At 34.4% G+C, this 60,948-nt stretch overlaps 1 protein-coding gene and 1 long non-coding RNA gene across 6 annotated transcripts; both read left to right on the forward strand.

Moving 5' to 3' along the window:
• Positions 1–23,172: 23,172 nt before the first annotated feature.
• On the forward strand, positions 23,173–24,477 carry LOC148782550 (uncharacterized). The gene is made up of 2 exons (XR_016053621.1): positions 23,173–23,329; positions 23,416–24,477. It is a non-coding gene; the product is annotated as an uncharacterized LOC148782550 (long non-coding RNA).
• A 6,969-nt stretch (positions 24,478–31,446) lies between these two features.
• On the forward strand, positions 31,447–59,143 carry LOC18429020 (ARM repeat superfamily protein). 5 transcript variants are annotated; one of them, XM_006838315.4, is made up of 21 exons: positions 31,447–31,984; positions 35,277–35,409; positions 36,176–36,312; positions 36,462–36,507; positions 37,584–37,796; positions 37,906–38,415; positions 38,499–38,633; positions 38,745–38,960; positions 39,040–39,129; positions 39,225–39,472; positions 39,571–39,659; positions 46,648–46,688; positions 46,917–46,947; positions 47,054–47,176; positions 47,547–47,764; positions 48,018–48,113; positions 48,259–48,371; positions 51,637–51,772; positions 57,106–57,210; positions 58,387–58,772; positions 58,872–59,143. In XM_006838315.4, the coding sequence occupies exons 1-20, from the start codon at positions 31,710–31,712 to the stop codon at positions 58,585–58,587; spliced, it is 3,156 nt and encodes a 1,051-aa protein (XP_006838378.1). In that variant the 5' UTR covers positions 31,447–31,709; the 3' UTR covers positions 58,588–58,772; positions 58,872–59,143. The 5 variants fall into 5 exon arrangements, with proteins under 5 accessions (XP_006838378.1, XP_088721593.1, XP_088721592.1 ...); XM_020664331.2 differs by lacking the exon at positions 35,277–35,409 and having other exon boundaries at positions 31,543–31,984; XM_088865468.1 differs by lacking the exons at positions 31,447–31,984; positions 35,277–35,409; positions 36,176–36,312; ... (2 more) ...; positions 37,906–38,415; positions 38,499–38,633 and having other exon boundaries at positions 38,865–38,960; positions 39,060–39,129.
• Positions 59,144–60,948: the final 1,805 nt, after the last annotated feature.

Raw genomic sequence — 60,948 nt, forward strand, 5'->3', positions numbered from 1 at the left:
AAGTTATCAATTAAATATAATGACCAAAACACCTTTTGAAACTTTCAAAAATATTTTAATCAATCTATTTTATTGAAAATATTTTATATATATTTTTTACAAATTGGAGTTTAAAAGCCAGGTGGAAGCCGAAAATTTGGTGAAATATTTTGTAGAAAAAAATTAAACATAAAATGATATAATGGCGTGACATTGTGATTGGGGCTTTTTCATCCGTCCACTCAAAATAGACGGTTGGATAGAATGAAACATGTAAATTTTATGTTGTAAAGAAAGCATAAAAAGTTTACTCGTAATGTAATCATCCAATAAATTTTAGTTTTACAAGTCCTTCAGTAATCATTAATATGAACATAGTCACACTCCTTTGATCACCTGAGAGAGCATCAAATTTTAGACATGAACGTTATTTGAAAATCGTCGAGGGGCTTTTTAGGAATTAACGTAACGAAGCTTGCCCTAATTTGCGTTGGAAAGAAAGAATGGAGCCAAGGAGTCGCTTTTACAGATCGACCGGCCCAGACTGTCTCTCTCTCTCATCCCCTCCTCTTTCTCTCGCTTCTCTCTCTTTTGACGCTCCTTTTTTTCCTTTTATTTCTGACGCCCTTCGAGAACGGACGACGACCTGGTGACGCCCGCCCCGGCTTTAGCTGTCAGAGCGTCAAAACGCGACGCCCTAAATTCCCTTCTCCCTGCGTTCTAACAAATGCCACGTGGGGTGCATCTATGGGCCTAGCCAGGACAGAGAAGATGGTCCCGATGCCGTGCCGGCACGATTGATTGACGGTCCTGATCCATCCAGATGGCACTTTGCGGATATCGAGGGAGAGCGCTTTGAATCGGAAATAAATCGCCGCGAAAATGCTTTGAGTCGTCCAAGTCATTGGCAGTTACGGTCTGAAAGTGCCCACCGATTAGCCGCCAAACGGTTGTCTAATTTAATAAAATTGTAATAAATGATGGGAAATAACAAATTCACGTACTTTTAGTTTCTGGAAAATTGTTTCATGCGGGCTGGAGCGCATTTCTACATTGCGATCTAGCTGGTGTAAAGCATCCATTTAAAAATAAATGCAAGTAGGTGTTTTATCTAAAACAAGTAAAAACTAAAGGTCCAAATATTTTTTTATTAGAATTATTATTTTTAATTTCTTAAATTTATTTATTTTTTTATATTCATGATCTCAATGTTAAATATTATATATCTTCAAAAATGAAGTCTTAAAATCCATCTCAAAAATAAAAATATTATGAAACCTGCATTTCTACATATGCAAGCTTAGCCGTATAGAAACCCGTTAGTTATTTTACTTAGGAAAAAGTTTATGAAAAAGTTTATATAGAGCCTAGGCTCTAAACAATCAAGTCAAAGCCTACCTCAAAAATTTCACTAGGATAAGTTTTCTTACCATCAATTTTCAAGTTTTCATAGATATGCTCGATTTACATTATTTTTTAAGCTCTAAATTTTATAATTTGAAATAAAAATATATTTTAAGGCTATCACAAAAATTTATAATATTGAAACCACATTTCTCAACACTATTTGAAGATAGACTCTATTTTGATTGTTTAGAGCCTTGGGTGTATACAAATCGCACACACTTATTTATGAACATTTATGCTCAATATTCACATCCAAGAAATAAGTGGAGATATGAAATTTCATGGGTTTTTATAATTTATAATATTTTTAATATGAGCCTCAAAACCGCTCTCATTGGAGGGAAAAGTTGATATAAGGTGTCAAACATATACTATTGAAGCAATATGCATCTCAAAAACCATCTTGAAAATAGTGTTTCTATGTAGGAAGAAGTTCCACTTTGATCATCTCAACCTCATTATGCATCAAAATTCATGAAGAAGAGAGTGTTCAAATGTTGGAAAACCCTTCAGTTTAAGCATAACGATTTTAGGATGTATGGATATGAATAAAAAAAAAATAAGTCCAATAAATAATATAGCTTGTAAAGAGTTATCTGGGTCATCTAATTTCAAATATTTAATGTGTTTATATATATGTATGCTCGATTTACACCATTTGTAAAACTTTAAATTCCATAACTGGGGATAAAGTGGAGTTTTGAGCCAGTTTTTTATACAGGAACTAGATCTCCAAACAAAATCTAGAGGTGTGCCTTACTCATGTAGTACAAAGGAGGGCGCCTGATACAAACCTCAACCCACATTTAGTTATAAAAAATAATGATCACAAATATTTGTGCGTTCGTACTCGAGCGAGTGTTTGAGATAGAGTGAGGATTGTATATGTGCCCTCCTTGAATTACAGAAGTAAGATGCACCTTTAAAAATTGCTTGGATATGTAGTTTCGGTTTAGAAATCTTATGATGGTTTGTAAATATCTTTATATCCCTCATTATGAAATTTATAATTCAAAAAATAGTACATATGAAGCAGATCTACAAATACCTGACAATCTTGAAAATGGATGATCTAAAAATTATTATAACATATATTATTTTTCAAATTTAAAATTTTTTTTTTTTTCATATTCATATATCTCAAGGTCAATGATCAATTAAAGCACTTTTCAATGTCAAAGTAAATCATCAGACTAATTCAAAATCGTCCGAGTTGGCTTTTAAAGAGGGGAGGTACACAGAGTAGGTGAGGGGCGATCCACTTCTAAGAAGCCTGGTAACCCCTCCGATTTTTTATTTATTCGTTTTTCAAAGTTTTGTTATCTGTCCATGCCAACTGGGCGAACTGGATCCATATGGAAAAACCGGTTCACCACATGATCGAGTCCCATGGGTACCGAGTCGATGGGACTTCCTCGTTTTTTGGGGAAAAAAAAAAAAAAGGCCATAAGACCTATGAAACTAGCATTTAGGGCCCGTGCAATGCACGGGCTAGAAAAAGTGCATGGGAGGGAATATTAATAAGAAATCCACTACGGTTTTTGTGCATATATGCAATCCCGCGATAGTAGCAGTATAGTTAGTGTCATTCCCATTTAATAATGCTTTCAAATTAATTATTTACATGAGTGTACATATTGAAACCTAGCCTATGATGAGATCATCAATCCCGTGACCATAGCAAAATAGTCGTTCTCATTTAATGTTGGAGGAAACCAAGGTCTTAAAAATCTAAACCAGACTGATCGGGGATCATCAGGGCCTGTCCGGTTCTATCTAAATTTTGAGTATCGATCAGTTCTATCATAAAACTGGTCCGTTGATCACAAAACTGGTTCTATCTAAATTTTGAGAATGGATAAGTTCAATCTTGAATTTATTTTTTAATATTTTTCAATTTTTTCTTTTTCTATATCTTAATTTTTTATTTTTTAAATTTTTTTTATTTTTTCTATATCTTTTTCAATCTGTATTTTTTATTTTTTTTATTTGTCAATTCACTTGGCTAGATAGCGAACTCCGTCAATCTTCCAGTTTGGGCCAATTTTTCAAAGGAGCGATTGGGGTGACCGAAAGGTATTTGTCTTCTTTTTTTTTTTTCCTTTTTTTTTGTTGAATTTTAACATTTAATGACAAAATTTGGAGACATACAATTGGTATGGGGACCGAAATTTCGTGAAGAGAGAGAAAGTGGGGCCCATGGAGAAAGGGGCTTGGCATGAGAAGAAAGGAAGATGAATGCGGGGGTGGAGTGTTGGTGGGTAGCAGGACACCACGCCTTTCCATTTGTAAATAGAGAGAAGGAAAGAGACCACTTCCTTTTTTCTGAGAAAATTGTATCCAAGAGACAGTGACCCTCTGTTCTCGGTCATGGCTATAAACATGTGAAGCTTGGATCTCGCTTTCGGAATTAATAGGATCCCAAATATTCATGGAAATAAAATGTTCTCTTTCTTGGAAATCAAATGGTTGGCCGCTTGTTTTCCAACTCATGAGGAATATTGAATAACATGACTTCGCAAGCTATACGTGTTTCGCACTTACTGCCTCTCTCTCTCCATTCTTGGTTCGCAATTATTGGACTATTTATCCCTTTCTTTTCTCTCTTTGTTTATTTTTTATTTTTTATTTTTTTTAATATTAAATGAGTTTCATTGAGAACAGTGTTCACAAACTCGGTGGATTTAACTCGAAACCGGCTGGTGAAATTGAACTAGGCGCCGATTTTGTTTTGACCGGTTTTGATAGTTCAGCTCGGTATTTTTCAGAAAAAAAATTAAAAACTAAAAAATTTGTTTGTAATGTGTTTTTTATATATTTTTATCGTTTTGACAAAGATGGGAAAGTGTTTTAGCCATGAATACTTATTTTTTTATATTTTTTATTTTTAAAAATTATATAAATACCTTGGGATATATATGGATTTTTTTTAAAAGGGATTGTATATAATGAGACCATTTATCTTTGGTACAAGATGGTTACAATTACTTACAACCATCTGATGTGAAGTTTGATAGCTTAGATGTGAAGTTCGATAAAAAAAAAATTTCAAATTCGAGCTTGGTTAATAGAATAATTGCAGCCACCCAATTTCATATCTAATGGTCAAGATTAATGTTTCACCTTGTACCAAAGATATATAGCCTCATTCTATAATTCCCTTTTTAAAATCCATTTTTTCACTACTTTAACTATCCTTTTCACATTTTTTTATTTTTATTGTATTGTTTGTATACATGCTCGATTAGGCCATTTGAACCAGTTTTTATCAATTACTCGGAACCAGCCCTGGGTCGTGCGTAGGTTCGAGTTTTTGAATACTCAGAGAATGAAAATAAAATACTACAGGTTAACCCTCTCTCTCTCTCTCAATGGCCGCTACCGGCCTGCTTTCGAACTTATGGAAGCATAACAACATGATAGTTTTTTTTTTTTTTTTTGTTGTGACAAATAATAACAAAATGATAGTTGACACATAATTCGCTTACAAAACTCTCTCTCTCATGAGACCAAACAAATGGATTAGTTGATAGGCCGAGAATATCTTTCACTCGACCCAGTCTCTATGCTGCCAAGCCCACATATGTAAAAATGCGGGTTTTTTAATTAATATATTTTTGAGATAGATTTTAAGACTTAATTTTTATCGACATGTAATCTCTAACATGGAGATCATGAATATGAAAAAATAAATAAATTTTAAGAATTATTAATAATAATTATACTAATAAAACATTTCGACTGTTAGTTTTTATTGTGTCTAGATGGAATACCTACTTACATTGATCTTTAAAACATATGCTTTACACTTTCTGGACCGTATATGTAGAAATGCAGTCCAACCCACATGAACCAATTTTGCATATCTTAGTGCGTCGTCAATTTCTCTCGAAGGACGGTGGATGGTTAGTAGTAGTTCGGGGTTGGCGTAGCCGCGTACGGTCGTGGGTGGCACATGCAATATCGCGTTGACATTGAAATAGTTTTGGTGTAGAGTAGAATAGTAGTTCGGTGTCACTTTTTTTCAAGATTTGAGCACTACTTGTTACTCTTGCAATTTTTTTATTTTTTTTTGTTAGGGGAAACTTTTGCACGATTGGATTGGAACCCTTGGTCCCCCCTTTCAAACTTCGGGTAACTGGGAAAAGGGGTTGGGATCATGGTGGTAGCACCCTTACACTTTAGTTGCCAACTTGTGGTTTTCACTTTTCATTCCCATTGACACCACCTTATTAATACTTTCAAAATCTTGACGCCTAATTATTTGGAAAAAAAAAAAGTACGACCTATCTTCCTCACTAAATTACCTCAAAAAAAAAAAAAGAAAAAAAAAAGAAGAAAACTTCGGGTGACCCCTCGATCATAAATCCATGTCGTTATTTCATTCTTTACGAAATTGCTCAAGTTAAGAGAACTTGAAAGATTAAAAATATGCTTTTGTGGGAGCATATTGTCCATGGTGGCTAAAATGGGGAAAACAATACGAATTAACAAATAAGTTTGAAGAAGTGCACCATTAATTTTCTTCTCTTCAGGTACAAAAACTTTGTTATCACGAATACAATATTTGTCTCATACCAATGAAAAGTAATGAGCGCTTGCAAAATTGTCATTTGAGATGTAAGGAAACACAAGATTGAACATTGTCTTGCCTGAACGGATGCATAAGCACATCAAGATCTAGGACACCAAAGTCGTATTTATTATGGAGAGAGAGAGATTGCACAGGATAAAAGAGGGTCTAAAATCTATGTGCAAAACTGTGTTCAAACTGTACTTCAAAAGAGAAGATCGAATCCCTTGGAAAAAAATAAAACTTCCTTTTGGCCACTCAACTTGACCATTTTCGACCTCAAATCGAAAAGATTCATCCCTATTCATCAATGTCATTCGGTGCACCCGTAGAGTTCCATAGACGCTCTATCTGGTAGCATCTAACTGTTGACATAACCTTTTAAACCGTAGGTGGTACATTTTTCACATTTATCGCGTGGCTAAACCGTAGGTGGTACACTTGTCAAGAAGGCCACATCCTTTTATGATGCTACAGTTTGGCATTTTAGACTGCCAGATTTTATTTTTGCTCCTTTACTTCATCATTTGGCACAAGTTCCCTATTATAGGGTTGTAAGGAAATGATTTGTATTTTCTTCATCTTTATTAATAAAAACGGGTAGGCCGACTTCTCCCCGCTAATTTACGGAAAAAAATTCCCTTATCTCCACCTACTGTAACAATTTAATACACTTGAATGATAAACAGGGATCAACACTATTTGCGATTTGCCACTTATTCACGATCAATTGGGACAACATTCCTAGCGGAGTTCTCACCATAGCAAATTATCAAATGCTCTTAACTCGGTTGGGCTACTTATTTCCGCAACCAAACAGCACACAATATAAAAAAATAAAAATAACCAGCTATGAGCCTGACCCCCGGATGTGTGCAAGCCAAAGGCACCTTTGCTGTAATGCAAATTGCAAAATGTGACTTCCATGTCCCAACTAAATGGTGATATAAAATACGATCTTATAAATAATGTGACGAGAAATAGTTTTGAATAAGGAATCAGTACTTGGTCAACTAACAATAGTTAGGAGACGGGCTTGTGTCGAGACCTTAGAGGCTAAGTTTTCATAGTCTAATGTCTCAACTTCCATTCCTATGTGTAACCTTGTCAAAAAAAAAAAAAACTAACCATAGTTGGCCCATGCTATATCTTCTCTAGAGATAAAGGCAGATAGTTTAGATATCCCACAAAAGCATACATATAGTTACTCACTAGGGGTAAAAGAGCTACTTAGGATGATTTTTTTTTATATAAAGTTTTGAGATCCACTTGATAATCACATTATTTATTTATTAATTTTTTAAAATCATTTTAAGTTCTTCAACACTAAAATCTCAACCTCCAAAAATTGGAATATCTCTATCCAATATTGGGACATTATTTTTTTAGGCATTTATTAAAAAAAATTCTATTTGAGATTACTCACTAGGTTGAAGAGCTAAGATCCTCAAAATTTAGAGACCTAAAATACTCCAAGATTGGGTTTTTCCCAAAGGATTAAAAGTTAGTGCTTCTTTTTTTCTTTTAAAAGTATAAGGCATTATTTCTAAAATAATAGCCTTTAAAAAACATTTGTCTTTCAAAAGTATACTTTCACGATCACCATTAGCTCTCCAATATCAAATCTGACAGTTTGGGGTGTGTTCCAAAATTTGAAAAATCTTCTTTTTGAACTTCAAGCTTGGTCAATGGCACAATCCCATCCACCTATTTTGAAAGTTAACAACCAAGAACCTTTGTATGAAAGGTAAATAGACTTGAGGTATGTTTGGATGATAATTAATTTTATCTCAAGTAGACAATCATATTTTATACTAATACACTCTAGATAATATTATTTTATTAGTTAATTGGTACGTACATTGTAATAAGTATAAGATTATTTAATCGGCGAGGTTTGTATAAGGTGCCTACCTTATACCAGACATGTAAGGTCTACCTCTAAATTTTGACGAAAGAAGTAGCTTTGGTATCGGATCCTTACAATGGCTTCAAAATCCATGCTGAACCCTAAATATGAATTTAAAATTGTAAAAATTGTGCACATTGAGCAGATCTATAAATGCTTGAAAATATTAGAAATAGATGGTTCAGATAACTTATTATAATATAAATTATGTTTAGGACTTGAATTATTTTTTCTTTATATGCATACATCTCGAGGTTGAGATGATCAATTCGAAGGTTTTCCAACTTTGAATTTTATTGGATTTTTAAGATGTACCTTATTTCTTCAGTATAAGGTTGCAACTTTATATCAGTATAAGGTTACAACCTTATATAAAAATTTTCCTTATTTGATTATTTAACTTATGGGTGAGGTTTGTATAAGGTGTCAACCTTATACCATTGAAGTAAGGTGCGCATTAAACCTATGCCGAAAATGCAGTTTTGATGTCGCAAAGCCTCGCAAAAATATAAAAATTTATTGTTGCCCCAATTATGAACTTTAAGTTCCATAAATGGTGATGGTCAAGCAAATCTGTAAACACTTGAAAATCTTGAAAACGGACGGTCCAGATAATGTGTTTGAAGATAAATTATTTATAGGACTAGAAATCTCTTCTTCTTCTTTTTTTTTCATGTTTATATCTCGAAGTCGATATATCAATTTGGGGGTTTTCCATAATAGGAACCACCATCAATTGTGGGTTTTTCGAGTGCACCTTATCTACACAGTATAAAGTTGAGAACTTATATAACCTTTTTCCTAAACTTATTTGGCTATTTCCAATTATTTTTACCTATTTCTTACTAACAACATGTGCCTTTCAGCCAATTACTTTGAATAAACTAAGAAAGATAAATTTATGCAAACTGCTAAGTTTATCTCTTATAACTTTATGATGAACATTACCTAACAACAAATAATTCATTATTAAAACATTAAATTATCATCGATATCTAGTACATCCAAACATTCCCTTATTTTATACTTTTTTCTTATACAACTAATGAGCGAACTAGACTACGTGTTTCTTGTGGCGAATTTGCTCAATATCTGTATGGGCTTCACTTTGTCTTCACATGTTAGTCTAAGAGGAGAAATACACTCTCATTTGTTCATATTAACACAAAATCAAAGAAATGTTTTTCATATTAACACAAAATTAAAGAAAAATAGATTCCAAAGACATCAAAACAGGTTCAATATTTTGCATGTATTCTTTATATATTCGGGCTTCATTTGGGAATGGACGCAAGTCTAAGTGGTCAAGGTTGTGGGGTACTACAATGTGATATCTTGAATTCCATTTTTACCATGGATAAAGGATCTACCCTATTGAACAACCCAAAAAAATATTGGATTTCATTCTTCAGTTTATTCAAGAGTGAAATGAATGCTCCAAATTTCAAAACATGGGAATTTATTATAATATTGGCAACTTAAATACTGTATTGCACATTGGTGCTAGATGTTCTTGTGAAAAATCAACTGAATATATTTTGTCAACAGAAAGGGCTATTCGTTTTCCCTAGAAGGCACAAAATATGTTTGTTCCTTATAAAATACATTATTGGCATTATATCATTGTATCTGAAGTTCCCAATAGCTGGTTGAAAGAGCTTATTTATATCGACAAGATTATAGCGAGTTCCATCCCAAGGCAGAATTTATATCAGCTGCTTCCACATACGAAGAATATATATATATATATATATATATATATATGGGTGTGGTTTTTATAAGGTTGTAACCTTAAACAATCCAATTTAGGTGCACCTCTAAAATTTATCATGGCATGTAATTTTGGTGAAAAATTTCTTAGGATTATCTCAAAATCTATTTTTATATCTAATTATAAAATTTCAAACTTAAAAAATGGTCAAAATCAAGCATATCTATAAACATATGAACATCTTGAAAATGGGTGGTCTAGATATTGTATTGCAAGATGCACTATTTTTGGGACTCGAAATCTTTTTTGTCTTTCATATTCATACATCTCAATGTCAAGATAATCAATTAGAAGTTTTTTTAACATTAAAACAACATTTTCTAATAGATTTTTTAGGTGCAACTGTAACTCTACATTTTAAGGTTGCAACCTTATATAAACTTTTTCCATATGGGATTGTATTGAATGAGACCATTTACTTTTCATGTATGGAGGTAACAATTATTTACAACCATTCAATGTAAGATCTGATTACTTAGATGTGTCACAAAGTTCAAGAAAAATTCTTTTCAACTTTGAGCTTAGTCAATAAAATAACTGTAGCCACCCAATATCACATCCAATGGTCAATACCACCTTGTACCAAAGGTAAATGATCTCATTATATACTTTCCATTTTCATATATATATGGAAAAGGTTTATAGAGCCGAGGCTTTAAACAATCAAATTACAGCCTATCTCAAAAATTTCACTAGAAGAGGTGGTTTTGATGCACAAATATCCTCAAAGTGATCATCTCGACATCAATATGCATGGACATGAAAATAAAATGGATTTCAAGTTTTGGAAATAATTCATTTTGTAACATATTTTTGGACCATTAATTTTCAAGATTTTCAAGTTTTCATAGATCTACTCGAAAGTTTTCATAGATCTACTCGATCTACACTATTTTTAAACTTTGAAGCAAATATATTTGAAGGCTATCATAAAGATTTCCAATATTGAAACCACAATTATCGACACTATTTAAAGGTGAGCTTTACTTTGATTGTAAAAATTAAATTAATATTAGTTTTATTAAAACAGTAAATCATCATCAAAGTATTAAACCATGCTCTAAGTTCTTTTGAAAAGTAAAATAATAGAATTTAAAAATATGTTGCTATGCATGAAAATGGATGAAATAATCCCAAGTCCTTTAAATTAACTTGTGACCATCCTACATCTATGAGTTGTCAACCAACAGTATACAGCTAAACCAATTGATAGTATTTTTATAATAATATGGATTTATATATTAATTTTGAGTAAACTACTACATAGAATAGTGGCTATGTGTCATTTTTTGGGTGGCACTATGTTGTGATACTCGCTAAACTTGTATCAAATTTATTTTGAAAAAAGTATTAATCTTAAGTAAATTATTGCTTAGAGCATTGCAATGTGTTTTTTGCAATTCCATTATGTGCTGCTGCCCACTTAACTTGTGTGATATTTGCTTTGAAGAAGTTAACATGAATGTAGAATTTATTGAAACTTAATATATTAATTCATTGTAAAGTTTAAAGGGGTATGTGCATTGGATCACTTAGAAATTGATCAATGAAAGTGATTTGTTAGGATTTTGCATGATTCATTGTTCGCAAAATCGGCCGATCTAACTACTAATTACCCAGTTAGATCAGAACCAGTTAGTGGCCAGTTTCGGTTTTGGGCAGTTAGGGTGATCAACCGGTATTTAAAAAAAATTTCAAAAAGATGTATATAAATTCTCAAAAATAAAGAATTTGATTTGTAATGTATTTTTAAATATTCTTTACATTATGGTAAAGATTGAAAATTGTTTTGGTCATTAATACTCACATTTATATTTTCCCATCTTTTTAAAAAAATTTAAAACAGTCATTTGAAAATATAAAATGGGTTAAAATCCATTTTTTTCATCAATTTTCAATTTCATTTGAATCTGTTGTGTTTTAATCATTCTTTATATGATTTTCATATTTTAGTAAATTCTTTTTTGTATTTTTTTCAAAACTTTTTTGATTGCCCGGGACTTGTCCGGTTAGAGCGGTTGAATCGGCTGGTTTACCCGTTAGGCTGGTTAAACCGCTTCCAGGCCCATGTCCGGTTAACCGTTCCGGTTCGATTTTGCGAACACTGGCATGACTATATTGTATGTTTGTTTTTAATTTATCTTAAAGCAATGTACTTTTGTGTTGACACTATGTTGTGCTACTCGCTCAAGGTGTGCCAAATTTATTTTAAAGAAGTTAGCATGAATGTAGAATTTATCTAAACTGGCTATATTGTTTCAGTATAGGGTTTAAAGGAGCATGTCTGCTACGCACTGGGCTTTAGGCTTTAATTCGATAAACGATGAAAATTTTAAGGTTTTTATTTTGCTATTGCTAGATTATAATGTTTGTCCGTAATTAATGTTATATTTTTTAAGTCAAATAGATTTATTAATTAGCTTTTTTAAAAGATTCTTCTAATTACAAGTTATAACTTATTAAAAATAATATATATATATATATATATATATATATATATATATATATATATAGGTTATCCTTTATAACTTATATGTAATAATTTAAATATATTTATGTTATAAACATAATTAAGTGAAATATGTATAAACAAATAAATTAATAAATTTATGCAACAAAAAAAATTTAAAATTGATTATACATTCAACATTTTTCCTTATTGGAGAGGCTCATCCACAAAATATCACCAACTCCACTTGGATGCTCATCAAATATTGGTGGTGACTTCTCTAATTAGTCTTTTAAACCCTCTAATCTGAATAGATAATTGGCGATCATGATTGGTAAGAAGCCCGAATCAAAACAGTAAACAGTATCGGTAGCAGTTCTGTCCCCCTACCTAAACATCCCCATCATACGTTTTGTATGTTTATTAATCTTAAGTAAAATACTGCTTGGAGCTATACAATGTATGCTATTTTGTGGTGCCACTATGTTGTACTACCCACTCAACTTGTTTGAAATTTATTTTAAAGAAGTAACCATGAATGTAGAATTTGTTTAAACATGATATATTGTTTTAATTTTAAAGTTTGAAGTGGTATATGTTGAATTACCTAGAGTTGAAAAATGGAATTCTTTATTGTGGTATAATCTAGAATTTGTTTAAACATGATATATTGTTTTACTTATAAAGTTTGTAGTGTATATGTGTTGAATTACCGAGAGTTGAAAAATGGAATTCTTTATTGTGGTTTTATTATATTATATTATTTGTTATTTAAAGTCTATGCTCAAATTTTCATCCCTATATTTATCTTTTACCTTCCCTCTTACTCTCTCTCCGTGCCTATATTTCTCTCTCTAAAAAAAGCACACTTCAATTATCTCTCCTCCTTGTTTCCCCTCAATCCCATGTTCCCTCCCCCTTTGTCTGGATCCGTCCCAAGAGGTGATTATTTTTTTCACAAAAGCTGTTATACTCCTGAGGTGATTATTTTTTTCACAGGAGGATTTACTATCGACTTAAAATCTCAATCTCTCTCTCTCTATCTCTCGATATACACACATGCATGTCCATGCATATGCACCCATCAATCTATGTTGTTAAAACTTAATTGATAAAAACGTTATTTAATATACAATCAAATTAGATCTAAATTTACACAATGGTCACTATATTTTAATAGGATCATAAAAATCAAAATAGTCAAGTATATGCCTTTAGAAAAATGACAAATAAAATTGGTAAATGCCATCTTGGTTCGAAGCCTTATGGTATTAAGGGATTTATGGGAATTCATATCACTCTACGAGCTGTAGTATATCCGGTTTTTTCGATCAAATCATTTCACGAATCATATGGTTTTAAGGCATAATACTCTTTTTTTTTTCTCAATTTTGCGGTTTACCTCCTAATGTGATCACCTAACATGATAAAAAGATCATTTAAAATATGCATGATTCTATGTATCCCTTTGATTAAGAAAATAGTTGTAAATTAAAATATATTTGATTAAATAACACTTTTGATTTGATTTTAAAATTGCTATTTTGAATAAATAAATTTGTGTTACCCAAAGTTATCTTAAAAACTTTAGTATTGATTTTGTAATTAAATAAATTAAAAATTTGAGCTTTGTTTTTTACTTAAAGTGGAATTATAATTTCTGTAAATAGGAAATTACAAATTTTAATGTTGCTTATCTTTTTGTGTGAAAATTTCAATTTTAAATTAATTTGATAAATTATTTACACCTATTATTTAAGTTGGAATACGGCTCAAATGATGAAGATGATGATTTACACCTATTATCTAAATTAAAAATCAAGATAATTATTTTAGAAGTACCGTATGCTTATTCTAAAAATATAGAGTTATAAAATATAAATTTTATCAATAGGAAATTATAAATTCTAATTTACTTTGAGTTTTAAGTAAAAATTTAAAGTATAATACAAACAATTAAATGTTTTAATTTTATTATGTCATACAATTTCATGCTATTTAAATATGGAAAATTGTTTCATGCTGCAGGGATCGCATATCTACATTTGCGGCCCTTGAGGTATAAAGCATCCATCTCTAAGATGGTTGCAAATCGGTAGTCCATCTAAAAACAATTGAAACTAACGGTCCAAATGTTTTTAAATAGAATTATTATTTTTAATTTTCAAAGTGTATTTATTTTTTCACATTCACGATCTCCATGTTAGAGATTACATGTCCTTAAAAATTAGGTCAAAAACTCCATCTCAAAAATAGATTTTTAATAGGTGACTCATTTCTACATAGGCTCATGGAAACCGTATCCTTTAAATATTTTATTTATTATATGAAATTAATAATAAAAATTTAGAATAACATTGAAATGTCCACTTTAAATAAAGGTATTGTCTTTTTTGTAAAAAAATATTGGTTATTTCGTAAAAAAAAAGATAGTTTTCTAGTACATATGCATATATGTGCATTTAGTGTTAGATGCTCTCCCAGTATCACTTCTTTTTTTATGCGCCTTAAAAAAAAGTATATTTGTATAGTGCTCATCGTGAACAAAACGTATATTGGATCCATGAAGAAATATACCTAAATACCATTTTATGTATCTAAAATTTACTTATCTATATTCAAATGAGTACTTCAAAAGGACAAATGGTTAAAATTTGAAGTTTTAGTAGAATTAGTGGTGAAATATCATATACCAGAGGAATATAGGATCGATACAAATAATAATAATAATAATAATGGTAATATTTGAAAACAATAAAATAAATATTGATATCGATAAATAACTTACTCGAATTAAGCTTAAGAGTTATTGTTTGGTGAATCTCGTTCATCCTACATATATTTTTCATCATTCATAACTTTTATAACTTTCACATTAATGGTTTATAGGAATTCAAATCCAAGTGTAACTCTTGTCTTAATTCCTGTAAGTGAAGCAAATTAGAGTTAACATGTTGTCACCAAAATATTAATCATGTATTATGATTGTCATTTGTCCACTAATGACATACATAATAGGATATCATCCAAACATTCCTACAATTTGATAAAAGATATTTAGAAATGAAATAAATTGTGTATATGTATCGGGAAAAGTTCATATAGAGCTGCGGCTCTATGCAATCAAACTGGAGCCTATTACAAAAATTTCACTAGAAGAGGTTGTTTTGATGCCCAAATATCTTCAAATTGATCATCTTGACATCAAGAAGTATGGACATGAGAAAAAACTGAATTTTAAGTTTTGAAAATAGTGTATTTTGTAACCCATTTTTTGACCGTCTATTTTCAAGATTTTCAAGTTTTCATAGATTTGTCGATTTACACTATTTTTTTTAGCTTTAAACTTTATAAAAAAAGATGAGAATATATTTTAAGACTATCACAAAGATTTCCAACATTGGAACCACGTTTCTTTATACTATTTGAAGGTAGGCTCTAATTTGATTGTTTAGAGCATAAGAAATTAATTTTTTTTACAGGGAATGTCATAATCCAGAGATATTACATGATTTTCCTCTAGTTAGGGCTGCCAATGGTCCGAGCGGAGCCTGATTCAGGCATCAGGAGGGCCCGCCTCGAAATGGCCCAACAAAGCTCGAAACTTGCCACATGGCAGGCTGGCCCGATAAGCCCAGAACTAATTGGGCATGGCCCGACAAGGCCAGGCCCATTTAGACGCTTTTTTTTTGTAAAAAAAATAATCTTCATTCTTCAAACTTTTATTGTTTGCTATAAGCAAAAATAATTATAATAAATAGATGTTAAAATATTACTTAGAAAATTTAAAACTCATTCTCTCTCTAGAAACTCAATCCCTAATCCTCTCTCTAGAAACTCAATCCCTAATCCTCTCTCTAAAAACCCAATTTATCTTTCTCTTTCTAAGGACTAATTCTCTATCTAGAAACTCAATCTATATTTCTCTCTAAAAATCTATTATTTATCTCTAAAATTCCAACCTCTCTTTGTCTCTCTAAAAACCCATTCTCTCTCTAGAAACCCAATCTCTCTATAAACCCAAGCTCTTTTTTTCTCGCTAAAATCCTAAATGTTTTTTTTTTTGTCTGACTACAACAAGAGAAACGTGAAGAGTATATATATATAAAGCAAAAAAAGAAAAGAAAATAAGCTTCTAAATGGGTCAGGCTGGGCCCAATCCCAACCCAATAGGTTATTTCCGAGCCGGACCTGGCTTGAACAATACTTTTCGAGCCCAATCGAGCCTTTCCTAATGTGGTTTGGGGTGGCCTAACTAGGCCAGGTCTAAGCACTTTCAAACTTTTTCAGGCTTCAAGCCGATCCCGGACCGATGGCAACCCTGCTCCCAATGCTACATCCGATCTAAGCTAAAAGATAGATTTAATTTAACATTCTCAGGTTAATCACGTGAGATTTCACATATACAACAAGATAATTTTTACATTGTCAATTGAAAATTTCCCGAAAAAAGGGTCCAATAAGCCAAATATTGAGAGAGAGAGAGAGAGAGAGAGAGGTGTGAATAGGACTTTTCATGCATTACTTCAAAAAGAGGTAATGCATTGTTGCACACATTGATTCTTACTTTTTGGCCTTGTCGAGGTAGGTTTGCAGCTGGAAATCTTAAGTCCATATGTTGTCCCTTGCACGTTTTCAAGTGATGACACGTGCTTTCCCAGGAGATTAACGTTTTAAAACTCCTCTGTTTACTTTTTGCCCTTTATTCATTCCCCTTCCTCCTTACCTAAAACTACTAAGAAAATCAACTTTTAAATATTTGAACTTCCAAATTTTCTTGGTGCAACCGCCCTTTCTCTAATTAGGAAGTTAGGTTTCATATGTGGATTATATCTTTCATCTCTCTCTCTCTAAAATAAATCTTTAATCTCTCTCTCCCCCCTCTCTCTCTTTCTCCCTCTCTCTCTCTCTCAAATAATAAAGAGCTGTATCCTACCATGCCTTCTCTATCTTGATATAATAAGAGATTCTATGTCATAGCATGTTACTCTCTCTCTCTAAAGCAAGATAAATTTTTTACAAAAATGCGATTGATATTATAGAGATTCTATGTCATAGTATGTCACTTTCTCTCTCTAAAACAAGATAAATTTTTTACAGGAATGCGATTGATATCTCCAGTTGTGAGAGCCCTCTGACCCCCTCTCACTTTCCCTTTGGAATAAAGAAATATGTGCAACATTTGTATGTGCAAATGCCATTTTGAATGGGAAAAGGCCGACAAGGTGGTGAGTTTTTCTCCTAGATTAAGCCCAATTATTTTAGTATTTTAATCTCACATGTTCTCACTTTCTTGCAATCACTTATTAAACAAGAGAGGCAATCTTGGTTGTACCCATGTATTTAATTTAATATTCAGGGCAGAATATTTGGCCCTGATTGCCCCAATGCTAGCTGTTGTATTGAATTCTACCTCTTCATTTTCATTTTTTTTATAAAATAAACTTCTTTTTTTCTATGAACAAGAAAAATAAACTCATTCTAGGGTTTGGAAGGAAGTAGGTGCGATTACGTTAGACCTTTTTGAGCTCAAGGCCATAAAAAATATTAAGCTTTGGGCTTTACATGTCATTTTGTCAATACATCAAGAAGAATGATAATTTATTTGACATCAACATATTCCCATGAATTAGGCCACTTACAAAGTAACTTTTTGGAGTTTAATATTACTTTTAGGGAAAGTATAAAATGTGAACATTTATTTTTATTGCAAGGTAGTCACATCAATCTTGACCATTAGCTGCAATTGTTCCATTAAACAAATTCAAATTTCAAAAGATTTTTTTTCGAACTTTGTGACAAATCCAAGCTATCAAATTTTACATCAGATGGTTGTAAGTAATTGTGACTACCTTGTATCAAAAGTAAATGGTCCCATTGTATACAATCCCTTATCTTTATACCTATTTTTTGGATTTTTATTTCTCAAAATTAGCCATATTTCTGATCATTAGGGTCCAAAATTTTAAAACTTTAGACCTTCAAATTTCCAAAGTTAATTTTCCTCAATACGAGGCCTTCAAAGTCTCAAATTGCCTACTTCGGAAGCGAAATATTTTTTTTACATGTTAAAAAAAAGAGGATGGTAGTGCAAGTTGTGGACTAAAAGTTGCATTTTTAATAGTTCAGAATGAACCAACCTCATTCAAGGGTCAAAATTTTTTTTAGTTTAATTTAATTTAAAAATGATATTAATATGAAATTTGGGTTTTAGTTTTATTTTTATAACTAAATTGAATAAAAATAATAAAAAATATTGCTCAAAATATATTTAGGGATACTCAAATTATTTTTATCTAAAATATTTTTTTAATTATTTTTAACATACAACCCAAAATTCAGATAAGTGTCTTATTTAAATAACACCTAAAATTAAATTTTTGCCATTAGATATAGCATTGTGGCATGTCCACATTATACTAAAATACTAAAGAATTTTGTTATTTTCCCAAAACAAAAAACCTTCAATAACTTTAGACCGTTAGGTTTGAAATAGGCTCCTATTGAAAAAAAATAACTTCACACCTTGAACGTGTGAAGTTTTAATGTCAGACCTTAAATGCGTAAAGTAGAGGCAATTTGATAAGGTGGTCACAAATAATCTTGATCATTAGATGTGAAATTGGGTGGCGGCAATAATTGCACTGACTAAGCTCAAAGTTTTGTTTTAAAAAATTAAACTTTGTCACGCATCCAATCTATTAGATGTCACCTCAAATGGTCATAAGCAGCGTTTTAAAAATCGCCGAGTCGAACCGGACTCGCCCTGTTCGACTCGGAATTCACGAAAAAGGGACCGGATCGGTTCAAAAACCGGGAATCGTTCGGTTCTAGAGAGAACCGGACGATTCCGCACAGTGACTCGCCGATTCACTGTGCGGAATCGGCGAGTCCGTGAAGAACACGGGTTGCACAATGTTCTTCACGGATTTTTTTCAAATTTGTCATTTTTTTATCATTTTTTTTGTTTTTTTCGGCACGTGATCTGTTTTTCAGGCTGTAAACAGCTTTATTCAGCTTTTTTAACGATTTAATGGTGGAAAAATTGGTTGTTTTTGGATCAAGAAAAATTCGGGGTTTAGGGTTTCCGCCATTTCTGAAATTTCATGCCAAATAGGGCATGAATCTTTCAAAATTTGTAGGCATATTGATCTTAAAGCTGTGAATCAAAAGATTTTGTTACTAATTTGTGATAATCGTTGAGAAAAACAGACTTTTTTGGAGATTGAAGGCTTCGGTTCACAAAAACAGGTAAGAACTTTGGGTTTTTTTGTTTTTCCGCCATTTGATTTATTTCATGGCATATTTTGAACAAAATGAGTTCAATAATTAGGGTTTTTAATCTTTATTGTGTCTAGTATGATTTAAAATTTTTAATTTTACGTAATCTGGTCAATTACAGCAATAAATTTGATATGAACAGTGAGATGTCTGCGGAAAAAAATTCCGCTGTTTTTTTTTTTTTTTTTCCGCCTTTTGATTTTGTTTTCATGATATATTAGAAATAATGTGTTAAAAATTTAGGTTTTTGATTCCTTATATTGTTGTTTATCAGAAAATATAGTCAATTGGATGTAATTTATTCACTTGGAGGTGAATTTTTGAGTTAAAATCGCTTATGTAAAACGACTCTGTGAAGAACAATTCTTTTTTTCTTTTTTTTTTGTAGCCCATGATAGAATTTTTTGTAATCTATGATCGAATTTTTTGTAATCCATGATCAAAATGTTTGTTTTTTTTTCTTGTAATCCATGATCGAATTTTATTTTTTATTTTTTATTTTTGTAACCCATGATAGAATTTTTTGTAATCCATGATCGAATGTTTTGTAATCCATGATTGAAATGTTTGTTTTTTTTTGTAATCCATGATCGAATTTTTTGTTTTTTGTTTTTTATGTAACCCATGATAGAGTTTTTTGTAATCTATGATTGAATTTTTTGTTATCCATGATGTAATTATTTTTTTCTTTTTTAGTAATCCACGATCGAATTTTTTGTTTTTTTTTGTTTTTTTTTTTTGTAATGCATGATCGAATTTTATGTAATCCATGAACGAATTTTTTGTAATCCATGATAGAATTTTCTGTAATCCATGATCGACTTTTTTGTAATCCATGATCGAATTTTATGTAATCCATGATCGAATTTTTTGTAAACCATGATAGAATTTTCTGTAATCCATGATCAACTTTTTTGTAATCCATGATCAAAATGTTTGTTTTTTTTACTTGTAATCCATGATCGAATTTTTTGTGTTTTTTTTTTTTTTGTAACCCATGATTGAATTTTTTGTAATCCATGATGGAATTGTTTTTTTTTGTTCTTGTAATCCACGATCGAATTTTTTGTTTTTTTATTTTTTATTTTTTTTTGTAATCCATGATCGAATTTTATGTAATCCATGATCGAATTTTATGTAATCCATGATCGAATTTTATGTAATCCATTATCGAATTTTTTGTAATCCATGATCGAATTTTTAGAAAATTTATGAAATTTTTTTTTTAATCCATGATCGAACTTTTTGAAAATTTGTTAATTTTTTTTTTAATCCATGATCGAATTTTTTGAAAATTTGCTGTACTTTTTTTTTTTTATTTCTTTTTATCCATGATCGAATTTTTTGAAAAATGATAATTTTTCGAAAAGATGTGAAAATCGTGATAAAGTTTTGATTATCATGATGTATTAAACATTTAAACCTAATTTTTAATTTTTATTGTTTGAGTTTGCTGTAATTTTTTTTTTTTTTTTTTTCATGATCGAATTTTTTGAAAATTGATGATTTTCCGAAAAGATGTGAAAATCGTGACAAGGTTTTAATTATCATGAGGTATTAAACCATATTTTAAATTTTTATTGTTAAAGTTTTTGTTGAAAAAATTGTATGTTGATGGATTATTTATGCAAAAAAATGCATGTTATTATATTTTCAATACAAAACTGTATTTTTTTTATCTGTTGTTCATGGATTTTTAAGTTGGAATGACTGATGTTAGCCGGCTCTTTGAAGAATTGTTTTTATTATTAATTTTTTAATGCAAAAAATGTATGTTCTTGATAATTGAGTTGTAGCCATGTTTGGAGCTTGCATTTTGTATTATTCTAAATGTTTGTAATTGATATGTACGAAATATTATTGTCAAAAAAGGTATTTTGCAATAACAAATAACAACGAATATGACTACATGAACTACCGCAACATATTATCACTACATATTGTGATTATTTTTCTTTTTGAACTGTCAGGTTAATTTAAACTTTTTACATCTTAAAACAGTTGAATCATGTCAAGATCTATAGAAGACCCTGCATGGCAACATGGGGTCAGACTTGATCCCAACAAGAAAGACAAAATTATTTGTAATTACTGTCAAAGAGTGATAAGTAGTGGGGTACATAGGTTCAAGCAACACTTGGCAGGGGTTAAGGGAGAAGTTTCTGCATGCACTAGTGTCCCTAGTAATGTAAAAAAACAGATGGTGGCAATTCTTAATGCTAGCAAAGGTAAAAAAATTGCCAAACATAGGATGAATGAGGAGATAGCTAGTTTATATACACCATCAAGCAGGAATGATACAGAAGAGCAATATAATTATGACCTAAAAGAGCAATATAATAATGAGCTGGACATGGCCACAAGATTGAGTTTATATGAACAATATCAGATGGAATGTGGGTTTAGAATGCCTGGTGGGTCTAGCTCAGACATGCATGGTGGGCCTAGCTCCGATATGCATGGTGGGCCTAGTTCAGATATGCATGGCGGGTCCAGCTCGAGCATGTATGGCGGGCCCAGCTCAAATATGTATGGAGAGGTTGGTGGCAATATGTATCAAGAAGAATCAGTTGTTGAAGAAATTGTTTCTAAGTTACCTAGGAGTGCCAGTATTGCAGGTCATGGTCGTAAAGACCCATTTCTCTCAAAGCCTAAGTCACAACAGATGACCTTAAAAGGCATGGTTAAAGGTACAAGAAACATGTTAGGGAGATATGTTGGTAAATGGTTCTACGATAAAGGGATTCCCTTTGATGCAGCCAATAGCCCATATTTTCCACCTATGGTTAGTGCAATCCAGAGAGCCGGGCCCGGGGTAAAACCCCCGACGGCATATGAGCTCAGTGGGCCAATATTAGACGAAGAGGTAGAGGAAGTTAAAAAGTGGATTGAAGAATATAAACAGAGTTGGCCAAGGACAGGAATTACTCTCATGAGTGATGGTTGGTTGAATAAAGTTAGCAAAAAGGAGTTTTTAAACTTCTTGGCCTATTCCCCAAAAGGTACAGCTTTTTTGTCTAGCAAAGACGTATCAGGGACGAAGAAGGATGCAAACTTCTACGTACGACTATATGATCAGATAGTGGAGGAGGTGGGGGATAAGCATGTAGTCCAGTTTATTACGGACAATGCGCGTGCATGTGTTTCTGCGGGCAGCAAGTTGATGGATAAGAGGAAGCATCTAGTATGGACCCCGTGTGCTGCACACAGCATCGATCTTATGTTAGAGGAAATCGGTGAGATCAAAATTGTGAAGGAGACTCTAGATGAAGCAAGGTTGGTGTCGAGATTTATATACAACCACTCGAAAATATTATTTCTGTTTAGAGAACACTCTAAGAAAAAAAAGATAATCAGGCCTGCCATAACCCGCTTTGCGACCGATTACTTAGCTGTGGACTCCATTCGACAATCTGAAGGTGCATTAAAGAGATTGTTTACTTGTGAAGAGTGGTTAAATGACCGCCTCTCGAAGTCCAGTACCGGTGTAAAAGTGGATAACATAATCTCAAATAGGCTGTTCTGGTCTCGATGTTCCAGTGTTGTAGAGGCCACTGCCCCTTTGGTCACGGTGTTAAGAATGGTGGATGCTGATAAGAAAGCTACCATGGGTATCCTTTATGAAGGTATTGAGAGGGCGAAATCAGCTATTGGGGAGAAGTGTAATTTTGCTAGCAAAGTGATCGAGATTATAGAAAAGAGGTGGAACACCAAATTCAGACGTCCAATTCATTATGCTGGTAAATATATATTTATATCATTACAATGTTTCAGTTTAAATCATTTTTTTATGAAATTGTAAATGACATTTTTCTACCTATATATTTTTTAGGTTACTACTTCAACCCAAAATTTTTCTATTTGACACCTGAACAACCCCACAAGATTATGGAAGGGGTCAGATACATTATTGCAAGGTTGGAGAGAAGCCATCGAAACCAAGTAGCAGCAATACAAGAGGTATTATTTAATGTTCGGGTAAGAACTTCATTGAGTTGTTATATTTGTGAGGAATAATGCACTAAAACGTAATATATTTTTTTTAGCTTGCTATGTATAGGGATGCTATAGGATCCTTCGGAACTAGACTTGCCAGAAATTCTCGAACTATGATGGATCTAGGTTATCCCCTCGCTAATATTTTGTTTATTCATATATTTAATCTTATGAATTGTTCTTGCCCTTACAATGCTTTTTACATTTTAATCCAGCTGAATGGTGGGAGATATATGGTACTGATGCACCTCACCTAAAGAGGATAGCAATCAAGGTGCTCTCCCAAACATGTTCTGCTACTGGCTGTGAGCGCAACTGGAGTACGTTCCAATGGTTGCACACTACTAGAAGGAATCGACTCGCTTCTGAGAAGCTTCATAAACTAGTCTACGTTCATTATAATTTAAACCTCAGAGAGCGACAAATAAGAAGGAAGCTGAAGACTATGGGCCGATAGACTTAGACACAATATTTGTCACAGACACAGCAGACCGATGGGTAGTCGAAGAGGAGGAGCCAGTGTTGCACAAGAGAGCGTTCCTTGAGGCTATCGGTGATGAAGATATTGAAGAAACTGATGAGCGGCATGAAAGAGGAAGCAGCCAGCCAATGTATCCACAATATGTCGATGATATTGCACCTAATGAGGGAGAGTGGGAAGGGGGTCTAAGAGAAAATGAGAGAGATGATGATTCTGAGGCCACCCTATCCCAGCCATATTATTCACATATCGAGTCCCAACAGCAACAGTGTAGGGATGAGCACGACAGTGCAGGTGAGCATGAAGGATGGACAAGCTTCGGGGATTTTGGACTGGGAACACAACAAAACACTAACACTCAGGGATTTGGGAATAGTCAGACGCCCGCTAATATCGATGATTCGTTTTTAGATCGAATCAATGAATTGTCAAACGAATTCAATCAATGGCACCAGCGTGACCAAGAAGAACAACAACGTCGTCTATCATTTTATTTTTAGATCGTATGTTATTAATTTTATGCTTTATTGTAGTCCATGTATGTTGATATACTTATTCCATGATAATTCTATGTTTATCCTTTTGTGTGATGTAAATTAAATGTTGAATGGCGGTTCATGCAGGGAAAGAACATATCAATATTCGCATATTCATCCAAAAACATGAAAATTCTTAATGGAGTACCCTCATTTTTTATTGAATTCCTAAAAAACAATATTTATAATGAATTTTAATAAAATTTTCAGATTTTTTTGAAGCTTTATTCTGACCGATTCACCCGATTCCGATCCGGACCGCCGATTCGCCGATCCGGATCGCCGATTCGCCGATCCGGATCGCCGATTCGCCGATCCGGATCGGTTTTTGAAAAGCCCGATCCTGATCACCGATCCGGTTTTTAAACCATTGGTCATAAGTAATCGTGACTCCTTGCTCCAATCGTCAATGATCTCATTGTATACAATGATTACAATCCCATAAAAACCCAAATAAATAGTTATGAGCATATGTTGAGCTTTGAAAAAAAAAAAAAATTAAACGGCAAATTGATTAATTTACCATTAGATGAACGTTTTAATACCATACACATATCTTTGATTGAATTTCAAAATATCAATAAAGGAACACACAATCTTTAGTGGAATAGTACAAATGAATGAAATGTTAAATAATTCATCTCTTATAGGCGTTTTGAAAAATTAAATAAAAATATTTTAAAAGATATATACAAAAAGGGATGCCTTTTTGTATATCTTATAAAGAGGGGATGCCTAGATATCGGGCATCAATGCATCTTGCTCTTATAAACGTGTATTTTAGGAAATAAAAATATATATTTTAGTTGAAAGCGTAAAATTTGAACAGGGGTATTTTTTGGAAAAAAAAAATATGACCGTAAAATATAAAGAAAATGTATACAATAAGACCATTTATTTTAATTGCAAATCATAATTACCTTTGGTCGTTAGATGTAGTCCGTTGAGACGTACTATGTCATTAACTGAGCTTAAAGTCTAAAAAAAAACATCTTAAATTTTATATTTCATATACAGACATCCAAATACTAATGCAAACCATCTAGTATACAATCCCAAACGTGAAATATATAGGACATCTTTGATATCACAAAAAAGATATTTACGAAAGTTTACCTTAAAAAAGGTTAGTTTGTTAGTGTACAGTTAAAAACTTAACATAACAATAAAATTAAAAGATGTGAAAATTACGTAAATATTTGTTTTAGTTTCTCTTATTATCAAAATACATAATACTTTATGTTATTACTAATATGTCTGTTTTTTGGACTTTATAACAACTTTTTTTAGAAAATACAATACTACCCATTTTTGGTTTTGAAAAACCGAAATCAAGCCAATTTCAGTATTTGAAGAAAGAAAATTTCAATTTTTTTTTTCCTCACTTGTGGATCCTTTGCGTAGCCTTTCTCTACCCCTCTCTCTCTCTACATTACACGATAAAAAATGATTTTTTTTTTAAAACTCTCTCTCCCTCTCCTCCACTCAGCATCTTTTTTTAGGTAAGTTTCACCTAGCGTATTGAGAGAGGAAATTGGCCCGGTTTGGATATTCCCATTGCTCAAACAACTTGAATTAACAAGATATTTCTTCTTAAAGGTAGGGAATCATGCCCTAGGTCATCAACTTTCTATTCTCATCTGATGTAGGGGCTCAAACTAGTTGTTCCCCTTGATTTTATCACATAACTATGACTTCATAGAGGTAGAGAGAGAATATGCCACAAGAGAGAGAAAATGCGATAAGCGAGGTAGAGAGAGCATACGCTACAAGAAAGAGAAAATTCGACAAGCGAGGTAGAGAGAGAATACACCACAAGATTTATCCTAATCTTCTAATCTCATAATCCTAGATTTCTCCTAAATTTAGGGGCTCAAACTAGTTGTTCCCTTCTGATTTTATCGGATAATTATGACTTCAGAGAGGTAGAGAGAACATGCCACAAGAGAGAGAAAACATTTTTTGGTTTTCAAAAAACCAAAAATTTAAAATTTTCACTTCTTCTTCAATAACCGAAAATTTTAAATTTTTGGTTTTTAAAAAACCCAAATTTGTCTGATTTCGGTTTTTGAAAAACCTAAAATGGGTAGTTTCATCTTTTTTTAAAAAAAAATTGTTATGAAGTCTACAAAACGGACATAACAATAATAAAAGAAAGTATTTTGTATTTTGGTAATAACGGAAACTAAAACGAACATTTACCTAAGTTTCTCTTAAAAGATATCATATTTTGTCTCTGACAAACACTATAACTTTTAAAATTGGTTTATATTTATTGGATTTTGTGTTGGTGATATGTATTAAATTCAAAATTAAAGTTTCAAATGTGTTTTCGATTAGAAGACGAGATAATCATCCCTGATTTATATTTTATTTGTTTGTTTAAAGATTAAAATTAATTTATGCAATACAAGATGTGATCACGAATTTATACAACACCACCTCCAAACCCTACGAAAAACTCACATTCGATGGCCCATTAGTGTGTGAGGGCCAATGAATCCATTTCTTCCCTATACGTGAAATGTACCTTCGAAGATTTGGCATATCTATGAAAACTTTAAATAGACTGTATAAAAGAAATATAAGAAAATAAACCATTTCTCAGGCTTAAAATCAATATTTTTCTTTTTCATCCATATTTGTCATCGCATAGATGATGGATTCGTAGAATTTTGGGCATCATGACCAGCTCAAGTAAGATATATAGCAGCGACGAGCCAGGTCGATCAATTGAATCTCGGGTTAATCTAATGAGTCTCAGGTTTCACCTAATATAGTGACTAATCGAGTTTGGAATTGTAATTTATGTTCATAACCCACTTACTAATAATGTGTTGCCAAAATGTCCCTAACCTTGTATCAAAAGGGATTGTATACAATGAGACCATTTACCTTTGGTATAAGTAGATCATAATTATTTATAACCATCCGATGTAAAATCTGATAACTTGATTGTGTCACAAAGTTCGTAAAGAGTTATCTTGAATTTTGAGCTTGCTCAATACAATAAATACAATTACCCAATTTCACATTTAATGGTCAAGATTAATTATGACCACCTTGTACCAAAAATAACTAATTTCATTGTATACTTTCCCATAACAAAAATGATGCCTATTCTTCCCCAGTTATAATAACTCCCTTCCCTCTTTATAAAGCTGTTAAATTGTACAAATGTGGCATGTGAGAAGATGGTTGCTATCTTCAATAACAAAGTATTTTTCTCACCTTGAAGCATAAAAATCTTATATGCGACCAAACTACATTTTATGTACGTATTATAAATTTTGAACCTATAAAAGCCAAAAGATAACCCCTCAATGCTTTTGACATTCTACAAAAAAATGGTTACTATAATGCGATTTTTTTTTTTTTCTTTTTTTTTTAGTGGAGGGGGGTAAATCAATACGGATTAGGGTCCCTATCTTTGGTGAGAATAAAGTCCGAAACTCTGTCATGAGGTTTTGGCGGTACTACCACCACAACCCCAGCCCTCGTACTCAATTTAAGATGATCCCTGGATATGCAAATAACGACCAATTTGGTAGAAGAAGAGTATTTCGTATAGCCGCAGCCTGCAGGTTTATTCAACCACATCTTAAATCTTAAATTAAATGGAATGCCAACACCCAAAAACTTACAAGTTGATCATCTCTACTTTGGTGATCATGTATATAAAAAATATATTTTAAGCTCGAAAGCGATCCATTTTGTAGCATCCTTTCTTTTCTTTTTCTTTTTTTTTTTGACAGGAATAACAAATATTATTAAGGCAAAAGTGAAATTACAATAAAACTTTAAAATAAAATAGGAGATGCAACGAGTGAATCCAAATAGACTATTTTCTTAGCCATTTCATCTGCAACGGAATTGATTTCTTGGTAGACATGAATGATGGAAAACCTACAGTATGAAGGTAGATCCATCACTTTTTGCATAAAGAATGTAGCCGCCAAGGAGGTCCTGACAAGCCTTTTCACCAATTCATGACATTGTTAGAATCACCTTCAATAACCAAGTTTTTTTCCAAACCCATATCTATAAAGATCAACAATCTTTGTAAAAAAGATTCAAACTCAGCATGGTTAGCAGTTACCATTCCATAAGGACCTGCATAACAAAATAAAATTTGACCTTCACTATCTCTACACACCCCCTACACCTGAATGCCCTGGATTCCCAAAAGATGAGCCATCAAAATTCAGTTTCATACAATCTACATTGGACGGATTCCACCTGCACTGTGGCCAAATCTTGATAAATCTTTGAATGATCAACTTATCCAAATCATCTTCAGCATCAATCCTAGAAGTACCTCAACCTTCATTTGTTACTTTGAACCAACTCCTTGTACAAAACACAATTTTTTTTTTTAATTCCTCAATACGTATAGCCACACTACCAAAAGTTCTTATGTACCTTTCAAGCCACAATTCCCATATAAGAGCACCCTTCGAAAATATCCCATAGCAATTCCTCCCATCTTTGGAATCCCACAAACCTTTAGTTGACTCATCCAAAAACACACACAGAATGGGTAAAAGAATTCTTGCTTTTTGTATTGTCCAACACCATAACTAATAAGTACATGGGCATTGCAAAAATAGGTGATTAGCATTCTCCTCGTCTTATTTGCAAAATAGACAACCATTCACAATGACCTTTCCTCTTTTTTTTAGATTGTCCACTGTTAAAATTTTTTTTTTGAAACAAAATCCAAATAAAAACTTGCACCTTATAAGGTATTCGCCATTTCCGGATCTTTTTTAGGAAATGTTGATTCAGACCGGTCGTCTATAACTCTCATACACCCTATAACTTGCATTACTTGGAAGATGACTGATGACGTCTTTCAAGGTCTTTAGTAAATCTACATATTGAGCCACCGCGATGTGCTGCCAGATTTTGTAGCAGCCTTTCCATACCATTCTTTTTAAGTTTTTACAAATCTGCCAAATCAGTTTGAAGCTTCTGATTTCATTTGTGGAAATGGACTCGCAAGCATCACAATCATTCCTTGTGCGATTTGGTCTTTGAGGAGAGTCTTTGAGATGCGACCCTACCAAATTTCATGAAGCAATTTGCTTATCCATCATTATTTCTTGCCAGATAGGGCTGGTAATGGGGTGGACCAACCTTGCTCACTATAGGGCTGGCCCAAGCCCTGCCAGAACTTATTTGAATAGGCCCTGGCTGTGTCAGGGCTAGGTCAGGTCCAGTACAACCAAAAGAGAAAAAAAAAATTTTAAGGAAAAAAAGGTTGGGTTGGGGCCTGATTGTAGCCCTACCCTTAGCTCGGCCCGGCCGTTAGGCCATGGTGGTCTGGCCCTGGCCTAGCCCTTGGGCCACATTTTGTAGCCCAGGCCCTAATTTTTTTAAGACTTGGCCTCCTGGCTCATTGCCACTCCTAAGAAAAATATTGTGAGCCAATTATAATTGCCTCACTAGCAAATTCACTTAGAACAAAAACGGATCACGAAAGTTGCCAAGTTTCTTCTTTCATAAGTTTTTGATAAGTTTTCACATTATTGGGATTCCTCCATTTTTCACGAATATGTTTGTCATGAAATTAACTGGGACATGGATTTTTACTTAGAAAACAACATTATGAAGTTCGAAAACAAAGTTCTTCATTAAAGAGTCCCTTTGGGTGATCTCCCATTTGAAAATTATTCTCGCCTCGTAAAGAAGCCTTCCATAAAGTCAGAACTTTTATTTTCTCCTAGAACGAGTATTTAATTTCAAGTTTGAAATTTTTTTTACTTTGAGTATCAAATGCTTTTCTAGTTTGGAATCATCAAGCACGGTTCACGGAGTTTGATTTTTTAATTAAATGTGCTAACATGCTCTATACTAAAAATAAAATGGTGTGGTTTATGTACAGCCCGTGCTCTAAACAATCAAAGTAGAGCGCGTCTTCAAATAGTATCGAGAAATGTGGTTTTAATATTGGAAATCTTTGTGATAGCCTTAAAACAAATTTTTATATTTAATTGTATAATTTAAAGCTTTAGAAATAGTGTAGATCGAGCAGATATATGAAAATTTTAAAAACTTGAAAATTGACGGTCTAAAAATGCATTACAAGATGCACTATTCTAAATTTTGAAATCCAATTTTCTCATGTCCATGCATCTTGATATCGAGATGATCAATTGGAGGATATTTGGGCATCAAAACAACATCTTTTAATGAAAAATTTGAGGTAGTCTCTAATTTGATTGTTTAAAGCCTGTCCTCTAGATAGACTTTATTCAAAATAAAATGTACCAACCAGCTTGAGAGTTGAGAGGCATGGCATTAGGGGTGGCACCCGCCTGACGGGTCGACTAATTGGCGTTGGGGTTTAGACACAAACAATAGATCCTATGAACCAAATAATAAGGATGGGTTTCTACGAGTCAGCTGACTCATACGGTACATATACGGTCTCCACTTAATTTACTCTTACAAAAAGATTTTTAATCTAAACTTTTACGGATTTCTTATTTAGGTTAAGATGATCATGAATACGAAAAAAAACAATTTTTTTAATATTTAAAATGTACTTTGTTTTAAAAAAATTTTACACCACCTAAATTCGTTTTTGGCCCATGAGCTTTTTACATCGTCCATAATGACTGCAGCCGTTGACTCATGGATAAGTTATCACTTTGTTTTATTTTTTATTTTTATAAGTTTATATAGAACCGTGGCTCTAAACAATTAAATTAAGGCCTATATAAAAAATTTCATTAGAAGAAAGTTTTTTTAATACCAAAATATCCTCAAATTCATTACATTGACATTAAGATGCATGAACATGATAAAAAAATAGATTTTTTTTTAGAAACAGTGTATCTTGTACTGCATTTTTTTACCATCAATTTTCAAGATTTTCATAGATCTGCTCAATTTACATTATTTTTGAAGCTTTAAATTTTATAATTAAATATAAAAATATATTTTAAAACTATCACAAAGATTTATAGTATTGAAACCACATTTTTCGATATTATTTGGAGGTAGGCTCTAATTTGATTGTTTAGAGCCTCGGTTCTATATAAACTGCACCCGAAAAGTTTTGGGACCATCTTCGTCATTGTGAGAAAGTTTTGGGTCTTGTGCTCGCTTGCTATTCACTCCGTTTAAAAACGGCGGCAACTCACTAAACCCTTTCATCACCTCCCTCCCAGTTTAGGGTTTCTCCTCAATTTAGAGGGTTTTTTCTGAAGGTGACTGACAATTGAACCAGAGGAACAAAAGTTTTTCATCTGATCTCACTCCATTTCTAGGGTTTCTCTTCTTGTTTTCTGACAACCAGTCGAGAGGAACCCGATTACTAATGGCGCAGTCTCTTGAGCTTCTTCTCATACAATTCTTAATGCCTGATAACGATGCTAGAAGGCAAGCAGAGGAGCAAATCAAGAGGCTCGCTAAGGATCCACATGTGATTCCTGCACTTCTTCAACACATGCGCACTGCAAAGACAGCCAATGTTCGTCAATTATCAGCTGTTTTGCTTAGAAAGAAGATCACTGGTCATTGGATGAAGCTTTCTCCTCAAGTGAAGGATTCTGTGAAGTCTGCTCTCATGGAGAGCATTACTGTAGAACATAGGTCAGGCTTCTTTTCTAAGATTTGGGACTTAGTGTATCTTATTTCTCTGTTGTTTTGCTTGAGATTTAGAATTTGTTATTAATTGTGTTGTTATTGTTGAGAATTACATGAAGTTTTCAAATGAGCTGATTCGCTTGAGGTGTTAATTGAGTCAATGTTTCAAAAGTGATTCCAATTGGTTATCTTTTTTCGCAATTTGTGGAATGTTTATATTATTTTTGAACTCTATGTTTGAAATGGTGAATGATTTTTAAGAATCTTTGGAAGAGACCAATGTGAGATATTTAAGTAAATTTCAAGAAATAATATTCCTGATGACTTGGAAACCCTTACCTGCTTGTGTACTTAGGACATGGGCGTAGTAATGAATTTTTTTTATTCTGATGCAGATGTTAGTATGGTTTTGGTTGTTATATTTGTCAGGTTTTCCCTTTCAGTTATGTTCTAAAGGCCTCCATCATTGTTTATTGATATGGTGCGTGTTCTTCACTGTTCATGATTAAGTGTGACTTTTGAAGTATGCACGGAAGTTGGAGTTGTGTAAGAAATTTTTGTTGTGAAACCTTCTGTTCTTGTGTGGAGCATGGAAGTGGTGATGTCGATGAGTACTAAGTTTCGTTTATAACATTCATCTAGTTAACATATAAGAGAAAAAATACTTATATTTAGTGTACATATGGCCAGGTGCAATCTGTTGGTGCTGTTATGAACTGTTTTTTTTTAATGAAGTGGTGCTGTTACAAACTGTTGCTCACAATATATTGAGCGATATGGGAATTGATGGTGGGGACTATAATTAGCACTTCTTAGGAGGCTACATGAAGATGCTATATTCCTGTAAGCCATTTTCACGAAGGATTAAGTTTTCTGGCCATATTTCTATTTTGCAATTTTGGACTTCAAACCATACTAGGAAACACCGTGATAGACTAGGAAAGTTTAATTCACTAGATATAAAGGCAACACAAAACCATCGAGAGAGAAGTCGCTTCATTACAAGTTTCTCATAAAAAACTCAATCAAGAGGACTAAAGAAAAACCTGAAAGCAGACTTACCTGTGTATCTTCGTTTTGCGGCTTGTCTTATTTGAAAAAATTATGCAATTCATAGCAGAGCCGATCCCAAATAATTGGGATAAGGCTTGGATGATGATGTTGATGCAATTCAAAGCAGAATGAAAGCATCCTTCTTGCAGTTCTTCATTCTTTACCCAATCCTCAGGTTCTTAGAATATCCTCTATGTTTTATTTTTTTAAAGGAAATCTAAGATTTTCCTCTTTTGAGCTCTCCTATTCTAGGAACCTCGGAAGGAATACCCAAACCAAGGTCTATTTGGGAGCTCTGCCTTTTTGGAACCACTGAAAAAAATGCCCCCATAAGGTTTATAATAGTTTTTTTTTTTTTAACGACAAAACCTATTTTGAGGTTGGCTTCCAAATTATCACTCAGAATATTTTTATCTGATTCAAATTTTCCTCAAAAAGAGCAAAACTTCCTAAAACATGTCTTCACTATACTATCTTCTATTTTTACTGATCTGTTTCACTTGTTTAGTAGTCAAAATAGATTATCATGTGCCCTTTTATGATTTACTTTATTTGGGGACCAGAGAAGCATCCAAAGATTAAAATACTTCCTCAAATAAAATTTTCATAAAACAGATTTTTGGTTTTTTGCAAAATCTAATCTTTGTCTAAATTACAAAATTTTTGCAAAAAGTTGATTCATCTCCAACTTAAGAAACTTATCCCCAATTTCCTAATATCTTTCCATATTTCATTTGCTGCTTTAATTTTTATGTTGGGAATTTCTTTTTTGCATCCTTCCATGCATGCTAGGTACTAGTCACAACATCATGTCCCATAATTTTACAATACTATAACCAGGTGCATCACTCAGCCCTTTGATTTTACTTTTTTTGGGTGATAAAGTGACAATTTCATTTATCAAAGCTGTTCTACAAATCACTTGGCATTTTAGATTTTGTTCTTAGAAACTTCACATGAACAACTACAGAAACACATTGATTTGGTTTCTAACAACATGAAGATTTGAGATATTTTTTTATTTGTCTGTGTAGTGCATTTTGTTTTGGAAAATTTGGTTTGCACACGCTAATTATATTTTCATTTTTAATATTTTATCGTTAGTAAATTACAAAGACCTCAACCTTATACTTAAGGCTTGCTTCTTGGGTATAGAACTAAGGATGACATATGAACCGGCTGATAGATGGGAGGACTGTGCTTAATACGGAATGAGGGATATGGCACATTGTATTACATGCTGCAAATCTATGTAAATGTTCAAAATGTCATTGTAGCTTATAGTTCACTATTTGTAGCCTGTAAATCAATGTTATTTCACTGCAGATGCTTCTATGAATCAGTTTCGCCTTGCAATTCAGTGCTAAATTAGATTAAAAGGAAACTAGTGCTAACTTCTTCATTGTATCATGAGTCTTTGCTGAAAGTCTGCATGCAACCTGATTAAATTAATACTGGGTTGTCTTGTAAGCTACTGTGTGCTTGTCAGTTCCAATAGTGGAAATGTTTCCGACATTTGAGTCATATTGTGGGTGTTATTTTACTTCGCAAGTCATTTTTATCACTTTGGGATCTCCGCATGGCATTTCTGACAACCATTTCTTCAGTGCGGAAACACATAAATTTGTATTTCTTGCATATGCTAGGAGAAATGCATCCTTCATAATTGCTTTCTGGAATCAGAAGCAAATCATCGTTACACATCATTTAGTGATTGCTAGGAAGCATCATCGATTATTTTACTGGCGGTAACAGAGGTTAAAACTTCAGGGAGTTCCCAGCACCCAGAACCGGCATCCACCCTGCTGGTTCTGGATGATCTTGACTCAGGTATCCTGAGATTTGACTGAGTCCATTTGAGTCTTCTCATGTCTGACTGAGTTTAAAGTACTAGTGATAGTGATCAAGTCTTGACCGGTACTAGAATCAGGACTCAGAAGCTGACTCGGAACTTCTCCATTTCCATATGTTTGCTCCATTGCATTTTTTTTTAAACACTAGGCAAACTTTTTTGTTCACATCTATCACCTCCCTTTTTTGTTTCTTATGATTGGTTAGATTCACCTTCATATCATGGTGTTCTTAATTCGATTGAATCATTTCCATCTGGCTGTTGCTGTACTGGTAGATGTTTTTATTATGCGCTCTATTTTATTGGCACATATTTCTATTTCCATATTTATGGGGTAGACACATGGAAGTAATCAACGGTATTCTGTAATATTTGTGTGTTTTTGGCTTCCAGTCCTCCAGTTAGACGTGCTAGTGCAAATGTTGTCAGTGTTGTTGCTAAGTATGCCGTCCCAGCTGGGGAGTGGCCAGAATTGTTGCCTTTCCTGTTCCAATGCAGTCAAAGCCCACAAGAAGATCATCGGGAAGTAAGGAAATTATGGCATACCATTCTACTCTAGGCTAATTTCATTGGTGGTTGGGTGTTGTACTTCCTTTCATTTTTTAATTTCGAATGGCAAGCTAGGTTAACCTCAATTCTTATCGAAAACTATAGAGACCTTGAATGATGATAGTTTTTTGAAGTTCTGGTCAAAATTAAAATTCTTGCAATCTTGGTCCTTGTCACTTGCAATTATACTCATGGTTATCAAATGCGGGATTTGTTGTGAAGCACTAGGGGGTCTAATGAGCTATACACCTCAATGCTGCCATGCTAATTTGAACTCAGAGAGAAAAATTGATTACCAATAAAGTTTGGTTCTATAGGGTTTTGGGGAGGACTGGGAGGTTTTTTATATAGAGTGAATGATATGAGACTGGATTACGTGCCATGATTGCAGCTGCACATGTGGGCTATGAGCCACCCAGTCAGGTGCATCTTGCATGCCCACCTTGGTGGGGTCGCTCTGCTTCGATGTAGCCACATAACGTGATATGCTGCAGCATTTGATAACCACTGGTCAATAACATCCCTCTAACTAAAAAATTACTCATGACATACATATCAACTATTATTGTAATTAACTTATTTGTTGTATGTGAGTTTTTGAGTTATCCTTTTTTGAGTGTATTTGCTTGTGTTCAATTAAGTTTCCAATTTTCTATTCAAGAGGAATTGCATGGCTTGAATGAAAGTTTCATTGCCGTAGCAGCAGTAGAGTATTCATGTGTAAAATTCTTAATTCTTTCCAGGTAGCATTGATTCTTTTCAGCTCTTTGACTGAAACAATTGGAGAGATGTTCCGACCGCATTTGGCTACATTACAGTCTCTGTTCCTCAAATCTCTACAAGATGAGACCAGCACCCGTGTTAGAATTGCTGCACTAAAGTAAGGAAATCCTCATCCTCTTCTTCTGCTTCCATTTGCTGTTTTGTCGAATAATCTTGAATTTGTTATATACATGAACTATGTGGTTCTTGAAGGCTACTCATTTTTCATGGTTTGAGTTACTTTGTTCTTTTTTGGTCTTTTTCCAGGGCAGTTGGATCTTTTGTGGAATTTGTACATGACAGAGATGAAGTAGTAAGTTGAAACACGTGCACTGATTGTTTATTTTACTAGTTTTCAATGTCTTCTACAAACTCATTTTAATAAATCTTGAATAAGCTTGTTAAAATCTCAGTTTTTAAGTGAAAAGTATGGTAGAGATAGTAAGAAGACCTAGCATAACTATTCATCACCTGATGTATGGCAATCCTTCATTCTCTGGTTGCTTACATCATGAGTTTTACATATTTCTAGAGAAAGACAATCTACTAGGCAAGACTCTGGCAGGTCTTATGTTATACTTGATGACATACACCATCCTCTTCTTCTAATCAGATTGGTACTAAGGCTGTCTCTGTTTAGGATTGCACTCTCTTCCTATCCTCTTGGGTTCTGCTTCTCCTTGTTCTGGTGTCATGAGAAACTTGTTATTGGCCCTTTGGGATTCTCTTTAAAATTTTCAGTCTGCGTTGTCTTCTTTAACACTTCTCAGTGCATGGTCCTTCTTCCTTGTTGTACAATAGAATTTCTAATGCCTATTCACTCGGTGCTCTCCTTTGACTCATGTTCCTCACCCCTTTCCACCTTCTCTCCTTCATTGGCCTGCACTTGATGGCCTCTCCCATGAGAGCTGATGGCCTCTCCCTTGTTCTCTCCACCAAAACAAATCTATTGCATCCACCAGATACTTTCTGATGTCTCATCATATTCAAGCTTCTTTCTTCTGGACTTGGATGAGACACCCTTAGAGTTAGAGCAATAAATTTTCTTCACTCTGTTTGAAATGTAGGGCTTTGGTGGAAGATTTCCTCATATGCCTCAAATATTAGATTTGAATGCTAAAACATTATATAAGAGGTTGGGACTCAGAAAACCAAGATGGAGCAACAAATTGCAGACACTCTCTTTCTAGATACTAGAAAATTTAACAAGCTGTTGATACCCTCTGCCAATGGATGCTTAGACACTTGAGTTGGTTGAAATTGGTCTTGGTTTTCTGTTTTGTTTGTTTTATGTGATTGTGAAGCACTGGCTGGTGTTCCTTTGGTGACTATTCATTTGAGATCATCTACCATGATGCTCAACTCTAATCATGTGATCATCTGATGCAGGTAATGGTCCGGGAGCTAATTCCGAGCATTTTGAATGTATCAAGGCAATGTTTGGCAAATGGTGATGAGGAGGTTGCTGTAATTGCTTTCGAAATATTTGATGAGCTTGTGGAGTCCCCTGCGCCTCTTCTTGGGTCCTTTGTGGTATCAATTGTTCAATTTTCACTCGAGGTTAGCTCAAGCGAGAATTTGGAAACAAATACAAGGCATCAGGTTTGACCAGATCTTTATTTGTTTTCGCATGCATAACCCATACGCATTACTTTATATTATCTAGGTTATTTCTTGGTTGCTATCTTATTATATCTCTTTATTTCTTTAGGCTATTCAGATTATTTCTTGGCTTGCAAAATACAAGCCCAAGTCCCTTGTGAAACACAAGCTGGTTGTTCCTATCCTACAAGTCATGTGCCCTTTACTAGCTGAGGCAAGCCATGGTGATGATGATGATGATGATCTCTCTGCGGACCGAGCTGCTGCAGAAGTTATTGACACAATGGCTGTAAATCTTCCAAGGAAGCTTGTTTTCCCACCTGTTCTTGAATTTGCTTCTATTGGTTATCAGAATCCAAACCCCAAATATAGGGAGGCTTCTGTAATGGCATTGGGGGTTGTCTCAGAGGGCTGCTTCGAGTTGATGAAGAACAAGTTGGAAGATGTTCTGCGGATAGTTTTAGAAGCTTTAAAAGATCCAGAACAACTGGTTAGAGGGGCTGCATCATTTGCATTGGGCCAGTTTGCTGAGCACTTGCAACCCGAGATTGTGACATACTATGAAAGTGTGCTTCCATGCATTTTGAACTCTATTGGAGATGCATCAGAAGAAGTACAGGTGAAGTTTGGAACCTGATAACATCTAGCTAATCAATACAACGTATACCTTACCTAATAGCTTGAATGCCTAATTTATTACAGGAGAAATCTTATTATGCATTGGCAGCATTTTGTGAGAACATGGGAGAAGAAATACTTCCATTTTTGGGCCCTTTGATGGGGAGATTACTTGAAGCGCTGCAGAACAATTCTCGTAATTTGCAGGAGACTTGCATGGTATGGTGTTATCTATACTCATTGGACAGAGAAGTTGGCATTTGTATGAATTAGTTAGTGAATGTCTTTTCGAAGTTTGATGGCACTGAATCCTTATACTTCCTCTTGCAGTCTGCAATTGGGTCAGTGGCAGCTGCAGCTGAGCAAGCATTTATTCCATATGCTGAGAAGGTTCTCGAGATGATGAAAAATTTCTTAGTGTTAATTCAGGATGAAGACCTTCGTGCACGGGCGCGAGCCATTGAGCTAGTTGGAATAGTTGCAATGGCTGTCGGGCGTGCCAGGATGGAGCCTATATTGCCTCCTTTCATTGAAGCCGCTATCTCGGTATGTGTTGTGATCATTAAATTTGTTAAAAAAACATAAGTAATATTTTGAAGCGATGAAGTGCTATTTTCTTTATTAGGGTTTTACTTTGGACTTCAGTGAGCTTCGAGAATATACACATGGATTCTTTAGCAATATTGCTGAAATTATGAATGGAGGGTTTTCTCAGGTAGGCTTTCAGCAACACTTAGTTCCATTTGTAATTTCTTTCCTTAGCAGTCTGCTGACAAATTTTCCAAATAATGACATTGCCCTAATTTGCAGTATCTTCCCCATGTGGTTCCCTTGGCATTTTCTTCATGTAATCTTGATGATGGCTCTGCTGTTGACATTGATGAATCTGATGGTGATGAGAGTGTATATGGTTTTGGGGAAGTATCGACCGATGATGAAGCACATGATGAAAGGAGAGTTCGCAATATAAGTATCAGAACTGGTGTCTTGGATGAAAAAGCTGCAGCCACTCAGGCCCTTGGCTTGTTTGCATTGCATACAAAGAGTTCTTTCATACCGTATCCTTTCTCAGATGCATCCAGTTTTTTTCTTTAAATTCTTCCAATAGAGTTATGCATCTCTAGTTCGGTATTTGGAATCTTTAATTGGCACAAAGCTATTTTGAGGAGACAATGAAGATTTTGACGAAGCATGCTGGCTATTTTCATGAGGATGTTCGTCTTCAGGCTATCATTGCTTTAAAAAGTGAGTATAAGTGATATGTTTGTTGTTGCTTGTGCCTACATATTCTTCCCGTTTTGCTTCGATATCTTCCCTTCCCGTTACAACCTAGGTTAGAGTGGTTTTCTATGAAGTCTTACGAGTATTGGAAAGTTTGAGAATAATTTCGTTTGTTAGTTACTGAAACTGGCTATTCATAGTTAGTGGTATCCTATGGCGAATGGGAATGTAGGGTTCTTGGGAACCCCTCGCTTGTGGAACCAAGAATCCCAAATACGGGATCTCACCCAAGATTGTGTACATGATTGATTAAATGTGAAGTAAGATGAATATAACTATAAATCGAGTGCAAGAAATAAAAAAAACATAAAAAAACATACAACACCCGATTTACATAGTTCACCCTGTAGGGCTACATCCACGGCCTCGGCAACTAGAAATGCACTATCACAATAAAGATTACAGTTTTGGGTTACAAGATATATACCTCTCTGTAAACATTGGTAAAAACCCCTCACCGATCTTCCCTTCTAAGCCTATTCTCCTGATCAAGCAACACCGTCGATCAATATCTTCTTTCCCACCACAATACCGCTACTGGAAAGATAACTTCGGGAGCAACCGAGAAACTCTCTATAGAATTGGAAACTAAATCACCCAAAACTTCATGGGAATAACGCCTCTATCTAAGTGGCCATATCTCTCTCTCTTGGAGACACATCTCCTCTTTGAAGATCCATTCCCATAACCCCTAATGGGGTGACCCTCAACAGGATGGGTATCATGTTTCCTTGAATATCTTATATAGAAATCACTTTCTTGCTTCCCAAAAAAGTCCCATTTCTTTTTACCCCCCTTAGTCTTTAGAAGAAAATGTGGGTATAGTGATTTGGCTATCATTAAACCGAACAATCTCCACCTTGATTGCAAAATTACCATAATTGCCTTGACAACCTTTTTTGAATGGATTTCTTGATTTCTTCTCACTTGCCTCCATTGTAGAATTTTCACAAGCACTTTGCCTTCATATTTCACCATGTTAAACCATGTATCAATCTAGCTTCGCCATTCATCTTTTTTCTTAGTGAAAGCCTTAGCCTTGTACACACCTTGTGCTCTGATACCATTTGTAGGGTTCTCGGGAACCCCTTGCTTGCGGAACCGGGAATCCCAAATACCGGATCCCATCCAAGATCGTGTACATGATTGGTTAAATGCAAAGTAGATGAATATAACTATAAATTGAGTGCGAGAAATAAAAAAAACCATAAAAAAGCATATCACAAAAACACACAATTTACGTGGTTCACCCTGTAGGGTTACATCCACGGCCTCGACAACTAGAAGTCCGCTGTCACAATGAAGATTATAATTTTAAATTACAAGAGATATACCTCTTTCTAAACATCGGTAAAAACCCATCATCGATCTTTCTTAGTAAAACCCCTCATTGGTAAAAACCCCTTGGTCACAAATCGTGACCTACATTCACGAGAGAATGGTGCGAGGCCTTACCGACTAATTTGATGAAGATTACAAGAGAGATTGAGGTCCAAAGCTCCAATTTCTAGCAGCTTTACCTCTTTACGAACAAGATCCAAAACAAGGTCCAAAAATACTACAAAGTGTATACTTTCTCTTTCTAAAACAACGCCAACAACATGACACAAAAAACCCAAATGTACATGATCCAAAATTCCCACTCTTTCTCTACAAAGTGGGGGAAAACATGGTACAACCAAACCCTACATGAGTTGTTTCTTTTCTTCTCTTTCTCTCTCTAAACTAAAGAGGTTCAAGCCCCTTATAATTGGAGCTTAGAAGACACCACAGCTCTTGGATTAGAAACCAATCCAATGGCTTAGAAATGAGAAGAAACGTCAAATAAAAAGACGTAATATATGATTTGGCTTCACGCATGTAACAGTCTCCCACTTGAAGACAAATCACCGAGCATACAAATAATAATCTCCCACTTGAACACAAATCTTCATGCCTTTGAAGTAACCTCAAATGTACCATTCTCCTTCCATGTCAACATTTTCTTTTCTTGAGGAACCTAGAGAGTTTAGACAATGCCGTAAGCTCTTAGCTCAATAACCCTTATGAGCATGCCTTGCTCATTTTGCTTTGTGGTTGTACTTTTCATACAAACTCCTATCTTGCGTGGTGATCTGGATGGAGAAATTTATGTGTCACCCTGAAGGCTTTAAGAATAAAACCAGTCCTAACTTGGTTTGCAAGTTGAAAAAAGGATTGTATGGTTTGAAACAAGCATCTAGACAATGACATAAGAATTTGGTGAAGGAATGGCCAATGTGATTGGAGTGTTCCATCCCACTCTAATGTTGATTATGATAATTTCCATGATTTGTATAAAATTTAACATTTCACTTGTTTGTGTTTTTCTTGATTGACTTGTATTTAGCTTGGGGAGAAAATGTTGGAATGAAGTGATAAAGATGCTTCAGAATTTATGAAGTATGAATATGGATTGCCAATATTTTCAAGGTTTTTGGGAGATATTGATGTAATGGATCTATGTGATATTGGATCAACCACCGTCGTGCTTATAGGTTTATAAGCGATGGTTCATCTAAAGCATGCGTGAATGCAAGATGGCTCCAAGAGCTCGAGGATGCAAGTGTTGAAGTAGGTGGAGTTTATATGAGAAGTACAAGCACGATGCAAGATGAGCAAGGCATGCTTATAGAGGTTATTGAGCTAGAGAGCTTGCGGCATTGTCTAAGCTCTTTAGGTTCCTCAAGGAAAGAAGAACCTGATATAGATGGAGAATGATGCATTTGAGGTTACTTTAGAGGCTTGAAGATTTGTGTTCAAGTGGGATATTGTTATTTATGTGCTTGGTGATTTGTTTTCAAGTGGGAGATTGTTACATGTGTGAAGCCAGATCACACATGTACTTCTTTTTATTTGACTTTTCTTCTCATTTTTAGGCCATGGGATTGATTTTTTAATCCAAAGGTTGTGGTGTCTTCTATGCTCCAATTATAAGAGGCTAAACTTCTTTTGTTTAGGGAGAGAAAGAGAAGAAAAGAAAGAATTCATGTAGGGCATGGCTGTACCATGTTTCCCCCCTCTTTGTAGAGAGAAAGTGGGGATATTGGGTCATATACATTTGGGTTTTTTGTACCCTGCTGCTGGCACTGTTTTAAAAAGAGAAATTGTAAACTTTGAAGTGTTGTGGACCTTGTTTTGGGTCTTGTTTGTAGAGAGATAAAGTTGCTAGAAATTAGAGCTTTAGATCTCAATCGCTCTTGTAATCTTCATCAATTTAGTAAGTAAAGCCTTGCACCATTCTCCCGTAGATGTAGGTCATGATTTGTGATTGAACCACGTTAAATATTTGTGTTCTGTGAGTTGAATATTGCCATATTTTTATTCCTTGATGATGCTTTGATGCAATATTCTTTCCATTGCTTGTTTATGTTATATTGATGCACAATAGCTATAACTTTGACACACCCTTACTGATTTTTCACCACCGATCAACAACAGGGAAGATGTATACATTTTAGTAGAACTCATTCACTGTAGTTGTGTGTATTTGTTGTGTAGATGGAATCTCATGGTTGCAATAAAAAAAAGGGAATCTCATGGTTGTGACCAGGGATTTAAAAGTCGTTGAGTCGGCACAAAATCGGTCGATTCTACCTGGGAATCGGTCATCCCGTGCCGATTCTCGCTTATAACAAGAAATCGGGCGTGTCTAGAGGCAAACCGGCGATTTATAGCGATAACTCGGCGAGTCGCTACATTGACACAGGCGATTTCAATCGGTAAGGGTAAGCTCTGAAATTTTTTAAAAAGTTCAGGGCATATTTGTTGCCCGGACGTCACGGGGTTCATAATATGTCACTCACTGGATCTCAACATGAGGTACACACGTTACACACCTGCTAACGCACACACATTAACAGGAGCCACCACAAACAATTTATACAATCAAATATTCTCTACATATGAGAGAGAGAGAGAGCTATTTATAAAGTATGTAATTTACTTTATAGTATGTAATTTATTTTATACATTGAAGTATGTAATTTACTTTATATATTATACATATGAGAGAGAGAGATCTCTTTATAAAGTATGTAATTTACTTTTTACATATACACTATTATACATATGAGAGAGAGAGAGCACCAATATCCTATTTTCACGCACTCTGTTTGATGGGAATTATCCTACGTCGAAGTTTTAGAGAACATTTGATTGGTATAAATTGTTTGTGGTGGCTGCTTGTTAATTTGCGTGCGTTAGTAGGTGTTTGACGTGTGTACCTCATGTTGAGATCCTGTTAGTGATGTGTTATGAACCCGGTGACGTACGGGCAACAAATATGCCCCGAACTTTTTAAAAAATTCCAGAGCTTACCCTTACCGGTTGAAATCGCCCGTGTCACTGTAGCGACTCGTCGAGTTATCGCTACAAATCGTTGGTTCGCCTCAAGACACGCTCGATTTCCTGTTATAAGTGAGAATCAGCATGGGATGATCGATTCTCTGTTGAATAGTCCGATTCTATACCGACTCGGCGACTTTTAAATCACTGATTTAATCCATTCTTTATTGTAGTCCATGTATGATTATATAATTCATCCATGATAATTCTATGATTTTTCTTTTGTATGATGTAAATTTAATGGCTAACATAAGTTCATACATGGAAAAAACATCTCAATATTCGCATATTGATGAAAATGAAAGTTAATAATGCAGTATCCCCATTTCTTATTGGATTCCTAAAAAGCAATATTTATAATGAATTTTAGTAATTTTTTTGGATTTTTTTTAAGGCTTAATTTACCTGTTCGGCCGATTCCCGATTCGGATCGCCGATTCACTGATCCGGATGGGTTTTTGGGGTGCCTGATCCGGGGCACCGATTCGTTTTTTAAACACTAGTTGAGACCATGTGATTAGACTTTTACCTTTTATCCATAGGTTCACATGGAGGTTGTGACTCGCAATGTGTGGAGTATCCATGCCAAACTTACCCGTGGTATACTTGGTTTTTATGAAGATGCTTTTTGTATCTTTTTGTAATGGAAAAATAAGCAATTATCAGAATGCAACATGCGAAAGAATACGTCATGTGATGGTGCTGATAATGTTTCCCCTCCAAAAGTTGCTTTGGTTGTCATTGTACTTGAGGTTCCAAGTTCGAACCCTGGATGTAGGATTTCTAAAATCATTGATAGATCCCTAAACATTTGAATTAGGTTTCCTCTTTTCAAAACATAGGTTGCAACTTCTTGACATATTGTAAGATAATTATTTAGTGTAAGCCCCTCTGGAAACATGCAACATAGCTTCCCAAACATAGCTTCCCAAACACGCCCATCTCCTAGAAAAACGATCTCACCACTCACCCCTTCAGCTTATGTAGTCCAATCGAAGTTATGTTTTTTTTTTTTTGACATGGTTACATAGGAATCGAACTTGAGACGTTGTGCTATGAAAATCCAGCCTCTACCGTCTTGACCCAAGCCCGAATCCAGTAATCAAAGTTATGGTTAAAACCCCTAGTCTGAAGGATGTGAGCTATAGACCATAACTAGCCTCATGCCCAAAAACTCATATGACTGAAAACGAATCATCACTTCGCAATCATAATGATTTTGCTTAATTCTCACTGTACCTGGGTGGTGTAGCATATCGCTTAGGAAGAATGCCCTAGCATGAGCATATAACATAGATTTACGATGCATGATAAGATGTGGCAAAGTTTTGCTGGCTGCCTACTTAACGCAACCCACCTCCTTGACCCAGGCTTGGGACAGGTTACTGGAAAGTTTACGGTCCTCACCCTTGAGGCAACAAAATTGAGACAAGGAACATTCTCACTACATTAGGAGCCTAATCTCACGTACTTTTGGCTTTCCAGTGCAAGGCAACACAACACTATGGCATGGTCTTGACTCGTGAGAGCACAGTTCCAAATACAGTTCCTAATGAGAACATTGAAATTGCAAGCAAATAAAATTGTTAAGGAAATTAGAACATTGAAATTGCAGGCAAATATATTTTTTCTGTTGAATATTAGGAATTTGATAAATTTTGGGAATTCTTTTGGTGGCCACTTGAGTTTGTGTTGTGAATTATTCTAAAGGATTTCTGGGGATGATTTACTTAGTAATCAATGGTTTCAAGGGGCAAGGTGATTAAGTCAAATTTTCTTTTACTAATTGGCATTTTGTGTTTTGGCTATTTGCTACTGCCTCAAGTGTAACAGTAACTTAGTTGCTAGATGCCAATATGTTGTTTGAGTGCAAGGTTGGTCAGTTGGTATATGGTTTATTTAATTTAATTAATGGGATGGATTAATTGATTTCCATATTAATTCCATTGACTACTAGAGAATAGAGATGGCAAACTCAGTTACTCTTTATCAGGCTATCAGGTTATTTGTGACTCAGAAAAAGGATATATTAGAGACATATTTAATTAAAACCCTACTATCATGTAAATCACATATTCCTGTTATCTTTGCATTCTTATATTTTTTATAATTTTGTAAGTGTTTTAACTTATTGGCTGCATTAGAGGTGATGTGCCTGCATCATGACCACATTGTCTAGTTCTGGGGCAGATGGTCGTATGAATGGGATTCGACTGTTATGGGATTATTGTATGTTTATGTGTGATTTTCAGTTATAGTTTGTCTGCATTGGGTTCCTATTCATCTGCTTCTATATGTCAAAACTATAATAGTATGGTAGTTGTTAGTCTAAATCATTTCTTTCCATTAGCATACAAGGATTTCCAGGTCTTCATCTTCTATTCAGAAGTAAATAATTTCAGTAGGATCATATCATGTGCAGTTTGGAAGATATTTTTCTCTTCCTTCATGTTCAGTAGGATTTTTTATTTTACTGATTGTAGTTCAGCTTGTTCAGACTGCAATAACAGCATATGAACTGTATATTTGTTGTTGCGGTACACCGGATGTCACCCATCTGATGATAAATGGTGTTTTGCTTATGCAGATGTATTGATAGCAACCGAGTCAGTTTTCCCAGGATCAAATGTGGGTGTTACTTCTTTTTCTCTTTCACTTTTATCATTCTTTCTGTTTGAGTCCTGGGGATTTGGTGATTTCAGATCTGAGCCTCATTAATGAGAGAACTTCCAACTCAAAACACAAACATGACTTGTTTTGGGAGTTCGTCAGAAAGTTTATGAAAGTTTATCTTTTTCGTGAGCCAGATTAGTGACTGACTGCTCATGCATTAACATTATTTTGTTGTTTTTGCAGGAATTATCTGCTGAAAGTAAACATGTCCTTGGTAAATTTCCATTTACTTATTTGCTTGTGAGTCTGAAGTGTGTGTTTCTCATATTGGTATTTTTATTCACATGATATTGTTGGTTTCTATTATTTGTGAACTCTAGATACTTTGATGAACATCTACATAAGGACCATGAATGAGGATGATGACAAGGAAGTTGTTGCCCAGACCTGTACAAATTTGGCAGAGATTATCAAGTCCTCTACATATGTGGCTATTGAGTCTTGTAAGTGCAAATTTCGTTTAGAAAGAAATTTTTGAGAAGCTTACCATTCCAAATATATATTTTTGAAATTCTGAAGTATAGTATTATAATATCTCGAGCCCACACCTCGGTTCCAACCCCCTTGGGACCCCTTGAACCGTCTCATTGAGCCCACACCTCGATTTGATCGCTTCTTTTTTTATCTTTTTGACCATAAGGTCTGTGTATAATGCTCGTATAATTTTCGCTCCCGTAAGGGTTTTTGCCATCGAGCACCCGATTTGTGAGTGGCCGACTTTTTGTACACTCCTTATACTCAATACATCAGTTAACACTCTCAAAAAAACGAGAGGAAGGTATAGTATTATAGTATCTTGTCCCCTGAATCCAGATGTGCCAAGGCTTGTTGAATCAACGCTGGTTCTGTTGCGTGAGGAGTCTGCTTGCCAACAATTGGAGTCGGACAGTGATGTGGATGAGAATGATGCAGAGCATGATGAAGTTCTCATGGATGCAGTCTCAGACCTTCTTCCTGCTTTTGCCAGGTGTTTGGTCTATCGTTTTGAACCAGTCCTCGATAGATTCTTTCAACCCCTCATGAAATTTGCAGTAAGTGAATCATCATCCTCTTTTTTTTTTTTCTGAAGTTCTTTTTGGGTTAATGTTGCACTTTCCTTTTAGTTACTGCACCATCCATGTAAATGGGGCCTATATAACCGACATAGTTGGGTGGTCTGAATTGTACAGATGTGTGCTGTTACTAAAAAAGTGGGTGTAGAAACTATCTCCCATTCTTTATCTATGATAAATCACTTCTATTTTGCATCTTTTCTGTATTTATGCATGCCGTTTGTAATTGCAGAAAGCTTCACGCCCTTCAGAAGATCGAACTATGGTGGTCGCGTGCCTTGCGGAGGTAGCTCAAGAAATGGGTGGCCCTATTGCTAAATACATTGATGTGAGCTTTCCTAAACAACACCTTATTAATTTTCTTATTTTTTGGTTATAAAGAGAAAACCAGAAACTGATGGATTAGATCCAGTTTTCTTATACTTGCCTTCACTATATAAAGAGTCCACTTATACAGTGCTTGGTGCTTTCAGAAATTGATGCCACTTGTACTGAAAGAATTGTCATCATCTGAGGCAACAAACCGGAGGAATGCTGCATTCTGTGTCGGTGAGCTTTGTAAGAATGGTGGCGAGGCTGCTCTGAGGTATATATTTAAACTAAGATACCACCTGAAGCTTTTAAGGAGTATATGTCCCAGGGATATCTATTCTGCATATATTAAGCGACAGTTAAGGGTAGGGACACATGTCATTCAATGAGAGTAGGATCCTATAGAAAGAGAAACTTTAGGGTAAGGTACATATTAAGTGGTGCCCTAAAAAGTGGGAATTAGTGTAACCTACCACCTAATCTAATTCTCTTCCTATGGTAAATGCCTTTATTGGTAATTTAATTGAAATAGGTAACCTAATTGGAAAAGGAAATTCATAGTTAAAGATTATTTTATATTTGTCCACCATAGGAGTAGATATTTTTTTATGTTTGCACACAAAAAATTATCTTCTATTTGAGGATTAATAGCTCTTTATTGGAAGCGTAATCCAGAATCCCCATTTTCTATTTTTGTTTTTGGAGAAGAGGTTTTTCTATTCATTTTTGCCATATTGAGAGTTTCTTTTTTTTTTGACAAGGTTACATAGGATAGGAATGGAACTTGAGACGTAGTGCTGTAAACCCAGCTGCTACTGCATCACCCAAGCCCCATATTGAGATTTTAATCACAATAATAGATTATAATCATAATAAGAGAAGCATGTACTATTCTCAAAAAAATAAGAGAAGCATGTATTGCATGTGCCTCTTGCTAGTGCTAGTATATGCGATGATTTTTAGTTTACAGCTCAGCTCAAAGCATTAGCATATGTGGGTTTTTCCATATGCTCACTGACATTTTTGAAGCCCTTTTCAACTTAACACGAATCTGAAAATTGAGTAAATCTTGATATTTTTCTTATCAATCTCTTTTATTAATGGTCAATTAGTATACATGTTTACAGAACAGAGAAAGTTACACAGGGTACACTGCTGTAGTGAATCTCCAAAATCATTTGCTTCTTTATGAACGTGTAAAAATGATGTTGGTTTTATTGATAAGGATCATAAAGAAACAACACGTCATTTGTACAAGCAACCTGAAGAATCTTATCCATTTTCCACTATAGTTTCGGCCTCCAAATGCTAGGTTTATCCCTAGCAGACATCCAAACATGTTATGGAGTTATCTTACATGACGAGTGGACCTTATACAATTTCTTAGGATCTTGAGCATGTCCAAAAGAGCTTTAACCTTTGTTTTGCTGGAGTCCTCCTCCTCAACTTTACCTTAAACGCACAGTAGCTCCAATTCCATGTGCCCTGTATCATTGAGGGAACTCCCTTCATTATAAAGTGCTTCAAGCTGCTAGGAGGGCTTTCCAAATCTGTGTGAGAATCTTAATCTCCTCGTCTTACACTCAGTCTATTCTTCTCTCCTTTGTGATATCTTTAATTCATTGTTTTTAGAATTGGACTTTGGATTGGGATCAGAGTAGTATCCATTTTGGCTTTTTCCAGTTGAACCTCACCTGTGGGCAAGTCAAACCTGCAGAAGCAATTTTTCTTTTTTTCTATTTGGATATAGAAGGTGCAACTCAGAAAGTTATGAATAATGGGAAGAAAGAAAAGCTAGAGATGAAATTCATGATAAACTAGATAAAATTTATGATAAACTAACTCTGAAACAATTAACATGCGATCGATGATCTATCTAGCATATGAGATGTCTGCTTGCCGAATGGCAGGTTTTCATGTGATAAGTTACAACATTGTTTTGAAACTTAGATTTGCGAAAGTTTAACATGTATCTTCGTAACAGATTATTACATTTGGGATGCAGATTGACCGCCCACGTTTTAATTATTCACTCACTGTTTTTCTATCTGCTACCAAAACCTGGGGTGGTAATTCAGAGACACAATTGATTTGGTCACCTATAGTGATACATGGATCAGTGTAAAAATGAAAGACAGAATATGGCCTCTACATTTTCATTCTCTAGCATTTTAGGATCCTCATATTGTTCATCTCGATCAATGTTGTTATTCTCCCTGCTGTTCTCCTCACTTAGCATACGAAGTCAATGATTAGTGAGTCCTGAATTAGAAATAATGGATTAAAATATACGTTGACAAATTTTAAGTTAATTAGTTAGAACGGTGTCATATGTGGATGATGGCTGTAGCAAATCATTCCAAAAAGGAACTATAGAGAACAAGATGGCCATCAGGGGGGACGATGAGTTTCCTTAAATGTAGCATGGGAACATGAGAACCATTGTGAGGGAAGAACTTGAAGCACTGACCTAGTTGCTCTCTATGGACTCCAAATCATGTAAACACTTGGATGAGTTTAGTTGAATTGGCAAATGAATCCTCTTCTTCTTTTTTTTTTTTTCGACTAGATAATGGATCTTCATTAACTTCATGCTGAAGGATTTAGTGTCATGCACTCAAGCGCTCATTGGTCAAAACAGAGAAATCTGGGGGTATTCAAGAATTCACTTGAAACGCAGTGGAATGGCATATCGACTGATAATGTACCCAAACTTACAAGGCATGTGACTGGGATGCCACCACTAGAAGGTTATGTGAAACTTATTTTTGGTGGGGTGGGGGGGGATCATAAGGGATCATTGAGGGTCTACTAGAGAAGAATGTTGATTACCTTAGATTTTTTAGGAAATATTTTACATCATGAGTGATTTAGCTGCGACTTTTCATCATGTCTAGAGGGAGGCTAATGGTTTGTTGAAGGGGGAGTGCTAAAACAATCACTTGTGAGTTCAGAAGTTAGACTTTTCATAGCCCAATCTTTGTAAAGGAAGTTCAAGTAAGGGATGTATACATGTATGTCGATTTTTATCAGATGAAAGTTACGTTAACAGTCAACAAAAAAGAAAAAGAGTAAGATGCACTTGTAGAGAAATTCAATAAAAGGGGAAAAAAATGTCCTTCAGGCAAATGCAAACTATACAATCAACCGTATAATAATTTCCATCTTCGTCTCTTCTCTTCCTTATTTCTTGGCTTGGTCATAGTTTTTCCCCTCCGTTAACTCCATATGTGATAGTGGTTGTGATACCTTTGCTTCCATAATTTTTCTTCTTTCGTGTTCCAAACATACCAGCAGGCACAGTTCTCCTCACTTCATTTACTAGGGGCCTCTACTCATCATGTTTCTTGCTGTTCCATCCTAAGATCACCCTTCTCAAAATTTCTCAGAATATTTCATCCAAGGCAGAATTGCTTATTAAACTCATTGCTTTTCGCAGAAGTTTGAGCATGGTTTCTGTTTGTTTTTGCTCAGCATTTGAATGGAATTTTTAATTTTTACCTGTTTTCTCATACGAAATTTCCTCTAATGTGGTTTAGATATTATGGCGATATACTTCGTGGACTTTATCCCTTGTTTGGTGAATTTGAAGTTGATGATGCTGTGAGGGACAATGCTGCTGGTGCAGTTGCCAGGATGATCATGGTGCAGCCACAGTCCATCCCACTGAATCAGGTTCGTCACTGTCCTGAAACTCTTTCTTCTCTCTCTCTCTCTCTCTCTCTCTCTCGCTATATATATATATATATATATATGGAAGATACTATAAAACGGCTATTGGCGAAAATGAACAGTGATTTCGCCTACCCTCATTACCATCCAAACTTCATCGCACGGTCACAGTTGTGCTGTAATGTTTCATTTTTCATTTTTTTTTTACACTAATCGGAATGATCTGAAATTTGGAGCGTGTGTGCATTTTAGAGATGCGTACTTAATAAAAATGTAAAAAAAATAATTTATGGGGGTATTTTGATCAATTTATATTTTACAAGTTATTTTTTTCATATTTTTATTAGATCTGCTCACTAACATGTACACACGTTCTAAATTTCAAGTAATTTGGATTTGTGGAAAAAAAAATGAAAATTGAAACACTACTGGACAACTGTGACCGTGTGATGAAGTTTGGTGATGAGGGTAGGCGAAATCACTGTTCATTTTCGTCAATAGGCGTTGGGAAGAGTTTTTCTATATATATATATACATATGGGTGCAGTTTGTATAGAGCCGAGGCTTTAAATAATCAAAGTAGAGCGCACTTTCAAATAGTATCGAGAAATGTGGTTTCAATACTGAAAATCTTTGTGATAGCTTTAAAATATATTTTCGACTCTAATTATAAAATTTAAAGCTTCAAAAACAATGTAGATTGAGCAGATCTATGAAATCTTGAAAATTGACGCTCCAAAATTACGTTACAAGATGCACTATTTCCAAAACTTGAAATCCATTTTTTCTCATGTCTATACATCTTGATGTCGAGATGATCAATTTGAGGATATGGCTATCAAAACAATCTCTTCTAGTTAAATTTTTTGAGGTGAGCTCTAATTTGATTGTTTAAAGCCTTCATTCTATATAAACTTTTCCCTATATATATGTGTGTGTGTGTGTGTGTGTTAGGGTGCTCACACTATGGAGTAATTTATCATTGTACTTAACAAAATTTGGACACATATATACCCTTGTTATATATATAGAACTTTTTTTAGTATGAGTATTTTTTGTACTTAGGAGGGGTGTGACATCATCCACATGGAGCACATTTAATACTTCATGTGGGTGATGTCACATCCAAATGTGCTCCATGTGGATGACTTCACACCCCTCTTAATGAGAAAAAATATCCTTATTAAAAAAATGCTCCATGTACAAAATAAGGGTATAGAAGTGTCCAAACTTGTTGAGTACAATGATAAATTACTACATAGTGTGAACGCCCTAACATAACCGATACATATATATATATATATATATATATATATATATATATATAGAGAGAGAGAGAGAGAGGAAGAAACTGCAAAATGCTCATAAGCGAAAGTGAACAATGATTTTGCCTACCCTCATCACCTTCCAAAGTTCATCGCACGGTCACGATTGTTAGGTAGTGTTTCATTTTTTATTTTTTTTCTACAAATTGGAATGATCTGAAATTTGGACCGTGTGTTCATAAAAAATAGGCGAATCTACGAAAAATATCAAAAACGTATTTTACATGAAATAAATTGACCAAAATACCCTTAAAAAATTTCAGAGGTATTTTGGTCATTTTTTAGCGAATTATTATTTTTTATATTTTTAGTATGTGCGTCTCTCTAAGAAGTACTCATGCTCCAAATTTTAGATCATTCTGATTTTTAGAAAAAAAATGAAAAATGAAACACTACCTGATAATCATGGCCGTGCGATGAACTTTGGACGGTGATGAGGGTAGGTGAAATTACTGTTCATTTTTGCCTATAGGCGTTGGGAAGAATTTTCCATATATATATATATATATGATTCGTTTAGCCACATGGAACGTAGGAATGTGTACAGGTAAGAATATAGAGTTAGTGGACACAATGAGACAAAGAGGAATAAACATAGCTTGTCTATAGGAAACTAATGGAAAGGAGAAAAAAACTAAAGAAATAGATGGGTATAAACTATGGTATACAAGAAAGGATAATAATAGAATTGACATAACATAATAGTAGATAAATATTCAAAAGATAAAGTAGTTAATGTCAAAAGATATGTGATAGCCTCATAATAATTAAACTCATATTATGATAAGAGATAATTAACGTAATCAGTGCTTATGCACCACAAGTAGGATTAGATGATAGAATTGAGAATTTTGGGAGAACATAGATGGAATTAGTCCAAGACATACCAAATGGAGAGAGGACCTTTTTAGAAGTGGACCTAAATGGTCATGTAGCGAAGGATAATAGAGGATATGAAGGGGTACATGGGGGATATGGGTTTGGGGAAAAAAATGAGATATGTGAGGCTATTCTAGATTTTGTTATGGCCTACAACCTAGAAATAGCAAACACGTATTTTAAAAAAGTGAGATAAACATTTAAGAACCTATAAAAGTGTAACGCATAAAAGCCCGATAGATCTCTTCCTAGTTAAGAAGGTAGATCGATTATCATATAAAGACTGCAAGGTTATCTCTAGAGAGAGTTTGACTATCTAACATAGGCTTTTGGTCATGGACGTCTCCATAAAGACACGGAGGAGAAGGGCTGAAAGTAATGGGCGTTCAAGAATTAAGTGGTAAAATTTAAAAAATGAGAAAATAGACTTATTTAGGGATAAATTAGTTGAAGAAGGAAAATGGAACTCTAAACATGATATTAATGTATGGTTGAATGTAACGAGAAAGTGGCAAAAGAAGTTTTAGGAGAATCTAGAGGGAAAAGAAACTTTGATAAGGAAACTTGGTAGTGGAATGATGAGGTTTAGAAAACCATTAGCAAAAAATGATCATGTTATAAAACTTGACAGAATAATAGAACCGATCAAAACTTAAAAGAATATAAAAATTAAGAAAATGCTAAATAAATAGTATGCAAAGCTAAATTTAAGACATGATAATCTATACAATAAACTTGAAACTAGAGAAGGTGAAAAAGATTTCTTCAAATTAACATAAATAAGAGAGAAAAAGTGTAGGAATCTAAACCATATTAAATGCATTAAGAGTGAGGATCAAAGAGTCTTGGTGAAGGATGACAAGGTCAATGAAAGGTGGAGGGTCTGTTTACAATGATTATTAATGACGAACGCAATGGAAACATAGTGGTAGAAGGGACTGTTGGTATAAATGATGACGGATGTCATATATACATTCATAGGATTAGGATGTCGGAAGTGAAAGAAGCTTTGAAAAGGCTGAAGATAAGAAAGGCTTTATGACCAGATGGTATCTCGATAGAGATTTGGAAGTGCATGGGAAAATTGGCATTACCTGGCTGACGAAGTTGTTCAACAAGGTGTTGAGAACAAAAAAAGTTACCAGACGAATAGAGGAAAAATAATGTGGTACCTATTTACAAGAACAAATGATGAATACAGAATTGTAGCTCTGAGAGAGAGAGTCATTGGGCAATGAATAAGGGATGAAACAAGTGAAACTGACAACCAATTTGGTTTTATGCCAGGAAGGTCAACAACTGAGGCTATTTTCTTATTTAGGCAACTGACTGAGAAGTTTAGGGCAAAGGGAAAAGGCCTCCACATTGTCTTTATTGATCTAGAGAAGCTTATGATAGAGTACCTCGAGATTTGATTTGGCGAGTGTTGGAAAAGAAAGGCATCTCTAGAACTACATCGACTTGGTGAGAGATATATACGATGGTGCACTGGTTAGTGTACAAACAACTAGTGGAGAGACGAGTGAGTTTTCAGTGACAATAGGTCTACATCAAGGGTTAGCACTGAGCTTGTACCTCTTTGTCTTAGTTATGGATGACTTAACTAGGCACCTAGAGGATAAGGTACAGTGGTGCATGTTGTTCATATATGACATAGTTTTGTATTTGATTGATGAGACCCGAAACGACGTCAGCACAAAGTTAGAACTTTGGATGGATACTCTAGAATCCCAAGGTTTTAAAATTAGTCGGATTAAGACATAGTATATGGAGTGCAAGTTTAGTAATAATAGGAGTAGAGACGAAGTAATAATAGTCTAGATTGACGGCCAGTAAGTACAAAAAAGACCGCACTTTCGATATCTTCTATCGATAATCCAGAAAAATGGAGAGATCAAGGAAGATGTTGCACACCAAATTATAGCTGGGTGGGCGAAGTGGAGATGCGTAACTGGAATTTTATGTGATCGCCATATACTAATGAGGCTGAAGGGCAAGTTCTATAGGACAACGCAGTGAGACCAGCTTTGCTCTTTGGGGCGAAATATTGGGCGGACAAAAACAATCTACCCATAGAATGAGTGTAGTGGAGATGAAGATGTTGAGATGGATGAGTGACAAGACAAGAAGGGATAGAATTCGAAATGAATCTATTCGAGAGAATTTAGGCGTGGCGCCAATAGCCAAAAAAATGAGAGAGAGTAGACTTAGGTGGGCTAGCCATGTGTGGCGTCGACCAAGTACAACTCTTGTTAGAAGGTGCGAGTTAGTTAACGTGAAAGGATTGAAAAGGGCAAGGGGTAGGCCTAAAAGGATGTGGTTGGAAGTAGTCCAAAAGGATATGGGAGCACCAAGGATATAGCTTTTAATAGAGCAGAATAGAGAATCAGGATTCATGTAGCCGACCCTAATTAATTTGGGAAAGGCTAAAATGATGATATATATATATATATATATGATAGTGAACAGTTGTATAGTAATATGATGCAACAACCTTCAAACACTATGTTAGGGCCATTTGTTTCTCCAAATTTTAAAATATATAGTCTTTTCATTCTAATGAACAATCACAAAAGAGAAAAATTTGAAAACGCAACTTAGAAAGTATTTTTTTAGCCCAATTAACATAGGCCGTCCATTTTGGATAAGATGTTTAGATCTAGGCTTTAAAAGGATTTTTTTTTTCCAATTTTTTTAGATCTTATCATTACATGAACAGTGTTAAAAAAGAAAACATGATTTTGAGTTTGTGAAGGTTAAGATTTTGAAATTCACCAAATGTGTGGTCTAGATTCATTGTTGGAGGAGACTCATTTTGACCATATCCAAGGTTTAAAGTGAACTTTTTTTTTTTTTTGGATTGATTATTGAGATGAAGAGAGTGTGTATGCAGAATTTTGGGTAATACAAATACCACAAGCATGGTTTTCTAGAAGTGTGGTTGCATTATACTATGATACAACTGTTGCATTAGATCATTGCCCATATATATATATATATATATTAACCTGGACGTGGACTTTTGTATTGTTGGATCTACAGGCATGGCCGACTTACAATATCACTGAAGTTTATCATTCAAGAGGTTTTTGTTTGTGGGATTAACATTTTTATTCATGTACTTGCTTTCAGGTTTTACCTGTTCTCTTGAAGGCTTTGCCACTGAAAGATGATCTCCAGGAGTCTGATGCTGTCTATGGTTGCTTATGTAATTTGATAGGATCATCTAAATCGGAGGTAGGTGATACTATGCCATTGGCATATTTGGTAGGATAAATAGGTGAACTTACTAAATGCTTTTCTTATCAAATAAGTTTATTTGAAAGCATTGATGTGTAAAAGGATTACAAAATGCCTCGAGGGAACTGTCCAGTGAACTTAATAAGCTGACTTCATGTTAGAAAACTAAATCTCTTGAAATCCAAACTTATTCATGACTCATGTTTGGTACCACTTTCTTCTATTAGTATTGTTGAACACAGCTCATAAATCACAAATTCACCAACCAAAAAAAAAAAAAAAAACAGGTTTCTCCACTTTGCATTTTTGTATCACTTGTAAAAAATCATATTAGCTTAGTAAGTGTTACTTCTGCATTACTTGATCTTACACTTACTACTTGGTCTTACCTTGATCTTACACTTATATTTTTTAAGACATGTATCACTTACATTATCATCATCCGAGCCTTATCCCAACTATTTGGGGTCGGCTGCATGAGTCCTATTTCACTATTCTATTCTATCAAGGGTCATACTCTCAGTAAGACCATATATCGTCATATCTTTACTTGCAAGGAACGCCCTAGCATGAGTATATAACATAGGTTCAGGATTAATTAAAAGATTTGACACTGGCTGCTTACAAACACAACCCACATTTACCCAAGCTTGGGGCAGGCATGACCGGCTTGGGGTTGGTTAAGGTGGAGTTACATGTATCACTTACATGTCTTAAACAAAATCACCCATCTACTGAAAAAACTAAGCGACAATTCATTAATTTCTGACTATTTTCATTCTAGAAAGTTCTTGGTCTGACTTATCGCTATGATGGTGCATTCTGGGAATTAAATGATGAATATGAATCTACAATTGCTTGGCGCATAAAAGCCAAGCTAGAAAAACCGAAGTAGAGCAAGAGCTGTTGATTTAGGTCCTATACACAGGGAGGGAGTATAGGTACCTTCTGTCGTTGATTGCAAACGTTTGGCTTATTTCATCATTGATAAAACTGGTTCCACTATTGTTAGTCTCCTTCACTGTTTTTGTTGGTGGCATTCTATTATTTGGAGCTGTTGATGTGCAAGTAGTCACCCTTAAGTGGGATGTTTCTTCAGGACATTGCTATATTCTCTCTCAATGCGGTATTGATTGTATATCTTTATTTATTTTTGCTCTATATGTGATACAGGTTCTGTGTCTTGTTCCGGAGGTTCTCCGAGTTTTTGGTCAGGTCATTGTATCTCCCGCTGAGAGCCCAGAAGTGAAAGCTCGAATTGGCATGGCTTTCTGTCACCTTGTCTCTCTCTATGGTGACCAGATCCATCCCATCATGAACAGCCTTCCATCGCAACATGCAAATGCCTTGGCTGCTCTCTTGACCAGAAGCTGACAGTTGACATTGGAGGCTTCCATTGATTCAAGTTTTTGTGTTCTTGTATCTATTCTGGAGTTCCAGTGGTTTGTTGGGGAGAGAGGTGTTCTTGTATGTATCATGGAGTTGTGGTGGTTTTGTTGAAGAGATTTTCTCACATTCTTGAGCCAAATCAAGTGAATCTTGGTGGTATTTTTTTTGAGGTATGTGTAATTATTTGTTGACTTTTGGAATTTCGGGATTTGGTTATTGTAGAGGTTGGATGCCAAATTTTCATGCTTGGCCTTGGTTGTTGCTTGCAGGTTCTGTTGTGGCAGTCCCATTTTTCCATTGAGTGTGGTGCCATAGCTCCCGTGCTTGCTTTCATTGTAATTCTTGTTTCTATATGATTGAGTTTTTGTTGTTTGGTGAGTATTTATTTTTGTAAGAGGTTATATTAAGTTCCGGGAAATGAATATGTATTGATTGAATCGATGGTGTAAGTTCATTGTGTCGAAATTTTACTGATTCTTTAAAAGGCCTGTGAAGTTATTCGCCGATTTTAGGCATAATAAATCGCTATTCCTTGTGTGTATTTTATCTCCGCAATATTTCATACTTTGAAACTCCCGCACTCTCTCTAAGGATAGCTAGGTGGTTATCTTGATTTGGATTTTATCATGTTGCCTCTCTCTCTACGAGGGTATCTAAAAGCTTGTCTTGGTTTGGATCTTATTATGTTGCATGCTAAGATCAACTCTCAGTGGTCTGATGATGGCAATAATTTATCATAAACACCAATAAAAAAAAGTATAAGAACTACGAAAGAAAATGAGAGAATGCATAAATTTTTGTCATCAAGAACTTAAGAACATCACTTGAGGCAATGTGATGCAATGAGATATTTTTTTTGGGTCTTTCTATGTTGTTTTTATTATTTTCTTTTAAATATGTACTTAAAGGGGGGGCGTCACTTTTTGTAAGACTAGGGAATTGAGCAAGGAAAGAGTTTATTTTGGTCGAGGTGGACTCTCTTGACTCTGAGATCTCTTGTAGACTTTGAGAGGGTGTACTTTTTCAACTTTTAGATTTTATTTTATTTTTATTTAATTATTGGAATTGTGTACAAAGATAATGTATTTTTTGCACAAGGATGTCACTATTATTCCTACTCATTGAATGTTAAATTTGATGGTTTAGGGTGAGTCGTAAAGTTTGAGAATTGTTAAATTTGATGCTTAGAATGGGTCATTACGATGAGATTTTTTTTTTTTTGAATTTTGAGGCTATTCAACGACATTTTTACAACCACTCATTTTGAAATCCGATGGACATTCGTGATCGAGACTTCTTTATACAAAAAGTAAATGGATTTTTTTGATAAGATAAATGGAAAAATTTGGCAAAAAAAACTAAAATTCGATCTAAGAAATTTTGGATTTCGATTAAAAAAAGTTTGTTAGAGCTTTTCTAGGTATATAAGATGGGAACATTTTCTGACATATTCCAGTGAGTTGGGTGAAACAATATTTTTTGTTACAGGATAAACTACCAAAATTTTAACTCTAGATCTCTCCGATCCAAAATTTTAACTCCAGGTCTCTCTGAACAACGGCTGCGATCCAAAATTATGGTATGGTTAGACGGATCTAAAAGATCATTTTGAAATGTTTCAATTAATTTGAAAAATGGCCAAGAAAAGGTAAAAACTTGAAATTTGATCTTGAGATTTTATTGATTTTGAGTTTGTTTAGAAACTTTATTTTAGGGGTATTGTAGATGGGGAAAAGTTTATAACAATCACCTCAAAAGTTTTATTAAAAGAGATTGTTTTGACGCTCAAATATCCTCAAATTGATCATCTTGACATCAAGATGCATGGACATGAGAAAAAAATGGATTTCAAGTTTTGGAAATAGTGCATCTTGTAATGTAGTTTTAGACCGTCAATTTTTAAGATTTTAAGTTTTCATAGATTTATTCGATATACACTATTTTTTAAGCTTAAATTTTTATAATTAACAATAAATATATATTTTAAGGCTATCACAAATACTTCCAATATTGAAACTACATTTCTCGATACTATTTGAAGGTGCGCTATACTTTGATTGTTTAGAGCCTCGGCTCTACACAAACCACACTTTTGTAGATAAGAGAGATGGGACTAACATGAGCAAATTTAAAAGATTTGGATGAAGCGAGAGAAAAATCAGTATTTCTGAATGGGCAAGCTTTTTATCCCTTACCACAAAACTTATATACTTCCCGCTATCCAACCGTCCATTTTAAGTAGAAGGCTAAGATTGCCCCAATCATAATGTCATGTCTCTGTAATATTTTTTTTATAAACTATTTTGACACAAAATTTTGGATGTCCAATCCTCTATTAAACTAGCA

Source organism: Amborella trichopoda, chromosome 4, assembly GCF_054954075.1.
Source record: "Amborella trichopoda isolate Santa Cruz 75 chromosome 4, AtrichopodaSantaCruz75HAP2 v2.0, whole genome shotgun sequence".
NCBI classification, from domain to species: Eukaryota; Viridiplantae; Streptophyta; class Magnoliopsida; order Amborellales; family Amborellaceae; genus Amborella; species Amborella trichopoda.

Bases quoted from the DNA above. Each gene is read 5' to 3' on its own strand.
- LOC18429020 (XM_006838315.4), top strand. From the start codon at position 31,710: ATGGCGCAGTCTCTTGAGCTTCTTCTCATACAATTCTTAATGCCTGAT. The intron at 38,416-38,498 runs GTGAAGTTTGGA...AATTTATTACAG, and splicing joins ATGCATCAGAAGAAGTACAG to GAGAAATCTTATTATGCATT. The intron at 39,130-39,224 runs GTAGGCTTTCAG...CCTAATTTGCAG, and splicing joins TGAATGGAGGGTTTTCTCAG to TATCTTCCCCATGTGGTTCC.